The sequence below is a fragment of the Cinclus cinclus genome, chromosome 5 (assembly GCF_963662255.1).
Source record: "Cinclus cinclus chromosome 5, bCinCin1.1, whole genome shotgun sequence".
Classification (NCBI taxonomy): Eukaryota; Metazoa; Chordata; class Aves; order Passeriformes; family Cinclidae; genus Cinclus; species Cinclus cinclus.
Genome location: NC_085050.1, coordinates 52373721 through 52445809, shown reverse-complemented (window position 1 = coordinate 52445809; position 72089 = coordinate 52373721). Strand labels below are relative to the sequence as shown.

Sequence of the window (72089 nt, the reverse complement as noted above, 5' to 3'; positions counted from 1 at the left end):
GGTGTCCTCATTTAATGAGGGAAATAAAAAAAGCCTGGAATATTTTAAACAAAACATTTCTGGATCTAGAAGTCACTTCCATTCTGCAATCCATGGCAAGGCTCAGAAAATGGCAGGTTTTTCAAATAACTTTTTTTTCAAGTGTAAGAAAACAAGGCTCATTCTCACCTCTTCAGACCCACACCTCTGTCTTGCAGTCCCTCACAGAGCGCTGCAATATTATCACATCACCTGGTGCAGTTCAGGAAAATATTGAGGGTCATACGCTTTAATTTTATTCGCCTAGAGGATGCACAGGTACATACATTCACACCTGCTTGCCCCAGGGATGCAAGAACCCCACTGACATTTTCAGCGTCAGGATTCCTCCTCCTTATACTTTGGATTGAATTTAAGACCTGTGTGGAGATAGAAAACTGAGTGTGTTCACAAAGCACCACAGCACCTGAGCCAGCCCTGCTGTGTTGAAAAGAGAAGTTTTCTAAAAAAGCCATGTGGAGAAAGGCAGGGATTTGTTTTACAGACTATAGATACTACAGGAATGATTTCTGTGATAGTTCTTCCAAGGAGTACATGGTTGTGTTGGTTTTACCTTGAAAGCACCGTGGGGAGGGCGCACTATGAAGTTTTTCTCCATGAGAACTTCCTCTGTGAATTGATGGGACCAATTGGAGGCTGGTTTAGTTGTTGACAGCCTGAGAAACCGATTGGAAAAGTCGGTTCGCTCCGTGGATCACATTTGAAGCAAGTAAACCCCGGAAAAGCTCTCTTGCCTTTCCATGCTCTCCCAAGGTAACACCGACCCGGCCCGGGTCCCTCTCATGGGCTGGGCTCGGGAGGCTGCCGGGCCCCGTTTCCAACCGGGAGCCCCGATAACCAAAAGAAGCCGAGCCCATCGCTGAGATCCTGGCCCTTTTCCCGGTGTGTCCGTGGCTCGGGGGGCCCTGCCCTGCCCTGCCCTGCCCCGGCTCGGAGCAGCCCTGGGGTGGCCGAGCCCGCCCGGCCGCCCTCACGGGCTGGGGGGAGGCAGCCGGGCCCGGTTCGGGAGAGCCCCCAGGGCTTTGTGTGCTGGGCAGGGCAGAGGGAGAACCCCCGGGCTGCGGCTGGAGCTGGGGGCGGGCAGCGCCGGGGGAAAGCCATGGACACGCGGCCTTGGCACCCATTTCAGAGAGAAGTGAGCTGAAGAGAACTTCTGCCTTTGAGCAGCTCATCCTTAAAAGTAACACCCCATGACTTTAACATGAGCCACAACCCAGCTCTGGGAAGGCTGTGAAGTGGGAGGAGATTCATGATGGCAGATCCCGGGCAGCTGCTATTCATGAAAGAAGTGAAGTCAGAAGAGAACTGGGCTTTTTTTTCCTCTCTTAAAAAGATCCCTATAGCTGAACAAGAAGCCCTCTCCCTAAAGGCAACTAAAAAAGATTATTTAAGTAAGGAATTGACTGAAGTGTCCCTGTATGTTGTTAGAGTGTGAAAAGGGGAAGGAGAGAGTAGTCTGAAGATCTATTCTGAATTTATTATTATTATTTTTCTTTGTGTTGTTAATAAAGGTTTTCTTTATCCCCTGTTAAGTTTTAAGCCTGCTCTGCTTTTTTCTCCTAATTCTATTTCACAACAAAAGGCAAATATATTAAAATTGGCAAACCCAAACTATAACAGTGGTAGACACCCCACCAAGGGGACAATCCCCAAACAGCTCATTCCATCCCTGATCAGTAGGCACAGGGGAAAAAAGCTTTGAAAGCCCAGAAAACAGAGATACAGCATATTTGCACTCTTCATTTATCAAAAACCACCCCTTACCTTTGCTCCCAAGACACTGCACGATGCAGCAGACTGATCCCTCCCTACCTGCCCAGCTCCTGTTTATGCTTCTCATTCCACATTTCTCCATTCGGGGACAAGAATTCCATCACCTTTGCTGTGTTGTGGTCCTATGCATGCTACTGCTTCAGGCTAGCAAAGTTCCAAAGAACTGCTAAAATTGTGTTTAAAAGAAGTCTAAAAATTATGAGCTGTGAGGAACTATGGTGCTGGTTTGAAGGGGCAAGCATCACTCCAGATTGCGCCTTGTACAGGTTTTGAGGCTGAGCACTGGGAACAGGAAATTGGGCACCAACCTTAAATACTGAGCTTAAAATGGAATTTTTCGTGTTTAGGGACAGAGCTCGATGCTGGCTGTGTGGAGGGGGACAGGTGCTGCCCATCACAAAGGGCTCTTCTCATTGTGCAGACACCTTCAGGACTGTGTGAGGGCAGCAGACACAGCCTGGAGAGAGCTGGATGTTTCCCCCCTTGTAATGCCATGGCTTTTTAGAAGAGGAAAAAGCAGACTGCCTGAGGGAGCAGATGAAAGCAGCACCTCTCAAAAGGGAAGGAACATGGCTACAGGACAATAACAATTTCCCCCCCTTGGTGAGACCCGTCATCATCCCATGCCAAGGACCAGGAGCTGAAATGTACTGAACTACTGCACAGACCCCCAGCAAACCTCTCCTTCCAGTGCTCAGCCTTTCTGCTCCTAAGCTGGAAGCCAAGTGTGGCCAATTGAGGATACCCCAAAGCCTCCATCCTTTGCCAAGAGAAGCATTTAGGAGGGTGCAAAGCAGCCCCAGCAATAAGGAATCTATTTGGGAGAGAGGGAGGGCAGCACATGAGGCAAACTCTCCCTGGTGATTACACAGTAGTGGCACTTGAAAGAAATTATTGGGGCGATGGGGAACATAAGTGCCTCAGGGACAGCTTCCCTGTGGGGGGGACGCCCGGAGTGTCTTCCAACCCCTTGGCCATGCACATTCTGGCACAGGTGCATAACAGCTTGCCACGGCTCCTAAAACACCTGGCTTAAGCAGCATGAAAGTACAGTCTGGTTCACATCCTGGCCCGATTTTTCTCCATCTCCCAGAGGTGCAGGCCAGGCCCTTCATGCAGTGCACTTAGCAGAGCTAAACTGTAGCACAGCAGGATTAAGTATTTTCTGTCTCTGTCGGCAAAGTACGCCCACAGATTTGGAAATGTGAGGGAGGGACATAGGGAGAGTGCAGTAAGCAAGCCCAACAAGCCTTGGGCAGATGAGGGGTTTGTACCCAGTAGGTGCTTTCTCTCCCATCCTACCTCTTGCTCCCCCTTCCATCAGCAGGGATTCTGACTGTGAGGGGGGAACATTTAGACATTTCCATAGCCCACCTTTGAAATCTGACCTGTAAGTCCAATGCAAAGACCTGATGGTCAGCCGAGCAGCTGCAGGTACCTGGAATCACCTCCTCTCTGCCCTTTCCATTGGGTGTGTGCTCCAATGCGGTCAGCTGCTAAATCCCAGGGAAAAATAGTCTCTCTCTCCAATTACTTTTTTTTTTTTCTAGTAGCAGCTCTTTGTTGAGCTTCCTAGTACTGAGTCTTCTTTGGAGATATGCACATGGGATTTGTGAAGATAGGACTGAAAGTGAGTGTGATCAGACTGGCTGGCATGGGACACCTGTGGCCGCAGCCTGACCTGCAGCACACAGCACTTACCATACTTTGAGGGCTGAAGGTCTGATATGGTTTTCTCCCTCAAATGGTTTTTTCCTGGGTTGATGTGAGCAGCAGAGTTCAGCTGTGGCTCTGAACTCCCCAAGCTATGTGGATTTTGTTTGGTATACTCTTCTTCACCCTTCCTTCTTTCCTCACTTTGCCAGCTAAATTCAGACAAAGTGCCTGTATGCGTAAGAGCTGTCAAAAGAATAACTCACAAGTACAGGAGCTGGAAAAGTCTTGAAGTGCAGAGCTGGCAGCCCCTGAAGACCTGCAGGGACTATCCAATCCATCTGGTGCTCCAGGGTGCAGAGCAAACAGCCTTTTGACTAGTTCATAACCACAGCACATGCAAAAGGCTCAATTATTGCTTCTTTAAAAGCCCAAATTATCTCCTGGAGTTGGAGACTGACAGCCACACAGTCTCCACAGCGTTATGCACGACTGAATTTTTGCTGGCTTATTCTCTGCTGTTCTGTACTGCCTGTAATTGCATTTCATTTTAACTGTTTAGCATTGTCAGAACTTCAGCCCCAGGGGCAGCGGAGGTGGTGAGAGCTCAATACATCAAATTACTACCCAAAGAGCAAGCAGACAAAAAGCAGAGCAGGGAGGGAGGGAAACAGACAAATGAGCCACATTCATTAGAAAAACAGCAGCCCTGACCAGGAAAGCATCCAACTGATGTAATGAGAAAGGTGAAAGTTGTTAATAATAATGAAGAACACAGTAACACAGTTTCTTTTCTACCAGAAAGCACCAAATCTGGAGAAAATAAATGCTCTGTGGAAAGCAGAGATGAAAACCGATGAAATGCTCCTTGCCCACATAACCCTTTCTTTCTTCCCAGTTTTATTTAGTGGGGTTTTTTTGTGGTATTGAATTCTGTAGCTGCACTTTTTAGTGCTGCTCCCTCGAGTGCAGTGATGTGGCCCCAAAAGCTGGCGCTGCTGCTGCAGAAGCCCCACCTCCCATGTGAGGCAGTGAGGCACTTTCCCACAGGTGGATTTATGCTTCAGCCTTGACCAGGCAGAGGTCCTGATTGCTGCTCCTCTCTTTGGAATTTTGCCACCTAGGAGGGTCCTGAAATGTAACAGAGCTCTTGATGGGTCTGCCCTGCTGAGGCACCTCTGTAGCTTTGACCTCAACTGACTAAACTCTGTGTAAAGCTTAACACCCTGAAATTATGGACACTGTTCCAGAGAACGGGCTCAGCACAACGCAGAGGCCATAATAATACAGCCATGGAATGAAGAGTTACCTGTGATTGCCTGAAGAACAGCCTCAGAGCTGCCCACCATGGCACAGCGTCCCCAGGACCCCGCAGGACCTGCTGGGTGTCCCTTGTAGGCCACCAGCAGGCTTCTTGTGGATCTTCATCCTGCCTATCTGCAAAGCCATGGGAGAAGATCACAGAATAATTTGGGGTGGAAGTGACCTTTAAGGATCTAGCCCAACCCTCAAGATTAAGCAAAGACAGAGGGACAACAACAGGCACAGCCAGTATTGCCAGCACTAAAGATGGCTGTGGTGGCAGAGAAGTTTCTGTCCCTGTCTCAGTGTAGCCTGATAGGGAAGTGCCTCTGCTGTGGCTCTCCACACAGGGAACGTGCAAAGTGGATGCGAAGGAGCTGAGAAGATCCTTCAGCTTTCTATGCCGAAAATTTTGAGGGTACTGACATTTCATGTCAGCTGCATTCACCAGGGTTAATTAAAGTCAGTGTTTTATAGATTGCTCCTGGCCATAAGCAGAAAAGCTGCCTCAATTGGAAATCAGTAGAGTAATCTTTAAACTCTTTTATTTTATTAGATATAGGGTTCTAATTTGAAGAAATTGAGGAGCCATAATTAATGGTACCAGAGAGGTCCCAAGACATATGTTTAAAGCTTCCTGAGGAGAGTGCTTTGTGTAGGCAGTGTGCTGGAGGTGCCTGGCATGCTGGGGCACACCACTGGGGCTGGGGAATGCTCTGGTGGGTGAGGTCCCAGGAGCACTGCAGAAATCCAGCAGCAAATCAATAGCCAGCACTCAGCCACCAAAACCTGAAGGCTGTGAAGGCAGTGCTGTCACCACAGGGCACAGCAGAAAAGGCAAATCCTGGGCTGCTGACAACCAAGGAGTCTCACAGATGCTGTCAATGGCTTCCCCATCCTGAGCCAGAGAGACTGACGTGCTCTATGCCTTTCTCTAAGTCTACTGTGCACTGGTATGCAGTGAAATGGTTCACCCCTCTTCAATGGGGTGGAATCATTCCAAAACCACAGACGCCTTTGGGGGTTTTGGAAGCTGAAGTATCCTGACAGTGCTACTGCTTTCCCTTTCAACAGCCTTGCTGGCAGCCCATACAACTTTCCTGCAACAAACAGACCAAGGAATATTTTTCATTTAAACTGCTTTCTGAGCAGTGCCTGTAAATTAATTCTGTCCACAGACAATGGAGTGTCAAGGGCCAGAATTATTCCTGTGATCCAATAAGCAGAATAAACCCCAAAAGACTGATCCATTCATGAACAGCCATCACGAGGACCTCAGCCAAATGTGCAAGAATAAATATGTATTAGCCTTAGCAGGCTAATAAGCTGCTTGTGCTTAGAAAGCACTTATGCCCAATTTCTCAGCATCTACCTTTTAGAAATAATTATTTTCAATTTTTCCATGTTGTTTTTCCCATTTCTAGACCTTTCCCCTGTAAATAATGATAAAAGTATTTCTCTTTCTGTGAGTCAAATAGCTTAGTTGATACAGCATCTTAGACTATAAAGCCAGTTGTCAATAGACTGTGCCACACCTTTTTTTTGTGCTTGGTTAACTCTTTTTCTTCAGTGCCTTGTCTTGTTTGGGACTGCATCCAAAATCCCAGCATACTGCAACTGGTCACTCTGAAAATATTGCAAATCTTTTTACTGAGCAGGGTTAGACTCTGGGAAAAGCTCAGAGAAATTTTCTATGCTTGAAGACAGTGACTCGCCTTCCCAAGTTCATCCCTGAGATGAGCAGTGCTGAAAACACTTTCTCCTGGCAAACCTGAGCCCAGCACACTTTGCTGGCAGCAATCAATGATACCCCAAAGTCTTTGCCAGCCAAACATGTTCTGTAGTCTTGAATTGTAACATGTAGATCAGAATCATACACTCGACCTACAAACTTGTTTAACAAGTACCTCATGAGCTGAACTAATTTGTAAGCAGATCCAGTTTACATTTCTGTGGACATGCTCATTCCACACTGAAGTGGACATCATTTACTTTAGCAAATTAGGACACAGAAGCTGAAGAACAGATGGGACTGTCCACAGAAGATTTAGTCATAATTCGGTGAGAAGACTTTTACAAATGTAGATTAATTTTCCTAGTATTCTCATATAGACAAACATCATAGTGGAGGACCAACTTTAACTTCTGTGGGTTTTTTTTTGTTTGGTTTTTTTTTTGTTTTTTTGGGTTTTTTTTTGTTTGTCTGTTTGTTTTCCATACTAGTGACTAGAAAAATTCTAGTGGCTCTTTTAGACATATATTACAGCGGAGCTGTTGAGCCAGACAACCTGAATTGATTTTTCATTTGTTTTTCATCTACCTGAGCCACTGCTGGTAACTTCTTTAAGTACTGAATTCTCTCTGCAGACAGTTCACCTCCCATTAAAGGCAATTCCAGCACCTCCAACTCTGCAGAAGTGCCCAAAGAATATTTGAAAATACTCTTCCAAATCCCTTCTGTGCTTTACAGATACCCTTTAAGAAAATCTGTCTTCTTCATACAGATATCAATTCCCTTGTGATTCTTAACAAGAATGGAAGTTCGTATGTCTCCCTTGACCACAAATTTTGTCATTTCAGGGGTTAAGAGGATCCAAGGCTCTGATTTCTGCTGCCCACTAAACTCACCTCTTTTACTTCAGCCACACACTGCATAAGCCAGGCTCTTTCGGAGATGTTTCCCAGCCTTCCAATGAGTGCTTGGTTGTCTGCCATGCCCCTTATCATGAAGAGCCCAAACATCTTCCCTGTTTTGTTTTTCACTTTTCCAGTATCAGGATTTGCAGAGAGGTCTGTCCTCTTCCTATCACTGATTGTAATGAGGAGGAGTTTCCACTTGCCACCTCCAGCATGCTTTCTGCAAGACTTCATGGAGCCCCTGCCACCACCATGCCCAGAATATCTAATGTCTGCTCTCCAGGCCTGTCATAAAGGGTCCACCTCATTCTGGGAAACAGGAATGTGGAGTAATGGACAATACTTGTGATAGACATGGGCAATGGATTGCATTTCTGCAAACAGAAAATGATAGCTACTTAATAAAGGTAATAAATTTTAATAGGCAGTAATTTTTTTTCCTGACACAACATGGTAATTTCTGAACAGATTTTGCACATAAACACAAACAGATATTTCACAATATCTCTCTGCTTTTCTCTACTGTCCTTTCACTATGATGCAACACACTACAAAATACCTTGGGTTTTTAATCAACATGCAAATCCACAATGACTGCTTTTTTTTTTTGAAGGAAACCTCATCAGTCAGGAACCAGAACAGCTGCAGATGCCAACTAGTACATTTTAGATGGCCCGACCTTTCCAAAGTAGTCATCCAAGACTTCTCTGCTCCTGAGGAACACAAGTGATCCAGGAATACCTGAATGAACCACAAGTTCAGCTGCACTATGGACACTTGTTTGTTTCCCATCTTTTATCGAGCTTCACCAAAAGTCTCTCATGGTGCCACTAAGAAAGAAGATTATCAGACCCACCAAAGTGAAAGTAAGAGCAATGGCAAGCACAGGGAAATAAGCACTTTTCAGATTTGTCTATAGACATGAACTAATAAATCTGCTCAATCTCTCACCATAATGCTAGGTAAGTTTTAATATTTCAGAGAAGGAAATTGGAGACAAAAGTTCCTCAAAAGCATTGTATCAATAGGTATCAAAACTGAGATCTTGGATCTTGGTCCTACACTTAGACCGCCAGTTGTCTTCTTTCCATTTCCCAATTTAAAAAATGGTAATTCTTGGAATGCTACAGTCAGTAGATTGAGACTGAGCAGATGCTCACAGTAATATAACTTTTAAACATTTGTAGTTCTAGAAATGTAGGGTACATGCAGGTAGAAGCACTACTTGATATTTTGGAACTGCCAGCTCTGTACAAATTAAAGTGTGTCTGTAATTAGCACTTGAAACACTCTTTGAACTTCCAGAGTTATTCAATAATCTGCAGGAATCTCATCCCTTACTCAGAACACAGGGAAGAAGGTTCATCTGTGAAATTGCTTACCTTGCTGATTCCCACTGTGTGCCCCTGGCTATATGGGAGTCATATTCGTAGCACACATAATGCAATTAGCCAAAGAACAGGAGAAAATAAACTATTGCCTGCTACATTGCAAGGATTATATTCAGTAATTTACAGAATTTCAAAGAGCCTCAGTGCAAGGTATATTCCTCCCTTCACAGAACAGAAGCCCACACTTCAGCATCTCAGCCAGGCATCCCACCCTGTAAACATTTATGACAAGCAAAGCATGTGCTACAGTGAAGAGTCTTATGCAAATCACTGAATTAATTTTCATAGTGGCTGTTTGCCCAGTCCTGTTTCAAGGGTCAGGCCCTGTTTGTATTCTGCTACATACAATTAAAGATCCATAGCTACCATAAGTTCAACAAAATGTGCTGACATACTCCTTTCTGTGTGTGCAGAAAACATTTTCAGTAGCTACTATGCAAACATCAAATGCAAATTTTTACATTATCTTCACTGTTCTTGTTTTTACATTCTCTTCAACCTTATTTCCCTGTTTTTTCTATATGTGAAAATAATAAATATACATGATATACCAGTTATTTAGCCGTCAAAAAATTTACATGTCATTCCAGAAGGGAAAAGAGATGCTTGAGATTTAGAAGTCAAAACCTGGTCATTAACACAAGTGTCCTGACGGTAAAAAGCTTCAGCTTCTCCACATTTACCATTGAAATTCAACTTTGGTGAGATGTTCCTGCATATTGTGATAAAACGGGCTGCTTCACATCTGAAACGACAAGAGTATCTCAACATAATTATTCTAGGTAAGGATGTCCAGGAACATAAGGGTAAGCTAAAATGGAAGACACAGAATAAATCCAATATGGGATAGACAATAAGGATTAAATTAATTGTCCAGGCCCTTGTCCTGGATCCACACAAATTGAACCATCTCTGGATTTTTCGTAATGTAGGCAAAACTGTATTCTGCTGCTCTAATTCAAGGAACAAAGGAAGTAATTTTGTCCTTACTATTGGCATCAGGAAAGCTCGGTTTCTACCCAGGGGAAATGAGAATAGCTCAAAACCATCAAAGATCTTCTTCACATTTCTGGTCAACTGGATTTTTCTCAGCGGTGGGTGATGGGGCCCATTCTAGAGAGGCTTCATTCTACAGTTCTGGTGGGAGGCTGGGCTTTGCCAGAGCCTCTGCCGGGTCCATCCCACGGCATGCTGCGACACCCAGTTCCTCAGGACATCCTTGTCCCCTGTCTCCTGCTCTACCCTGGTCACACAGGGCCCTTCCACAGCTGCTTCCTTCTGCCACCTTCAGCAAAGGACCACAGCTCTCCACAAATGAGAGAAAGAGCTCCGCGGGAAGTGGATATTTTGCCTGAGAAAGCTTCAAACATGAAGGAAAATACAGCACCTAAAAAACTAGTTTTCAGAGGTGCTTGGATGGTTTCTGCCCTCTCACACATAAAAATACCATCTAAGATTTACTATGTATGTTAAACACTGAGGATTTCAAGCTATAATAAACCACTTCAATTAAAGTGCTGGCTTTTGCATGAAGTGAAAAAGATTCAGATTGTTCATGCAAAAAAAAAAAAAACAAAACAAAAAAGGAGTAAAGAACTTCTGGGTACCATTTTTTTTTTTTAAATAGGTATCAGCCCTTAAAAATCTATCATTTCTCACACAAACAGAAGGAAAATTCACTCAGGTATTTACATCCAGGAAATGCTGAACAGTTAAAGTCACACGCTCTTTTCTATAAAGGTCTGTCTCTGTGAGCTGGCAGCTTCTTCAGTCCTCCAGTTTGCCTGTGAATATGGTCACAATGGGGTGCTCCAGCTGAGCTTTATTTAAACCATTTTTCCTTGAGGCTGCTGCCAACTAAAGTAATTTCTCATTTTGGCTTGCATTTTTAACCCTTTTTTTAGTTACATGGCACAATACTGAGACTAAAAAGTATTAAAGGGACTAACAAACACTCATGTTACAGGATGGAAAACAAAGGCTATAAACTTACATATTTATTGCTGGGATGTGAAGAGTTGCCGAGTTTTATTCTTCCCGTGAGATGAGTGCTCTCCTAAGAAACAGAAAATACATTTGCATCAGATAAACATGGAAATGAGTCTAGCAGGAACACATCGCTGACCAGGGTGCAAACTAGCCAGTCTCCTTGTCAGATTTACTTAACAGCAAAAACTGTCCACATAATCGATTTTTACCACTCTTCCTATTTTATAGATTATTTCCCCTGTGATTTGCTCATAAATGGTAGGTTACTACCACACAGTATTTTCCAAGGCAGTTTTCACAGGGGTTGAAGAGGAATAAGACTGTAATTAATTTATAGCTATGATTAGAACATTGAATTATAAAAAAAAGAAGATGGAACTATAAAATTAATTTTTGCCAGTAACACTGACATCAGCTCAGTTCCTCCAAAGCAGAAGGACGAACATTTAAGAACTTCTCACAGTTCTCAATACTCCTTCCGTGGAGAATCCAGAGCCACATGGAAACAGGCATGAGGGCAGGAAAACCCAAATATTTCTTTCTGCCTCGCTGCTCACCTGAAGGAGACAATTTAATTCCTCATGCCCACATGAGAGGCAAGGAAGTGATGTATTACATTCCAGGAGAAGTGAAGGTGTAATAAAAAGCTACAAATGATCAATGGCCTAGGGCTGCAAACTGTAATACAAATTAGGATTATAAAAAAACCCCACTGATTAGGCATTTAAATAATTAGTAGCCAAACTAAATAGTTGCACTCCTGAAGAGAATGGAAAAGACTTATCAATAGTTTTCAGACAGCTTTTCTTCACAGCAGAAAAAAGGCTCTTTAATTTAATGCAGCTTTTTGGAGATGAGTAGAAGACTTGGTATCTGCTGAAAACTGCTCAACAATAGTGTGCTGGAATGGTGTTCACTTCCCAAGTGTTCAATTATGGAAAAAAAAAGCATTTAAAAATAATTTTGAAGTGTTGTTAAGACAGAGTTTCAGAATATCTTATCATGTCAAATTTCAGGTAGAGCAAAGGAAAGCACAAGTGTTGGGGGTTGGTTCTTTCCCTTTTCCCTCTGTGGAATTTTCCCCATTGTCATACTAAGGTACCTGTTGACTGGGCCCTGGTGGAAAGGGGGAGGAGAGAGAAGAGGGAAACCCCTCGATATCCAAACACCCAGAAGAGCAGACGGAAGGCTCTGGCTCTCCCCATTTCCCCGCGGAGTTCGGACGAGAAGGACGATCGCTGCCTCAGCTCCATCCCTGCCATCCCATCACCGGGAGCCATCCTCACTGCTGTGGGACCCTGCCCTGCTCCCATCTCACTGTAACCTGCCACCATCCAGCACTCTGCTGAGTACCAGGACCCACACCGTGAGCAGAGGGCTCTCTCTCCATCTCTCTCTCCCCCTGGGACAGCTCTGCCATCACCCCCAGCCCTCCTGCGGCTCTGCGGGACCCGCCCGCCCCCAGCACCGGGAACTGCAGCTCAGGGAAAAGGTGCCTGCAGCCAAAAAACACTGGGACTGAGTTACTGTTCTGTTTGTGGGTAATTTCATAGCTGGTGTTGTTCTTGTTTGTCTTGTTAGATATACTAGTAAAGAACTGTTAATCCTATCCCCATATCTTTGCCTGAGAGCTCCCTTAATTTCAAAATCATAATAATCTGTAGGAAGGAAGGATCACATTTTTCAGTTCAAAGGGAGGCTTCTGCTTTCCTTAGCAAACACCTGTCTTTCAAACTAAGACAACAAGTTTCTGCTATGACAAAACTGAACATCTTAAGACATATTTTTGGTAGGTGAAATGTTTTAGTTAGATAAAAATCTTGTACTTAAAAGCTAAAATAAAGTGAACCAGTTCAAATATTGAACAGTTTCATACCAGCAAAGGAATGACATTTTCAAGAACTCTCATTTCGTTTTTAGTTTATTTTATTTTTTCCTTCTGCATGTTTCTACTTTCCTTGTTTAATATACAGAAATTGAAGATTAAATAGGGGACAGAAGAGAGAAACTGGCAAAACTGTTTAAAAAATAAGGTGTAGGAGAAATTAATTGTGAAATATTTTACCATGCCAAAGTATATATCCAATAGTAGTAATAAATATCAGTACTTTGTTATCAGTTCCACTCTCAGCTGGTTGTTCTGCAGATAGATTTACATGGAAACACCCCAGGAAAATAACATGTCTAAGGGCAGGCTCCAGAGTAACGTAGCTCCCTGCATAACATCCCATTTATGCAAATAGACCATGGATCAGAGCATGGAATGAGGGAGCAGCACTGGCTGCAGAAGGCAGAGTGCTCCAGACGTACCTGCTCATAGTGGTGGCCAGCCCAGAGGGGTGACTCTGCCTTTCTGCAGACCCTGAGACCACAGCACACAGGCCCTATCCAGATTTCCTGGTGCTATACCCTTTTTCCGTGGAACAGTGAACTACCCCCAGCTATTGCCTGGGCAATATCAGTGTCTGGTGAGGGATGGATGCAGTTAGGGATGTTCTACGTTGCTTCACTGCTGCACTTCCAAGAGGGCAGGAGTCTGCAAGCCTTGTGAAACAAAAGCAAGTCATGGCTACTCCATGACTGCAAATGTGCCTAAAGATATTTGCATTGCAAGGTCTGTAATCATTAGTGCCAGCCAACAATCCAGTGATGAAGAGATAATGATTATACACTGTAGAAGAAGTGGCAACAGATGCTCTCTGTTCAAGAGATAAAAGGGTTGTGGATAGATTTAGATACAGGGCTGCAGTACACCTGGAGACTTCACAGAGAGGTCTCCAGATCAATTTTGGAGTTCAATGGTTCAGAAGTTTGATATTCTGTTAAATATGCAGTTGCAACTCACAGGGCAAACCAAGAAGAACATTCAGATTAGCTGCAAGTAAAAAAGACATTTATATTGATCTCAAAACAGCCTTAACTGACACAAATAGATTTCAAGACTGAAAGAACCCCAAACTTGTCCCCAAACCATCAGCCACCAAAACAAATGGACTAAACCTTGCTTCTCATAAGGGAAATGAAAAACAAATACTTGTGTTCAGTAGTTTGTCAGAACAGATGGCATTTTAATAGACTGAAGAAATTACTTCAGACTGAATTTTTGCTGACTGAGAAAATAAAGCGTGCAATGGAGGTGCTCAACCAGTCCAGATACATTATCTGGATTCTTTGAAGGCTGTCACAGGATCATAGAACTATTGAGTATGGAAAATACCCATAGTTTAACATCATCAAGTCCAACTATCAGCCCAGCAACATCTCTATGTTCACCACTAAACCATGTCCTCAAGTGCCCTATCCACACATTTTTTTTAACACTTCCACTAACGATGACTCTACCACTGCCCTAGAAAGGCTGTTCCAATGCTTAACAACCCTTTTTGTGAAGGAATTTTCCCTGATATCTGACCTAAACTCCCTTGATGCAACCCGAGGCCATTGGTGAAAGAGAAAAGGTATAGTTCCACAAAATATACCAACAAGAGCAAAATTGCTGCACAACATCATCAGTGAAAAACTGGGATTTTATTTACTGTGGATTATGCATTTAGAGAAGGATGACACACAAACTCTAGTGTTATGCACCAGGAGATGGAAGGTATCGGGAGAAACCTGAACCATCAGCTTCTCACTATATAGAGGTATTGAGTATCTTGCATAAGGTATTGATCCAATTTGATGGCTACTATAGCAATATCTTTCTGATAATGGGTTGAAAATTCATTGTACATTTGTCTACCTTGAAAAGAAAGTGAGTGGTGTCAGAAAAATGGGAGATGAAGGGAACTGGAAGAAAGTATTTGGTGCAGTTAAAGTGCTACCAACTGCACAGATGCAAGTGTAACATGACCCCCTTTACCTGTGGTCCTGCCAGGTGACACCTCTCCTGATGGAGGAGGAGTTGTAGGCTCAGATAGACTGCCAGAGGACAGTAAGAAGCCAACCTCATATATATCATGCACTTCTACAAAAACTGAAAGAAATTATGCACAGTTTGAGAAAGAGGCCTTAGGCAGAGTATTTGCGAAATTAAATCAGATACTAACATGTCAGTTTTAGTTGACATGCAAAGCTTGCCTTTACTCTCCCTCTCTTCCTCCAGTGTTGCGCCTGTTTGTTGATTTTTGTCTGAAATTGGATTGCAGAAACAAAGACAGAGGCATCATGAAGTCTCCAACTATTACGCTCATATAACAGACATCTGTAGTTAAACTGTTAGGTTTATTGCTGCAGATACCACAGCAAACAAGACAAATTTGTGGAATTAAAAGCCACTGAAAAGTATGAAACACCAAGGATAAAAAGCCTGATTAAGGATGTCTCCAAGCCGCAGGCTGCTGGAAGACCATGGTGTAGGACACGTTATTGGACTCCTTTTCTGTTTGTCACACTTCCTTTCACCCCATGTGATCCACCTTCTAACAAATCCTCTGTGACTGGATTTGAGGATACAGAGATCCAGGATCCCAGCAGGTACAGCTGGCTCAGCTGATGGTTCCTTAGGCTCAATACTAAAGGAGATGGTGCTCTAACAACTTACACAATACAGCACTGGTCTTTCATACACACAGCCTCCATGTGGAACCCTTTGAAGATTTCTGCCAGAGCCTTGGTCACTGATTCACCCAGAGAAATTGGCAGTGTAGGCACTGGGCCTGATCCAATATGCCCTGCACTCTTCCTCCTCTAAAACATGGTCATGGTTGAAAAGGATGAAGACAAGGAAGATGTATGAGAAAAGAAAAAAAAAAACCTCATAAATTCTCATCCTTCAACATATTTTTTTAAGTGCATGGGAAGAAGTGCATACTACGAAGACTTAGTACACAGCTACTGAGGGCTCTTCTAAGCTGAAAGATAACCAGAAAAGAAATAGTTCTGAAGTGAAAATGCTCCTAATTATGCTAGGAGATGCTCCTAAATGTTCTGAATTAAAATTTCACTTGTGCAGTATTTATTTCGATTTTTCGCTTACAAATATACTGATTTCCAACCATTAATGTTGCATGTTGATGCCAATGTATGTGAAAAAGTAATGGGTACAATCAGCTGAAATTACAGATTGCAGTAAGATCAGTTTTGAAGCTCTGAAACAAACATTTGTTTGTCTCAATGTAGTGGAAGGATATTGTATTAATCTCAGTGCAATTTTTCCTCTCCTTCTGCCCCTCCACATTTGATTGATAATCTGAATATATTATTCAGAATACACATACACTGCAGAACATCATGACATAAAAGTGAGTACAGACTGAGTACTATGAGTACAGAAAGTCTTTGACCTGGCTAAAGCCCTCTGACATTACTGGGAAAGCTGGAAGAAAAAGGACATAAAAACAGTCTTTCACATAAAAATAGGTTGTACTGAATCTCAGATTACATTGTAAGAAAAAAATTAGTTGCACTGTTATTTCACTGTAATATCTGCTGCAGAAAAATTGCTTGTAAGTGGCAATCAGATTTTGAGCAAAGAATTAAAGAAAGCTTTTCATAAAATCTGATTGCAGAAGCCTATGTTATATAAAAGTATAAAACTACCTCCACAGACACAGGACTCAAAATGTCTATTTTTACCATGCTGAACTTAAAGAAAGATGATGGAGAACAGCATTAAGTGGGAATCAATGACTGGGTTTGGTGTGGGCCAGTGGGTCCAGCACCTGCAACTTGCTGCAGCTCCCCTGCCATACACTTCAACATTTTCCTACAAACTGCTCCCCACGATCTGAACAATCCACCGTGGCAGAGAGAGGGTGTGTGGAAACGTTCAGGTTGAAAGACGGGAAGGCAATTGCTGCTGAACGGGCAGCAAAAGGCAGGAGGTGGCTCCCTCAGGAGGAGCATCTCAGAAAACTGCAGGCTGGAAAGTCAGCAAATGCTTCACAGGGATAAAAAATTCACCTGACCCTTAGCAGGCTGAATATAAGAGACTGCTTTAAAAACCCTTGGAAATATGCACAGCTCACAAACCAAATTAGAAATACAGAAAGAAATATATGCTATTTTGACTACAGTTTGACTATGGTTTTGACAACAGTTTTGTCCAAAGCTTTCAGCTGGAAGTGTGTGCAGTCAGAACTTTGTAGTGTGAGTAAACACAGAGCCCATCCACAAGCTAAGAAAGTTTATTCTACAGTTTCTGTGAAGAAAAAAACCACAACTTCAAGTTATTATACAACAGAAGGTGAAAAAAATAGAGTATCAGCAAATGAGAAAGAAAAGGTGAGGGAAGGAGGTACTTGATATCTTCCTCTGTTGCAAGGGGACCCTTTCCTTTAAAGCAGCTTCTAGGTGCTCTTTGTGCAGGGGAAAAAAACATAAGACCCTAAAACTATATCTCAGACTAGGAAATAATCAATATCATATCCTGCATTAGAAGGAGCACCCGCTCTTATCACTCCTAAGCACACAGCATGCCAGCAGACTGCTCTTCACTGACCTACACTGCTTATCTTGCAAGGAAGTGGGAGAGGGAAGGGAATTTCCCTTGACAGAGTGGCTCAGATTCTTCAACTGCTCCTGGAGACATCCATATAGATCCTAGACATAGTGAGAAAGAGGTCAAAGTCTCAATGCATGTTTAGAAACCTCATGGCCCACTAAGGAGTCATGGCCCCTTGCAGGGGTAAATTTCCCTGAGTTGGGTCCCTAATGAGGTAAACCCCAAAGATTTCTTACCTTCTTACATGCCATGGCCCATGCTCAGATGTACTCAACATAACAAGAAACAAGGTCTGCACCAGCTCCTAATTTGTACCAAAACCACATCTATGGTTTGCTGAGTGAGGCAGAACAATTAGTCTCAGCATTTGGAGGGTTATGGAAAGCAGTGATGAAGACATTGTCACCTGATCGCACCATTTCAGAACACCACAGGATTTTCCATGTCCAAGCCCTAGCACTGCAGTGGATTGTCTCCAGGTACAATCAGATAAAGCAGCAGTTAACAGCTCTGAGGCCATCATTACTGCCAAACAGCAGCAGCTTTTGGAAGAGATGTGGAGCATATGGAGAATGAAAGTTTTCCTGCTTCCTCAGTTCATACTATGTTTTTGCACTGCACTGCCATCAGAGAGCACCTCTAGGTATTAACTGAACTCTTTCTCTAGTGTGATTGCAATAAGTAATGGGGTCACCAATGGAACAGGTTAGGTGTCTCCCAAATATCCCAAATATCTTTGCCTGATACATTTTCCCATCTCTGTTTGGTAACATCACTTGAATTTTCTTTTTTTTATGTCTGCAGTGGTTATCTCAGGAAGTCCTAATGCAGACATGTGCCACAAATCCTTCTCCAGCCACCTTCCATTTCAGGTGCCTCACCAAAATCTGAGCTACTACAGCTCTGACACATTTAACACCCTTTCAGCAAATTTAGTGCAGAACAGACAATATCTCTACAAGCCAAGTAAGTCATATCCTACCCTTTCACCTCAAAACAGCTCAGTCTGGTTATAAATCATGTGTTATTAGATCATCTTATGCTTAGGTGTCAGGATTATACCTAACATGTCTGAAATATTATGTCACCTATGAGACTTTACATTGAATATTGAACTGGTGTGCTTCTACTAAAAAGGCCTTTCATACATTTTACCTGCTCTAGAATAGTTATTCCAGGCAAGGGCCATGAAAGAAAATTCTGAAGTCATTACTCAGGTATCAATGCTTCTATCACACATCATACACCTGTATGGAGTAGCCTTACCCAAATCTATATTCACCAACCTTTCTGTAATTGAGAAATTTTCATCCTTCAACATTTTTCATTAGTCCTAAAAAGGTGATCAATACCTTTACTGTTTTTTAGTGTAATACACAAACACCCTTACATACAGAAAAACGTAGGTCTGTTTTCAAGACAGGCAATACTTTAAACCTCATGGCTGATGGTATTGATCTCTTAGCCATCAATTAAAACTCCTCATCTTATATTCTCAGGAAATATAACTAACATTGACAAGCTAAGTGTGCTGTTCTGTGGGCTATGTTGAATCTCAAATAAATACTTTTGCTGGTAGATTTTCTAGAACACTGTATTGTAAAATACCTTTCATTCTCCCTAGGGAGAGCCACCCTAAATTTGCCTGTACTGTCAACATGAAATGGCTGCCATAAGTCCTGCATTCATACATTACAGTAAAACTTTTGAGACAATTTTTATCCAAGCTGAGTTTTCAAGTAAGATGCAAGAACAGGCATTTATCTTGCATCAGGTATCGCAGTTCACTGACAAACATGCATAAAAAGTTCACTGATTCTAGTTTAGTCTTCCTGGATTTTTTACTTTATATCCATTCTACACCAGTTGTGCCTTAGAGCTCAAAGCCATTAGCAATTCCATCTTTCTAAGAAGAATCATGAAAAATGACAATATTAAAGCTCCATTTTACCTAGTGTTCCTGATGATACTACTCCATTAAAAAACATTACTTTAGTCCAGGCTTAATTGAAAACTGTTCTTTTGCTTTATTCTTTCACATTAATTGTACGTATGTGAAATAATATTCTTGATTAAATTTAATTCAGCTGTGCCTCTGAAAAAGGAGTCTTTCCTTTTTTTTTTTTTTCATTTCATATTCACAACCTAATTTTAGGAGTCCTAAGACAGGATCCTTCAGGAATCAATGGACTGCCACAGGTCTGCCCATTCCAGCCGAAGATAGATGTCCAGGGCAGATGGGATAAAGAGCCCTCTGGACACATGCACATCTTTCAACTATGTGCAGCTGGCATGGTTTTTAGACAGATAAAAGAAGGCAAGATTAAACTCACCATAACCTTTAATCAAGATCTATGCACAACACTGACACAGGGTCTTTCTAGGTTGCTTGCTTGAACAGATTGCTGGTCCCTGTTTGTCCTGCATATATTTTACAAAATTATACAATCTCAAAGTCTTCTGTTTGGAATAAAAAGCAAAAAGATGAAAAAAAAATAGAATGTATACCTCTAATAAAGCTTAATTCGAATACATATCAAAGCAGAACTTCATTGTAGATATGCTTGACCTTAGGGAAGAGCTGCCTATTGATGTGAGAGGATGATGTAGCCCTGCCTGTGAAGTTAGGCTGCTCTTTAGATCATCCTAATTTCAGTCTTTCTACTCACAATATTTTGTAGTTTTCTTGGTACATACAGAGACAGCTACAAGATACACTTTCTAAACAGCTTGACCAAGGAAGAAGAAGAACGCCTGTAAAGGAGTTTTATGCAGGGCAATTGTCTGTAATTGTGAGAAGGCCCATGAGTCAGGCAGTTCTTGTGCCTAAACCATGAGAAACATTTGCCTTTATGCCTGAGCTTTTAATAAAGCAAGTAAATCTGATTCAAACAGGGAGACATCTTAACATATTTAAAATACCTGTATGAGTGACAAATATTTCTGGAAGAAACAGACCCCTCTGCTGGAGTGCTTTTAATTTAAGAAGTGACTCTAAAAACCTAGGCAAAAGTAGGACTTCAATTTCTGTGAAAGCATGTTTAATTTTGAAACATATAACGATGCAAGAATTCAAGAGAAAATGGCAGCTGGTTTAAATATGAATTGCATTAATGAGAAGAGGGGAAGAATCTTGTCTTCTAAGTGGTTATGACTCAAACCTTCGAATTATAGCATGCACACATCATAGTTCAGTAAAAAAGAATATCTAGATGGAAGATGCTCAGATATTGGGTGAACCAGTAGCTGATTAACAGGCAACAGAACTCATCTTGTGGGGGGGAAAAAAGTGAGCTGTGTCTTTTCCCATTTACGCTGCTGTAAACCACAAACCGTTCTGCTACTGTGGAAGAAGTCACTTGGGTTTTGAAATGGCATGAGGGCAGAATCAATCAAAAAATGTCCTTTATTTAGTTTCTAACTTCATTCAGCTTTCAAAAGAGAGTACAATTTTAAGAAAACATACACACAACTCCATATTCAAAATAAAGCCAGAAGTTCATTTCCAAAGACGTATTCTTAAAAAAAAAAACCCAAATCATAAAGTTCTGAAGTGCAGCCAAAGTGTAGTTTGCCTTTACCCAGCAGCACTGGGACAGAATGATATGTCCTATGATGAAGCAGACCCTTCCTGACCCCCTCTAGCTCCTAGCTCTGTGTGAAGAGGCCATGGGGACCTTGCAGGACTCTGTTTTGCAGCAAGGGCTGCCAGAGATGCCCTGTGCGTCTTTTGGATTGCACAAAAGCTTCAGGAAGTTGTAGAGAAGGCTAGAGAGTCCAAACTGTGTCTCTGCAGCAAGCAGAGGATAGTTCAGATCAAGTGATGTATCTCAGAGGACTACCCAAGGATTTGGACAAAAGAAGAGAGCAGCTATTGGTCAGCCTCAGAAATGTCAGTAGGAGAAAGAGGGCCAAAAAGCTTAAAAACAACAAAAAGAGTATTATAGCTAAAAAGTAGAAAGTAAGAGACTGTTTTTCGGAAGGACTTTTGCAGATGGGGTGGGACCTACGTGACTGAGAAAGCATTGGGTGTAGGTGCGAACTTTCACCATGACTAGCTCTACCATGAGAGATTTAGGGGTTTCGACTGGTTAGGCAGAATTCTGTTCTTCCTCAGTCCTATTTTGTGCTCCTCCAATTTTTTTTTTCTTTTCAGAACCTGTAACTGCAGCCATCTCTTTGCTCTGAGATTTTTTCTTTCTTTTGTGCATGTTATCAGTAACCTTTGCTCCTTTAGGCTTCATTACTGCAGATTTTGTAAGATCCTGAAGCACAGGACAGAGGGATTTACAATGAGAGTAGGATTTTGAATGCAAAGGGTGAGTATGTATGGGGCTAACTGAACACTGCTGACACCAACTCACACAGAAGCTTGATTACATACAGCACTGACTCCCAAACCCTTTGATCCCTGGAATATTAGCTCAGTTGGTTGGAGCACAGTAATAATAACACTAAGGCTCTGGGTTGGATCTTCACATGGGCCATTCACTTAAATTCACCTGAGGGTCCCTTCCAATTCAGAACATTCTGTAATTCTGATATTATCAGTATTCAAACTTCTTTGTACAACCAGATCCATCTGATAAACACCATGATCACTGTTATTCCGAACATCCCTAGCTAGATAGCTTACCATCAATGATTTAAATAAAATATTTTCCTAAATCAGTCGTACTTCTCACTCCCAAATACTGACAGCACACACAGTACAGCTGAACTGCAGCTCTTCAGGATCCTAGTCTGGGGATTTGCTCTGTAGAAGAATTGTTTGCAGTAACTTTGACCTGACAGGAACTGAAGATGCGTTTGCTATTGGAAGTGACATCCCAAAAATTGCTCTTCTCTGAGCTCAGACAAGGAAACAGATGTACACACAAAGGAAGCACTCACCAGTCTCAGGAGAAGTCGTCTTCACAGAAAGTAGTTTGACTCCTTCTTTATCTGACTGGGCTCTGTTGAAATCAGAAAACATTTAAACAGTCAGCACACATGTTGCTCATCCAACCAAAACTCCAAGATTTTGGTCCTGAGGAGGCAGCATGTACTCTAGTCTAAACTGGCAGGCTTAAAATAGGCTTTGCATGGGGTCAGATGGCAGAAAATACCATATACCAACATCTCTGAAAATACCTTTCTCTTAAAATATGTAATAAATCAAGTTTCATAACTCCAGGTTTAACCTAGGACTTGACAGAAGAGGTAGATCTGGGGGAAAGGAGTAATATTTTTTCTGCCAATGCAAGCCTTTTATCCATGTTGAATTGCAAAGAAGGACCACTACAGATGGCCAGGGAGTCAGGGATACCAAGTAAATCAGCAGCCTAAATGTTGCTTTGGTCATACAAGTGGCCACTGCCAGGCTCAGTGATCTTTAGTTTGTATCTTCCAATGGATCTTTCTCAGTTTCCCACTCCTCACACTCCTTATGACACTACTATTTCAACTGAGCCTATGCAAATGGTCTAGTGGAAACAAGAGGGAACAGAGGAACACGATATAATGGGGAACAAGAGACATACATATATAAATAATTCAGAATAAAAAGGAAACACATTAAAAAGAGAGAAAACATGAACAAAAGAAGAGAGGTGGGCAAAGATGCAGGGGTAGAAGACAGGGGTCAATGGGGCAAAAAGTGGAAAAAAAACAGAAAAAAGACTGGGCAATGAGTCATGTGGCACAGCATAAGCTGTTTATCTCTTTCAAAATGATCAATTGCAAAACAGTTGAGAGTCACCACATATCTATCCATGCTGGAACAGCTGCTTATGATGCATACAGGTCTACAATAACTGCAAGTGCAGCACTTTCAACAGAATATTTCTCTTTGGGGTGGCAACTGATTACTGTATTTCAACAGAGAAAGATCAATGAAAATCCTATGCAAAATCTGCTACATTTACAAGTGCCCTGTGATAGATCTCAAAGCAATGAAAAGGATTCAACCTACTGTTCAGCACCATTCTCTTGTCTCTCTGGAAGAAAAAAAAAAGTTAGTATCATTTTGATTGCTGGAATTCAAACCCCAAACATTTAGACATGGCTATTGCAATTGCTGACAGAAGGCTCAGTTGCAGTTTTTCAGTACTGCATTATGTTCATAAAAACAGTCAACCAGCTTGAATAGTAGCTGATGTTGCCTGTATTAACACTTCTGGAAACCGGGGAGAATGACTTCGACTTGTCCAAGACCACAACAGAAGCAGGTTTTTCGCTGCAGCTCCCAAATCCCTGGGTAGCTGGCACGGGAGAAGCGAACATGCAATGGCTCTCAAGTACACAATAACTGAGCTAGAAGATGCAGGGTAAGGGTGTTCCTGACCCTGTTCCCCCTGGGGCTACAGCCTGGCATGACACCTGATAACAGAGTTTATCATTCCTATCAATGAGGAACAGGTTTGTCTCCAAAATGAATCATATGCTGAATGTATGTTATGCTTATGTGCAGTGTGGGCAGATGGAAGGGGCCAGGGGGTTACATCAGAGACATGGAGCCAAGTCCATGGCACCAAGCACAGCAGAAGTGCACTGGATAGATCTGGGCAAATCCTGTATCTGTAGGAAGCACTACAGATACCTACTCTGTCTTCCAAATGAATTTGCAAATACAATGCCTGGTGACATTTGTGCATAGGGGAGGTTGGTAAGGAAACATTCTTCATCTCACGTCTTTATCTCTTGACTCTGAATATTCAATAATTTCCTAAGTAAGGAGCACACCTTCCTCTGTTTATCTGGGTCTGTTTTTCCATGTCATTGGCTAAATTGGTTGTGACACACTGTTTATCTTGGTTTACAGCTTCAACACCCCGTTGTGATTTTGTATTTCCAAGGCCTGGTGATTTCACAGTTCTGCACAGGTTTCCTAATTCATGCCAGCTCACAGGGACAGAAAAACCACAGTCTGGATTCAGATCTGGGTTTTCACTTAATGGAAATTTACACTTACCTGTGGCCTACTACAGGGCAGCCCTGAAACATTTGGCAAATGGACTTTGATGGAACTATAATCCATTGTCTTAAGTATTTAACGGACAGCAGAGAAACAGATACTGACTTTAGCTGCTCTGTCAAAATGACTATTTCTGAAAATACTGTTGGCTCAGGGATTATGCTCCACGTGCATTATACTGTAACTGGAAAATTTTACTTGTGCATCATGTGCATGTGTGTGTGTATGTATCAGGTATACCCCAAAAGAAAACACTGATATTTCTTTGCCTGTATCTAGAAGAAGGATAAAATAGATAAAGTGATTTTGTTGAATATCTTCAAATTTAGTTTTCACTGTCTATCTGATTGATTGTGTTAGCACAGGTGTTTGCTAGCTCTTTGTAGCTGCAAAAGCATGAACAAAAAGCTTTACAGTGTTATATATTCTCCAAAAATAATTTTTGCTCACTCTGGTCTTCCTACTGATTTTGAAAATGAAGTGTTAGTTTCCCAATTTATGTAAAACACAAAATACAAAAAGCTTTCCCATCAGACCACTGCAACAGTGATGGTTAAGGTAATCCAAAAGAGATATTTTAATAATAAAAAGCACATTTATTTCACCTCTCCCCCCCCCCATGCCCACCCCGCCCCACAGAGAAAACAAAGCAAATACCTGGAGTTTTCTTCTGGCACATTTTGTACAAAGCCACCAGTGAGAAGACAGAGAGGGTAATGACTATCAGGGTGATGACAATTGGCAAGATAATATCTGCAGAAGAGGGAGAACATAATTTTGGCTGCTGCCTCTGGCTTACATTGCCTCTGTTTATAGGTATTTGCACATTCAAAGGTGAGAGGCACCTCCAGCTCCACCTCACCAAACATTACCCTTTTCTCTGGAGAGGGTAATCTACTGCCCCTGTTGTTCTTCTTGCAACCACTGAGCCTAAAGCTTGGATTCTTTGTGGAAGAAAGACTTAGACTTCTTCCTTCTCCCACCCTTACTCCTTCCCTGACACTTATGCTGCCTTATGGAACTATTTTCACCCATTTATCAGTAAAAGAACAAGGTTTTCAGCACCTGCTCCACTGGACCCACCATAATTTTGATGAAAACACTCATCATTCAACCCCAGTCTTGATGGCCTTCAAAGGTTTTGTGAGAAAGTTGTGTTCTAGAAATAAATTTTTTAAACATGCAATTGATTTTTTCCTCTTTTTTGAGGAAACAAAAAAAGACCTGTCTGAAGTTCAGCAACTGAAGTGATTATTTTGCTTTTAACATTGTGCACCCAGAAAGACATCAAGGAATTACATAATTCAGTAACATTCCCCACAGCACTTACAACCAGGGATAGAAAATGCAAGATCTCCTCTTAAAATGAGGACATTTCTTTCCTTTTATTATTTCCCACCATCTGCCATTTCCTGACAGGTGTTTCCCAGCCAAGAAGCAAAAAAAGGAAAGAATTATGTAATGAATAGAAGCTTTCCCTGGGAAATATATAAGCCCAACTTCTCCCTTTCTGTCATTTCTCTGGCAGCAACCGGCTGCATTCAAATTCAACAGGCACTCTCCCTCCTGCCTGCTGGCCTAAGCCCTGTGTCAGGGGGAGGCTGCATTCAAGGGCTCTTGATGCAATTAATATTTAATATTCATATAGATGCGTCTGTGCATCTATTGAACTAGACGGAGACAGTTTACAGTGGGAAAATATCAAACATATTTTGCTTAGTCAGTACTCTGGGTTGGAAATAGCAAAGCTGCAGCAACACTCTTGCCCCAGAGATGCATAACATTAAAATGAAAGATTAAGTAGCATGCATCACGCAAATATCAAGTGCTTAAAGAGTCTGCAGAAGACTGCCTCCTAGACCTTCTGTCCCATGACAATATGAATAATATATTCACATGACACATTCACAAAAATACATTAGTATAATATGTATGTATATGAGCAACTTTTTTGTATATTCCCTTGTGTCTTCTCTGACAGGGGATGGCTATTTTTTTTTGTTTTGTTTTTTTTTTCAATTTTATCACTTAGAATCAGTCCTTGGGAATAATTATGCTGCTCTTTAATTAGAAGGGTGTCAACTTACTGAGCTCTGTTTCTCTTTGAGAGGAGTTTTATAACCAGCATTTAAATTTGGTTTGTAATAGTGCCTAAGTCTGGTAAGGCTAGAAATAAAACTGCCAGTTTCATTTGTCTGCTATTCCAATCACTCATCAAAAGCAAAACTGATCAACTGAAAACTCAAAAGCTGGACAATTAAGTAGGAATACTCACTAGAATAGCTGATATCACTCCCTGTCTGGTTTCCAGAACTGCTTTTAGGACTTTCAGAAGTTGGCTCTGCAAAAGAAATAGTGTCTTTCAGGTAAACACGCATTGCCAGAATTTCCCAAACAACTCCCTCTGAAAAATTACCCTCCCAGAACAACTGTGTCCCCAGTTCTGGAGCTTCATTTGGTGCTTCATGTCTATATTTCCTCTCAATAATACTTGGATAACTTGGCAAGAGGGGTGAAAGAGTTTATCTAGAATGACCTAAAAGAACACATGCTTTGTATGGGTGCAGATTTCCCTAGGATCATCTGTTTGTCCACTTACAGGTCATGAGCTACAAATTTTTTCACTTTTAGGAGGCAATGGTACTGTTCAGCATTATAAGAGATTTTTAAAATAAGTAAATATACAAGAAAGGGTGAAAATTAGACCTGCCTCCCAGAGAAGAAAGACCAAAATATTTAACTGCTATTTAAAAAACAAAAGTGCTAATAGTAGATGAAGAAGTCCGAAGAGGTGCAATAATAGTAGATAGCAAGTTTCTTGAGTGATTTTATAGAGGAATGTGCCTGCTCTCTGCCCCATTTGGAGAGAGCAATACTGTGAGCCTCTGGGACATATTTTAAGGCTGGGTTTAAAGGAATGCATTTCTACCTTCAGGTGCTAATCTGAATTTGAGTCAGGTATCAACAACACAAAATATTTATTACCTTGCTGCATATAGCCCATGAAAAATCAATTACTGAACTTCCAGAGAGAAAACAGAAAATGGGATTGCATTCCATATTGGATGGAGGCTTGAGTAGACAAGTGCTCACTGCCATAAAGGAGCTGAGCAGATGGACAGATGTGATGCAAGGTCAAGCATTTCCATTGCCTGGCTAAATATCAGAAGTGGCCCTCAAAGGCATCTGGGGAAGGTGATCTGTTAAAAAAGGGTCCTAGCAGAGGTTATAGCTGCATATATAAGTAGTAAGAACCTGGTGGCAGCTACTGAGGTTTTGTTGGTCAGGTACCTACTCACAATCCATATCTGTAAGACTGTATGGCTCCTCTTGCCAAGAACAGAAGAGGGCTTAAATTGTAGCGTGGAATCTATGAAATTAATTAAGTCATTACAACCAATATCCTATGGCTATTTTGAGGTCTAGAATTCAAGTCTCTGAAAGACATGTCCCTGTTTTTACAGAAACTTTCACGTAGGCAGTACTTGTCGCTCTAATCCATGGAGTTACAGTAACAAACAAGGTTTGTTTGTCCCAGCCATGTAGGAATTCCTCTTCCTTGCAAAACTGATTTTAAACTCATGCCCACTATTAAAAAATGTTTTGGTGGTGGTTTTCTCTCCCCCTTCCCCACCCTTCTATCTTCATTTGTCTGGACACAGACAGAAGCCTCTTCGGGAAAAATGATCACTTGCTAAGTGCTTGTGTGGTACCTAAACAATACACTCATAGCTGAGACATTCTGATGCTACAGTGTAGGAAACACTGAAAAATCACTGCTTCTTTAAAGCAGAAGTTCTCTTTCCCTTGGTGCCTGTCTGCTGAGGGGTGATAACATAAGGTTGGAAACTGAGCCATCATCAAGTGACTAAATAATTCCTATGCATTCTTAATTCCATGTGATTGCTTCAGATTTCCCAAGGAAATACTACTGCCTTTTTGCTACCTTATCTGGTATACTACATGATATACATGGCAAGCAGGCAATTATCACAGCAATGAGTTACCCTGGATACTGACTGGAAATGTCAACAGAAACAAACTGCACCAAAAAAGAGGAATGTGTATCCCTGCATTTGTACAGGAGATGTGTGCCTCTTTTTTTCTGGTGTTTTTTTTTCTCCTCGTTATCTGTTAATTGACCAAGATGTGAGTAATGAAGGAAGGAAAAATCCATTTGTTAGTATTTTAACTACTTGTGACCAGCTAAAAGAAATATGACAGTTGAAATATTGCTGAGTAATACAGAGTAAGGAACTAAAACATTAAGCTCATTTCCCCACTTCTTTCATTAAAGTTTCTCACAAGTCAGCCCCTCCTGTCTAGTTTGTCTGGATCTGGAAGCTATTTTCCAGTTATGGGATAACCTGGGATCAGAATAAAAATTAATTGGAGAAATACAACCATCATGGTAACAGGAGGGCCAAGATTTTGCAGGCAGCAGCAGCAGCAAGAACTGCAAGGACCAGTACAGAAGAGACTGTTTCCTGATAAGCCCAGAGAAAGGAAGATAGGACAATGCAGGTTCATTAGCACAGGAAACTTGCCTTACTCTGGGACTTGCTGCTTCTCACTACTGGATGAGGAACAAGAGTCACTGACAAGAACAAGCTCCTTGGTAAACATTCTATTTATAATAGCTTCCCATTGCATCACATAATATGCTGGGCCTGATTTTTTCTGTGCTCCCACCCTGTTTACTTTCCTGTATCTGCTAGTCCAACATGGTATTCAGCTGAAATCACAGCAAAATTACTCAATGATACAAGCTGAACATAATTGTTTTGCTACTCTGTACTGTGTTTCAGGTATATTATTCCCCTAGATCCTTCTTGCTCCCTGAACATCTCCTTTCCTCAGGCTGCCCTTCTCCCACCCCACACCAGCCTTTCTCATCAGTGTGCATAGAGCAACCTCTTCTATTGCTCTTACTTGCTGAATTTGTAGGAGAGCTCGTGAGAAGGCCTGCAATAAAACAGAAAGAATAGGTTTGTTAGTATCTGTTTTAGATGTCTAGAGTCTTCACATCATGCGAACTGGCAGACTCTAGGAATGTGCTCAGTAACCCCCACAACAAATGCTGCCCCAGAAGTGACATACTAACACTGTTCCCAAACCCAGATAGTCTGAGCTGTAAAAGTCACCAGCCATCCCTCATAGATGGGAGCAGAATCCAAACCCCAGCCTATGCTAGGTTGTTATTCTGCTCAAGAGAAGAAAGTCCTGAATTAATTGATATATTCCTTAAAAACGCCTCCTTCCAAAACCAAAAAAAAGTGACTGGGAGCAAATAGCTGACATTTAACTGACAAAAAAGTGTTTTAATAAAATAAACTAATTGAGATACATCTTCAAGAGTCACAAAACCCTCTAAAAAGAAATCTTTATTTATTATCTTGGTGCTTTTGGCTAGCAGACTGCCAAGCAGCAGAAACAAAAGGTGCTAGTAATGAGGAAGAAATTGATCTCACGGAGCTCTGGGCACAATGCTTACTGGCTCTACTTTCAGCTTCCCCCAGCTACTTCACAAGCTTTTGGTGCACAACATATTTTTTTAATTTTTTTTTTTTTTTTTTTTTTTTTTTTTTTTTTTTTTTGTTAGCATGCTGCTGTTCCTGTGTGCCTAGACTGTAGCAGGCTTAGAAATTAAGAGTGGCTGTATCCTCTGTGCCCCAGCTGTGCCAGGGTGGGGGATCACAGAGGCAAGATCATGAAGGCAGCTGTAACTCCAGGCAGGCATTAAGCTGGTCCCCTGACTGCCCAGGTTACAGTGCTCCTCTAAACCAGTTCCCCCAGGGAGCAGAAATCCATTCTTATACCCTCACTACACTTTCTGTGCTGTGGACTGGTGCTTTGTACAAAGGCAGATCTGTAACACACATTGTTCCATTGCTGTGAACATGCTCTTTGAAAACCAGAATGCTGTTCTTGTTTTCCCTTCTCTCTGCACACAATTAAAACCATGGATCACTTCAGCCACTGGGGTGCAAATAACTGCTTTTGCTAATGGTACATGTGACGAAACTTAAACTGCATTTTAATCACAAACGTTCATGAAAAGTATGTTTAGGTTGGAAAGCTAAGTACTTAAAAGTCAACAGTAAGAGCTCTTCTTGAACATATTAAATATTTGTAATGCTAAGTATCCTGAATGTATACAGTTACCTCACCCTGGCTTCCTAGAATGCAGAGGAGACTGTTCTCCTAAGCTTTTTGTCATCTCATCAATCCATTTGCAAACAGTGGTATCATTGTGCTCTAAGAGGATCTCTGTGATGAATCATTAGGCATCATTTATAGTATGTTTCGGCAATATTACCAACAAAACCATGCAAAAGCCTTCAGGAAGTTAATAAATCACTTTTCAAAGGAACAACACACAGTACAGAATGCAGGAGGATACATACCTGGCATTAAGGAATTATCCAAATACTATATGATTGCTTATTACCAGAATATTGCCTTTTCTTCAGCCTATAAGGTGTGGGATGCCGTGATAAAAATACAATGTGATCATACATCATGTGGGCAAACTAGCAAACTTTAAGGCCCTGTGTGTTCATATTCTCGAAGAAAGGCAGAAGACTTTGTCAAGCCTTACAAATAGGTCACTTCTCTGTGAAGTCTCTTTGAACCTTGTCTCTCAAGTCTGTGGAACTTTCCTTTGAAAGAGCTCCAACATTATAACATAATTGAACATTTCGCATTATATTCACTCTTAAAACCAAGGTGAAGTATCTTGGCTCAAATTAAAACAAATAAATAAATAGAAAAACTTATGAAGCCCAAGACTGACATCCAAGTTCACCTCAAAGACTCAATGGCTTTTCAAACCTGAATGCAGGTGACATAAGTGCAGGTGACAAAAGTCTGCAAACAGGAAGGGTGGAGGGGGACGTGCATCAGTACCCACTAGCACAACCAAAAGCCATGCAACTGTCCTGGCCAGACCTTGCCTCTTCAGTAAACCCAGAGAGCAGAAATTATCCCAGGGAGGAAACATGGCAGCAGCCACCTGCTCTCTCTTTCTGGGCCTCTGTTATTTTTTAACAACTGCACACACCTACACACAATAAAACTATCAGCATCTTTCTGGAAGGTATCTCACACATGTTTTGCTAGAGCATGAAAAATTAAATTGGAAAAACATCTCATGCCTTCCTCTCTCCCTGTCTCTAGTATGCAAGCAAGGTGCCAGTTCACCCTCTGTTCAGAGATTGCTCAGTCCTGCCACGCAAACAAAGCTGTGCTTATCGGAGTGATTCAGCAGGTGCTTTCAGTTTGCATTTGCTAAATAACCATCCAATACCCTTTTTGGCTCACATGCTGCTGTTCTCCAGAAAGAGAAGGACAGAAGGAAAAGCAGCATTTCACTTGGTAACAGTTACTGCAGTTGCTCTAGCTTGCTTGAGCTTGTACAGAGCTTGCTATCTCCTTTGGGGCTGCAAGCAAGATGCTCTGCATAAATAATCTGGGAAGATTTCCAGATTCATCATGAAAAGTGAAATGTGCAACACTGGCTGTGCTGGGTTCCTCCTTGTGCAGTAAGGAGGACAAGGATAAAAAATTTGGCACATGACCATGGTTTGATTTGAAATTACCTGCCTGAGTCAGTTCAGTACTGGTGAGAAGCTTGACAGATGGAGAAAGAGACCAATAACTAAACTCTCCCTACTTTATTCTCCAACAGCTGCTACCTAAGCCGCCTGTATACCCTGTGTTTGCTACTTGTGTTTTGGAGTGCAGCCACATCCAACTGTTGTTCACTGGCAAAACAAACAAATACATTTAGCTGATTACTCAGAGGGGATATACCACAATATAAATCAAAGCAAAATTAAAAACTTGAAAAAGCCTTTCTTGTCTTGACCACACCATAGATCTGTAACAGTGTTAACTGAGGCTTTGATATGTTTTCTGCATAAAAAACTTCTGGTTTTGTGTCTCCCTCTTCGTGAAGGAGCTGAAGATACAGTGGGTAATTTTTACCTAATATCACTATCCAGAGCTCCTGCAGTTTTTGTACAGAAAGAGTCAAACCCTACTAGTCTTACTCATAAAAATTTTTCTTAGGGAGATGCCTCCTGTGAATCAAGTGAGTAGGATTTATAATTGGAGGAGTGCAATAAAGATATCAATAGATGAAGCAGGTTGATTCATCTGACAGTTTATTATAATAGATCATTTAATCTTACCACCCTGCTGGGTGAACTTAAGCTCATACTGCTTTATGGATTTTTTTGTTGTTTAGATCACAGAATAAAAAGCCACAATACTTGCAATTTCTCAGATGCATTTAGACTCTAATCTCCAATTTTTCATTAATTAAACAAAAGGAGAAAATGAAATATTAGCAAGCAATCCTCTGTGGAGGTGGAGAAGGAGTGGGAGGTATATTCTACATGACAGCCAAAGTTAAAGAAGTGCATGTGTCAATGGCACGCATGCAGGTTGCTCTCTTTGCTAAAAACAATCCTTATTGCCTCCTCTAGCCTGGATGAGCACTACGCAGCACCTCCTCTGTGGCTGGTGCTTTCAATCTCCTTTAATACAGCAATACTGTTCTCTGATGTTCCTACACATTCCTTCCCAGGCTCCCCCACTCATCTCAGTCGCTCTCCAGCTCTCTGTAGCACTCCTCCCACACCCTGATCTTTTGATAAGGCTGATTGGAAATTTCTCTGCAAAATGTGTTCTTCTTTTTCGGCATCAAGAAAGGAAACTTTCGCTAAAATGGCATTTTCTTTAAAAATGGAAAATGGTCTCAAAATGAAATATACTTAGCCAGCTGGATTATTTTGGTTGGGCATACCAAAGAGAAATATTCCGGTTTGGATCCATTTCACATTAATTTGTCTTCCTCTGAGTTCCCACGCAGGAGACATGGCTCAAATACCTCCAGCTTGCAAGCTATTCTATCCCCCATGGGCTGCAACCTTGGCACATACCAGCCCCTGCTCTAATGAACAAAAGGCATCCAGCCCCTGAATGTGAAATTCTGGAGACTTAGAAATAAATAATCTAATGGCAGTGAGAGAGGTGGCATTTCCTCTAGTCTCAGCACATGATGAAACAACTGGCTTCACACTTGCATTGCCTTAAAATTATTAGGATGCAACATATGCTTCTCCTGGGCCTGAGCAATTGCACAGAGGAGAGGAAATCTGTTCAGGAGAAACCAAGACACTTTTTATTTAAGTCCTCAACACATACAGAGAATAAGGGAGCAAGAGTGGTCTGAGGTTTAACTATTTGGGATAAATTACGTAACACATCACAGTGAGAAAGGGGATTTCTTGCATATACAAGCTTCAAGAAAGAAGCAAGGAGCTGGTGCTGTGAGGAGACAAGAAAGGTGATAGTGTGGAAATCCTGGTGCGGGCAGAAGTGATTTTGAAATGGCAGTTTTATGGGAACTTGGAGCACTGGCTGTGCCAATGATACCTAGACTGACTGCCCCTAGATAGATGGGTTCTTCCTCTCTCAGCCAGGCAATTATAGTTCTGGCATCTTGGGGAGCCTCTGAGCTCAAGAAGATTTATTGGTTTTACAGCAGAGTAAGCTGAGTAAGATGATGACTTTTGCAAACAGATCCCAGTAACGTTGTAAAACTTTCTTGACAAATTTTAAGTGTAAAATGTAATTGTATACGCAGCATAGTAGGTAATTCAATACACATGAGGCATGGTCAGATATGCATTACAATTTAATATTAACCTGGAGAATTTACCTAAGTGAGAGACCTTTTAATTTAAAATGTTGTAATTTACTGATTTATTGCAGTATAGCAATGGTTAGGTTTCCGTACTATGCCTATATTTGCCAAAAGACATGAAACCTAACAGGAAAGTCAAGTAACCGCAGATGACAGTACATGCATGATGGGGAATGGGCTCATCAAAGTAATAGCAAATACTTCTCTCTGAATCAGTGGCTTTGAATTGACTTTAACTTCCTTAAAATGCTTATAATCTTTTTGCATGCTTCTAAGTATTTCAGTGCATAGTGAGCATATGATATTGCTCCACTTTTATATCCAATCCTATCCTTTATGAGGAAAAATCACAGTACAGACACGTGCTTATCTCCCACAAACATAATCCAGGGGTTGCAAAAAGAATCTTGTATCCCTTAGAGGATGTTAAACATAACTATTAATAATAGGGAAATGCAAACAAAGACTGTGTCCTTGTTGGATTTACACACATGTGGCTAAGAGTAAGTACTAAATGAAGGCCCAAGAGACCTTAAGGAAACCTGAATAAGTGGTTCTTCAAAACCTAGGAAAGTTAAGCCAGTTAGAAGTATAATAAATAATTGTTCATATAACCTGACATCTGCATTCACCATAGTGTTTCTTAGTGAATACATACAACAAAACACACCCAGAAAAACAGTAAGACCAGACTGGAGCTGGGAAGAACTGACATATTTTTGACCTTGCACGTGACCATGTTGTACTTCAAACAACATCATTTAATTAGTAATACGCATTAAATTTATCTCCAGATTTTTTGACAACTGTGAAAATTGTAGCTGTTTTCTCCTTTGTCTTCTCTGTCTTGCAGCCAGGGAATTTATCTTGATGACCTCTTCTGACAGTCAATGCTACATAATGACCTCACACAAATATGAAGGTTACTTTTATCACTTGTAATTTATATCCTCCTGTAATGACACCACGTATGTCAACTGAATGTTTGGAAGTTCACCCATCACTCAACACAACTTCAGGGATAGGTGACATGGACACAGTGTATCCTGCATGAATAAGGAGATGTGGTCCTCATTCCAGAACAATGCATAGCAAATGAAGAGAAGACTCCAAATTATTTGCATCCTTTAAACCCCTTGTATAGAGAAAGTAAGTTTATGTTTTCAAGACTTACCTGAGGTTCCAGAAGAAGTAGTGCTTGTTTCTGGAGAGACCATAGAAGAAAATGACCGTCCCGTAGTAGAGGCAGCATTCAAACTCTCATTTTGTTCCAACTGTGTACCATTTGCTTGTGTAGCTGGAAATGAGAGAGATGTTCAGGTAAGAGGCACCTGCACAAGCACTTTCTTAGATCCTGGACTATCCCTCAGACAAATGCTCTGACCATCATGGAAAAGACTTAATGTAAGAAAGTACTACATATTCTGGTAACTGCTTCTCAAGGAACAAACCATCCCTAGGGAATAGTTACTTCTGGCATAGCTGAGGCACCTACAAAGCACATTGGAGCAAGAGAAACAGATTCGTATCTGTGCCAGAAGACAACTCAGAGCTCTGAATTGCGACCCTAGAATAGCAAGAGCAGCATGAGCAGCAGAGAGAGGCTCAACTTGCTGCCCTCTCTATTTTCCTTCCTTTTAAATCAATCAATCAAACTTCAGTTTCAACTGTCACATAATGTGATACTGTATAAAGTTTAAGGATTGCAATTAAGCAAAGAGGTAATTATTTCATTCTGTGCTGTTAAGGCCTAGGAAATACTTTATCCCTGAATAATAATGTATGAAAAATAAGTTGTCTTATTTCTCCTCTCAGTCAACTGGAAATGAAGGCTATTGTGTCACAAGATTTGCAGCCTAAGGTGAAGCCAGGACAACAGTGCAGGACATGACCTGAGCTCGTGGAACTGAAGGTCACTGAATGACCAGAAATAACTTAAGATATTCCAGCACTGCCCATAATTCCTACGTCTGAACTCATAACTCAGAACAACAACAGGCAAGACAGTGCCTACTGAATAAAATGTAGAGTGCCCAAGAGTAACCTTATACTTCCTATCTGATATAAATCAGAGAGGTGACCGAGCTGTAAACCATTTTCAGAGCCTCCTCATATGAATTTTAAACACAAGAACTGAGACAACTTCAAGACATGTTTCAGTCAGCAAGCAAGATCACACACATGCAAATGTAAATCTTGAGGAATGCTTCATCACACACTTTATCTAGAAACTGTTTACCAGTTTGGTCCCTCAAAGAACCCAAAGCTCCCTATTCTACAACTACTCACCTTTAACTTGGCCTTTCCCTTCCCCTCTTGTTCATTAAGTGGAATACTTTAGAAAGGCAAGCTTCAAAAATCAATAAGCTAAGAAAGAGTTAGCTGGAGTCAGGGGATTCATACAATTTTGGAAACTGAGAGAAGCTGGGCAGCCAGGAATGGAAACCTTTCAAGGTTGAGGCACAAAAATTATGCAAAACAACTTAAGTGCTGAAAACTTCCACTGGGATTCTAGTGATGAAAAGCAGAATTTCATGTCAGCATGCTTCAGAAACTTCAGCATTGTACTCCTTCAATATACAAGTCTAACCTTCAGTAGAGAAGAGTGTAAAAAGCCCCGATACCTCACTTTTTACTATGGTATAGTGCAAAGAACTGAGAATTATAACAATTCCTACACTGTCTTCATGGAAGCTTTGAATCAATCTTTAGAAGCAAACTTTTTTCACATTTGATTCTTACTGTTGTGGCTTCAGACTCAAATTTTATATGTTGAATTTTAAACTGAGATCAATTTTTAAAAATGGAAAAAAAACCCCAAATCTGAGGTACCTCCCTCTCCCTATAAGATGCACAGGCTTGTACCAGTAACAGCAAACATCTTGTGGCTCCCTTGTCATAGGTTAGTAAAGCATTGCACGGGAAAATGAAAAGTAAGTCAGAATAACTGTGAAGCAACACTCAAACACAAATATGCTTTGTGAACACTGCAAAACAATCAGATGTGTGGGAGAGAGGAGGAGGGAGGCAGCCAGTTACCCTGTAACCCCACAGCGGGCTGTTTTCCCATGGGGATCGCTCGTTCCACGCATCCTATCAGTCCTGGCAGCAACCCAGCCTTGGGTGCTCCTCTAGTGTTTGGGAGCTGTGAGAACAGATTGTTCTCAGGAACACGGCTGTGTGCTGGATATGCCTTGGCAGGGGAGGGGAAGGATGATGGCATTTCCATTTTTTTTTTCTTTCTTTTAAATTTAGCCTGGGTGAGATTCTCCCAGTGACCCAGGTATGACTTACACCTTTACCTAGGGCTTGGCATAAAGCTTGCTGCATTTATTTTGCCAGACTGCGGAGCAGGCTCAGTGCTCCCTGTGTCAGGGGGTAAAGTAGATGTGCCACACGGCAAAAATCAGTGTGCCAGATTTCACCACTTCCAAGATGGAAAATTTGACCTGGTGGGCAAGCCTCCCGTAATTGCTCTGCAAGCTTAAATCCTAGCAACCCAATTCTCTGCTGACTTGTAGCTTTGAAATAGCTTTTAAGCAGCATCCAAGCCTCACGCCTAATGCACAGCACAGGCTCTACCACCAACACATTTAGCGGATGAGACAGCTTCTGCACCAAAAGCCCGTGGGAACAGAAGCATCCGTACCCAGCCACTGCTCATGCTCTCAACAGCACAGAACGCCTGCTAGAGATGCGCCTTTTCGGTAAATCCCGTAACTCGTGCGTTTTATTTCGGTCCCGGCGACAGGAGACAGCGCAAGCCCTCGCTGCGGTGCCCGAGCTCCGCGGGGGGACAGGCGGGGGACCCCGGGCGGGCGCGGTGACTCAGCCCCGCCATCCCCGCGACACATCGCTGCAGTAATTCATCACGCCTCGCCTCAGCCGGCTGCAGCACGGAGCCCTGCCTGCTGCCAGGGGGAGGCCTGGCCTTGCACAAGAGCAGCGCAGCGCAGAAGGGCGGCGGCTGCTGCTGCTGCTGCTGCTGCTGCTGCTGCTGCTGCTGCTGCTGCTGCTGCTGCTGCTGCAGCGCTCGCATCATCGGTCCATGGGTCTGTTGTCAACAGCTGATTATGAATAAAAATGGTAAAGCAGTACAGAGTGCAAAATAGCTGTCCAAATGGGGATGATGGCTGCGGCAGCAGAACTCTCTGGTGGTGATGCCTCTCCCTGCTGATATTTTGATAAGATAAATGGCAGTGTGTTAACATGTATTTGGCAAAGGGATAATCAACAACAGGGAACCTGAAGATGCCCTGCAAAGCTGCTCTCTGAGCTTCAGGAATTTCCTTACTCTCTATGCTTTGAAAAACCTTCCTTTTCCTTAACCAGCTGAAATTCAACACCTATCCTCACTTGATCAGACACCATTCTGATCACATAAAATAATTCATTTTTTATTACATACATACAGAAAAAAAATAGACAAAGAAGCAAAAGGTGTCATGGTTTTCTACTTAACCTATGTATAATCTACATATATTTTGGCATTTCCCAACAGTACTTAAAATTTTCTTTACAGTAAGCTGCTACCTAATTAATTATTTAATTAATAGTAAGATGCTTCAAGTAACCCACAAACAGCCCGCATATACTCTGTGCTCTGCAAAGAATATAGACATCTCTATGCGTGTTGACCAACAAATCAATCAAGAAAATACTTTTAATGGGCAAAACAAATTCCATGCAAACCACATTAAAATAACCAGCACAAAAGCTTTTTTTTTTTTAAATGGAAGACTAAAGCTTATCCCTTGAGCTCATATTTTTAGCATTAACACACATACAGGCCTTGCCCCCATAATAAAAAATAAAAAAGTCTGAAAAGCCATTTGCATTAATGAGTGCACAAAAGCTTTGAAAAATCCCATTGTCCAAATGACATTTTTGCCCATTCAGAAGAATGAAAATTGCCTAGGGAGGTAACCGAACAGATCTCAGTTTTAATGTTTACATCCATAGTTGACTGCATGTGCTATCTGCAGCTTTATGTTTTCTGGTAAGCAAAATCCCGAAGTATTTTAAAATACGGATTTTAAAACTTCTCTCTGCATAAAATGTCTCAGCAACCAACTATACCCAGTGTTTACCTACAGAATGTGCTAACAAACTGAGGAAAATTGAGCAATACCTCATACAAGAATGCTTTTCTGGTAGCGTTCCTGAAGTAAAACTTACTTTTTAATTACCAGTAGCTTGATTAAAAAAAAATCCTCCACTGTTTTCCTTTGTCACTTTTTAATATTTAATATACCACTGCACCATAATGTATTGTCATCCAGGAGAGTGGTATGAGTTATCTCACAAACACAACAGTCAAAAAACCATTCTTATTTGTCACATAACACCTTGAATACTGATCTTATATAAGATGCTTGATCCATATCCAAGGGAAGAAGAACAGACATTTTGGTTGCATTTAATTTCTTATTCTCTTTGATAACTTCAAGTGTCCTAGGATATGAAATCCTGACTGCAGATTTCCTGTGGTGTGATGCCATACAAATCCTTGCTTTAAGTGCCTGAACCGCACAAGTGAGGTCACTGACTAAATGTGAACTCTTGGATTTGACACCTTATATAGACAAACAAGAAAGCTAAGGAGACCAGTCTAATGTTGGCTTCTAATACAATAAACAGGGCAGGAAGGCAAGCAGGAGAGATTGTACTTAGAGCCTGCAGAGGAAAAGAACACTGAAGTCTTGAAAAAAAAACGAAGGACAAAGATGTTTGCATGTTTTCAGTGTATGGAGCACTGGGGGCTTTTCCTGAATCTGTAATAAAAGGTGACAGCAGCCACAGAAATTGCAGCAGAGGCAGGAAGCCCTGTCAAATCTCAGTTGTGTGAGTGCAATCATTTGAAATCATTAGCAGGGTTTGAAGCAGAGAAAGGGATGACTTCCATTACAAAATGACAGAGGTGCCTGCTTTTTATTAAAAATCAGATATAGCAAAAGTAAATTTTGAAGTGTCATAAAGGCACCACCAATTTCTGCCTCAGTTTCACACAGCCAGTGCAAAAACAGGGAGAAAAAGAAAAAGAGGCCAGCTTTCCTCTGCTGGCCCTTTTGAGAGCAGGAGTGTTGCTGTGCCTGCACTGGCTGACCCTGTGCTGCTGCCAGGGGTGCTGGAAAGATGCAGGGGATGAAGCCAGGGTCACCCTGCTGTGCCTGTGCTGGGCTGGAAACACGGGCATGGCTCTAGCCAGCAGCTGGCTGGTGGCCACGGGGTCTGAGCGTTTTCTGCAAGACTGGTCACATACACAGAGCCCCTGTTCCACGCCATGTTCCAACACCAACACTTTGTGACCCATCCCACTCTTTTCTGCTGAAGCCAAGGCTATGATTTTCCTGGAATACAGAGCAGAATTCTGTCTTTGAAAGCCCACTAAAATTGTTTTTCATATACAGATATTTCCAAGTACTACTTTTACATTGAAAGATGATACAAATTTTACAAACACACTGTCCCAGTTTTCCGTCTTAGAAAGGGATTGAGAGGCCGGAAAGCCCTGTTTTTAGGTTAATCTACCAAGCATTTTTTAACCACAAGTTTGGGGAGGGGGGGGAAGAGGAGGGCTTAGCTTTAATGAGGAGTTTTAAAACCAAATCACAACACAAGCAGCTGGGGGCTGAACTCTAGCTGGTGGGAAGAGAAGGCAAGGGGAACGGAAAAGGAAGCGTGTTGCTGAAAGCCTCTTGCCCAGGCCCATCACACACCTCCAGCACCAGTTTTTCAGAGCAGAGCAGTGGCTGGAGCTAAGCTGCACTGGCAGGCACGCCTTTCCTCATTAGCTTTCCTTCCCTTGCCAGGAGCTCTACCTGTCACCAAGGTTTAGTTCCAGGTGGTTGTGCTGCTCCAGTAGCCACCAGCCAGGAACCTCTGCCAAACTCAAAGGAGCAGGAATCACATCCGTAATGCAACGTGCCCTGCTGTGGGCTTCTGACAGGCCTGCAGGGCAGCAACTGCAAGTTTTAAGAGATTCTTTGGGGACTCTGGTATCACTTTGAGCAGCTCGTGCAGTGGCCAGGCTGTGTGTTTTCTGTGACTCATTGACATTGGCATTTAAAAGCCAAGCCAAAAATTTTGGGCTGGCAACCAGACCACTCCTTACACAACACACAGTGGAAAAGCAGCATCGGTAGAAAATGAAACCATGAAATGAAAAGGGAATAGTTCTCCAGGAAGCTTAGCAGGCTTGGGTCTATGAGGGGTGGCTTTAAAAGAAAATTTGCGCAAAAATAGCATGCAGACTGCTTCACAGGAGTGCCTTTTCAGACAAATAAGCCAAGGGAAGAGAAGTCATAGTCTAATAATTTTATAACAGTTCAGTATGCTGTAAACATCAATTCTGAGTGCATTGGTATACCACTGACTGCTGAGGCAAATATTTGGAGTATTTAATTTTTTATTGAATTAAAAATAAAATATGGAGTGTTCCAAAGCTCTGGTTCATCAGAAGACTGGAGTAAACATTTAGAGACACATATAGACAAGGGAGACTGAATTTCATCTTAAGTTTACTGACTTCCTTTGGGATGTTATTATACTTTGTAAAATTAACCTAACTACTTGCTGGATATGTGGGTTTGATTTTTGTTTGGTTGGGCTTCTGTTTTGTTTTTTTTTTCGTTTGTTTTTTTTGTGGGTTTTTTCTTATTTTTTTTTTCCTAAAACCCAATCTGATATTCCAGGCCAACACACATGTTATTCTAAAGATTTATGGAAAATAAAAGTATCTTAGATTGATGCAGAGTAATTAGTACCACCTCTCTTTCAGTACTGTGTCTTGCAATAATATGAAGCATAATAAGGATAGTGTTGTAACACAGAAAAATAAGAAACAAAGGGTGGTGCTCTGACACCATTCTGATCACATAAAATAATTTATTTTTTTATTTCATCCTTACTGGAAAAAACAAATGAAGAAGAAAGTAAAAAATTAAAACTCTTCCAAATACATCTCTCCCAGTTACAGGGAGATGAACATCCTGTGTAATGGCTTCAGATCACCTCCATTACAAATTAAAGGTACAATATTCTTTGTGGAGGATTACAGGGCATGCTTCATTAAAAATATATAATATTGTAGGATGAATAGCTCTGCTTCCCCAAACCACCAAAATACTCTTTTTGACCTCCTTTTACTCTTTCGCAGAGTTTTACAGAAATGTAGCATAGAATGACTTGGAAATGGCTCAATGAGATGATCACTTACTATTTGTTGTGCTGAGACTTGTACTTGCTGCTGTAGTCACTGCTGGTGGTTGCTTTGTTGTACCTTGTGTTGTTTGTGATGTAGCATTAGGTGAAGAAGATGTAGAGCCTAACACAGAAAAGACATTCAGTTTATTTCCTCAATTTTGTACACACACATAACATACACCTACTTCCCTGCTTGCAGACTAATTTTAAATTATCAAAAAGATATTTAATTGAAATTCAAGATCAACAGGGTCAGGGCCCCACTGACAGCAGGGAAGGCCACTCCCTGTCCCATAGTGGGTCATTCCCCTGCAGACAAGCCTGTGATAATGCAGTTGGAAGGTGTAGCTTGGAGCTTCTTTTAAGCCTGACCAGAAGGAAGCTCCTGCACACACCTGAAAGGTTTCACCAATGAGTACTCCCCCTGTAAAACAAATTCCCAAACCAGGAGGCACTGCTGCCTAATTTCTTCAATGACCACTAGAACAGCTTCAGTTAACTCGGAGATTTTCACTTACTGCTTGTGGTGGTTTCATTTGTAGTTCTGACTGCAACTGCTGTCAGCACTGGTGTTGCCAATGTTGCTTGTGAAGCTGTTGTAGTCACAGGTTCCACTATGGCAAGAAAGGCATTCACATCATTATGAATTTATTTTATCATGCCTAAATAAACATCATATTCCTCTAGCCGTGTTCTCTTATCAAGGCAGAGAATTTCTGTTTAAAGCCTAGCCCTCACAAAGCTTTATTACACACACATTTTGAAAGAGGATTCGAAGTACATATGGTTGGTTTCAGAGGGGAGGTTTGGCCTGTGAACAATCTGCAATTGCCTGTAGAAAGGTAGCAATTGTACCTCCCAGCCAGCCCCTAAAGGAGAAGCACATGGTCTTTGAGGGTTATGCAGAGGTGCATGGCTTGACTTCCAAGGGAAGAAGAGAGGGGAACAGAGCCTGATGTGGATGGATGGGTTCACTGTGCTGCTGGTCTACCCCTCTGAGCAAGCACTTTGCTGCATAGCTGCTTAGCAGAAGGAGGGATGTAAAATCTCCATAAAGAAGTGTGAGTGACACACAGGAGCACAGCTTATCGATTACAGGTAAAGAGCTGAAAGGATGCTGGAGTATGAAACAGAGGCCTCTCTGAGTTCCTCAGAGAGAGAAGAACCAGTTCTAGTGAATATTGAAAAACATAGTCCTAGATCCTAGTGTTGAAAACAAGTTTCCTTGTGGACTCCAAGAACATAGTTTTAGACATAGTAAAACTATAGTAAGAATATTGCTTGCATTTTTTAGATAGAACAAGATACACATATTCATAGTTTATACATAACCTGGCGTGCTAAGAAACTAGAATTCTAATAAGTTAAGAAGAAATGGTTTGGGTTCGTGTTTTTAGCTTACTAATTTGTGTATAAGAATTCAGGTTTTGGAATGAGGGCTTGCTTGCACTCTTGCTTTTCTTCTCTCCTCACTGCTGTCATCATTGCCCAAAGAAGGCAGGAGCTGAAGCAGCAACATCAGCCCTTCCAGGGCCTTGACAGGAACAGCTTCTTCTTCTAATTGAGACTTTACTTCTGTTTGGGACTCTATGCTGAAAACTTTTAGCATGGACTTTAACACTTGGGGACCTTTGCCTTTCGAGACGGATGTGGCTTTACAATAAACAACTTTATAGCAATTAACAATTGCTTGGGTCCTTAAAAAAGACCAACCACAACCCAACAAAAGGGAACAGACTTCACTAGTCTTTGGCAACTTTTCCCTGTGCTTGCCCACTTTGAGACACATTTGTGTTTTCTTCATTGACCAGCCTTCCCAGACCTTCTTCCTCTGTATCCAAATTTCTGGGTAAAAGGGAGTACCCAGAGTACTTCTCTTTGGAGTACAGTAAAGCTTAGGACATTGTGGATGATATGAATAGTATTCTCTAGTAAATTATATTCCTTGGGGTGAACTCTGTGCCATTTGTAAGGTGATTCTTACTTCTGTCCTGAAGAGGAGTGAGACTTTGAGGCTAGGGAGAGGGGAAAGGGCTCCTGAAGGCAGCAGGGATCCCTTCCAGCCACTGCTGGTACAGAGAGGTGGGAGCAGAGTTGCCCAAACATCACTAAAGCAATAGCAAGGCTTAAATCACCTTGTCTTGCTGTGCATGGATGGTGTACTGCAGGTCCAACGTACCTCCCATCACTTGCTCAAAGGAATGGACTTACCAAATTACAGACAGGGAATCTGGACTAAAAAAAACCCATAACTAATCAATTTAAGAGTCCAGATTTCAATTCTGTGATTTAATGCAAACAGGAGGGCTACTGTCAGCTACAGAGGCTCAACTAAATACATGACAACTACTACCTCTACCTACATATCACCTCTTCTAGCATTATTAATGGATGGCATACGTGAAAGAATAGGAATAAATCATTACACCTCATGTAATTTTCTCTCATACAACTCAAGTACTTCTAAATGCAATGTTCACACTGGAACTTTTGAATTATAACTTAAACTTTCTTTCTATTATTTCAGTTTTCTGGCTGTTCACCTAGAACAGCAATGCCTCAAGGAATGGGCCTCCTTGCTCCACACTCACAAATTGCTTTAATCTCATACTGGGTTTCTAATGCTTTTCTCATAGTGGCATAAATATCAACACTGTTTTCCCTTCCATGACAAAAAGCTGCAAGAAAAATTTCAGTGAAACATTTAAAGAGTTAATTCACTGTGAGGTGTTGGGCGTTTATGAAGTATCTTTTATACACACATAAACATCAGGGGTTTTGAGAACTGCATAAAAGAACTGCAACACAATTTGAATAGGTCTAAATCTGCTATAACAAGCAATATATGCATATTTCATCTGGCTGCATCTTATCTACCTCCATTACTAGCACATCAAGTGTATACTTCATAATCTCAGTGCTTTCAGCTCCACAGCAGACTCACTAATTATCAAAAAATAGAATACTGTGTGCATGGTTTCTTCTCTCACATGAATAACTTACTAGATGCAGTAGTCTTCAAATTCAGAATAATAAAGGAATTCACATGATTGAAATGTAGTCTATATTGATTTTTCATACATTTTCATAACAAAGCTGCACAATAAAGAGAACTGAATGTGACAGTCAGAGATCTCAGAATTGCAGACTGGAATCACAGACTTTTAACATCTGAAGCAGGCATTTTGTCTGTTAAATCCTCTTGAACTGGAAGTCTTTGGTAATTTATTAATCTCTGATCTCACTTGAACCACTTCTTGAGATCATATGAAACCTTTTTCACCTGAGATAAGAAGTGTAGCCTGCTCAAACTATCTCCACGCTAAGATACTTCAAGCCTTTCTTTGCAACAGAGTTTCATAAGAGATTTGGGGAAATACATTGCTCTCTGATCACCCTGTATGAAATAATTCACCTGATTTCCCCCAGAAGTTGGAAAAGCTGAAAGCCAGAAAGACAACAGGATCTTCAGAACACCAGACAATAGCAAATTGGAAGTCTTACCAGCTTTTGGTGTTACTGCAGAAGTGGTTGGCTTGACAGTACTGTTTTGAATGCCATCTTCTGAAAGAAACATAGAAAGAATCATGTCACTTCTCCACCTTCCAGATCTATTTAGCACTACATAGTCATAAAAGCAGAGAGCAGCGTGGACCTTCCTGGAAAATCAAGTTCAGAAGCTTATTAGCAGAAGCAACCAAATCACGTAAGTTTGCTACCAACATTTTCAAGCTATAGACTGAATCTCTTCATTTTGCCCTGACTGCTGTAATGGGGAGCATCTGCTGCTGCCTCCCATCTTGGACTGCATGTTCTTTTCCCCAGACTAGTTGGGAGGGGAGAAATGGAGACAATTAAAGTGGTTTTTGCTATCTCCTCCTCTCCTTGAATACAACCACAGCTGCTTGGAGTCTTCAGGGTGAAGGATTAACTAAAATAACTGGCCACAGGAGTAAGCAGCCCTTCTCCTGCCTTGAAGTAACAAAATTGTACTAGCTCCCTGTCTAGTACAAGCACTTCAGGAGGGCTTTTCAACATCACCCTGACCCCGAAATGTGAGAGGAAGAGGAGAATTCTCAGAACATGGCTTGAGAAGCACCACATTGAAAGACTGTCTTTCCCCATTGCCCTCAATGCATTGCTCCTGCTATTGTGGTTTTATAGCTGTAAATGATACCAGTCTTAAAAGGTCATTAGTAGGTAGCTCTTCAATATTACAAAACAAATAAATCATCCAAAAAAGAAACTTCAACAAACAAAAAGCAAAATTACTTCTGTCTCTTCTTACTGTGCTGCAAGGTTGTAACATCATAACTCAAAAACTGTTTTGGCTTCAAACAAGATTTTCAGTCTTACTGCTGCAGATCGTATTTTTCTACTGAAGGAAGTTAGGGGGTGTTGAAGGGGGAGAAAAAGCTGCACTGACTCAGAAACAGGCATTTCTCAACCATTTTAGACTGCTGTGGGACAAGTATGGGTACATTTGTAGAGGAATAGATCAACTCTAACTGAATGAGAGAGGAAAATGGCACAGGCTAATCCCCATGTGCTGTCAGGTTTGAAGCGTGACATCCTGTCAGGCTGCATTAGCATGCTGTAATACAGACATGCTAAACTGAGTCAGGACAGCGTGCCAGAATTCTTGTGTTACTCCATTCATGGTAATATCTGCTGGCATTCTCTCTTATTTTGGCTACAGGGCAGAACAGACAGTTTTGTTCCCTTTGCTCAGTATACTGTGCTCCGATTAACATTTCACGAGCACTACCTGAAGCCTGCAAGAGCCACAGACATAATCTGGGGGGGGGAAAAAAAAAAAAAAAGGCAACATAATGCAATAGCAGGGGCTCTGCAGAAATGTATTAAGGTCTAATCAGATGAGTCCTTACAATTCCTCTCCAAGCAGTGTGTTATCAGCCCTCTTGGCACCTGCATGTTTCTAATAGGTCTCAGAGTCTTCCCAATGAGCCCCACTTCCTTGAGCATCTTTTCTAGACATGCTGTTTCCTCCATAATGCCTTGTCACAGCATATGCTGGCCCAGTTTGACATGGGCATAGCCTATATAAAATTAAATGAGTCGCCAATGGGCCTGCTGCTGCCCCAGCTCTACTTCCCAGAACGTGTGGACAGTCACACCATGCACAGACTTGTGCACACTGCATTTAAAATACAGGTTTTCTTGCCATTTGGTTACCCAGTCAGAGTAATGCTTCACAGCCCACACTTAAATACTTGGAAAACAAATTTTATCCAGAGAGATCTAAAGGCAATCTTGTTTCCCTAAAGGGCGAGCATTTTTCCATCTTTTCATTCTCATTATGTGCTGCTGACAAAGCTCCTGTAATCCCCCACACCACAAGGCCACATCACTGGAACAGAATGTTTTTTCAACAGTGCCTACATTTCATATGGTTTTGTTTTAACATATCTCAGTAGCTACCATGTCATGTAATGCCAGCTAAATGTACTAGCTTGGCCAATCAGCTCATTCCCAAACTCACTCTTCCCAAAACTCGTCCTCTAACTCAGCATGACTTTGTAGGAAGCTCATTGCAGTACTTAGATTATTCATCCTTTAAAGGTGTTCCATTTAATAACCATGTTGATAGGCCAAATTTTCCACAAAACTAAAAAAAAAAAAAAAAAAAAAAGTGAATATAAGTCACAGTTTTGTTATGACTCATTATTTGTTGATTCTATCACAGGTTAGAGATAAACTAAGGTGAATTCAATTAACAAAGTACAGTAGCTTTACAAAGTACAATAGTTTTATGAATTGTTTTCTTAAAATGGTGAATAATTAAGTATACTTTAAAAATAAGTTGAATACATCATGCAAAAATGTTTAAAACTTGACAGAATTGTAGGGGGAAACTGTTAGATTAAAAGATATGATAGAACTGGTGGCTTATTATGCTCTTATTTGCAGTGTTAAATTGTAACTAAGGAGAATCCCATGGGGGATAATAGCAAGAGATCAAAAAATTATAGAGGAAAGAATTTTCACCATTGGAGACTGCTGATAGATTTCTGTCCCTCTCTTTGTCTATTTTTCTTCTCGTCAGGTTGGCTTCAGCCTGAGATGATGGACAACTAAGTAAAGTTACAGTTACCTGTTTTTTTTTTTAGCAAAATTGAATGCAGTGATCCCTTTAAATGAGAGAACATGAGTGTACTCTGATGTAGGAGTAGCCAAAATCTACTCAGCAATTGTTCCCACACAGAAACCCTTGCCATTTGCCATGTTTGCTGGCAATAAACCCAGCTAAAAGAGCATGGGAAGCCTGTGATGCAGCATCCTTGTGTTGGGAGAACACATACGGAGTTAAAAGGCTCTCAGACATAACACTGCACTGGGTAAAAGGGGAATGCTGGTGGTAGTAAGACCTAAAAAGGAAAAAAAAACAACATGTCTTAAAGCAGATAAAAAGGCAAGAGGAAATACAGACTGGGAGAAATATAACAGGAGAAGAAGAAGAAGAAAAGGGCAGAAAAGTCTAGAGACAGTAAGGCAGAGTCACAGGGAAAGAATAAGGAAGAGATCCAAGAACATGTGCATATGGCCACAAGACCAAACTGAAAAAAAAGAGTAACTGTTGTGGCTTGTTTGTTTTTTTTTTTTTTCTCCCAGGTTCACAGAATTTCCATTTATTGTCTTTTCTAGGTTGGATTTAAATGGTATATTTGTTCTAAAATGAAAGCATATGTCTTCTGATTTCGAAATGGATGAACTGAAACACTGAACTTACTTTCTTCTTTTAAATTCAGGAGTCCTTGAATTTAGACAGGGCTGACCAATGGCCACAGTTGTCCTTAGACTGCAGCTTTTGATATAGGCTTCAGTCTCTAAGATCTGAGCTTGGAGTTCTCATAACCTTTTCTCTTTCTCTCTTATTATTTTTACCTTTACACAGGAAAGATACACAGGTTCTGACCTCATGTTAATCAGGTCCCTGCTATTGCTAGAATCAGGACAGAAAAAAAAAAAGGAATGATTGCATGTTATTAGATATATATATATATATATATATATATATAATTTCTTCTGTTTATACCCTATGGGATACCACAGGTCATAAACCACAAAGTTTAAAACACCACATGAAACAGATAATACAAAACTGAATGCCAAAGCAAAAACACTTTGAAAGATTAATAGATTGTTCAAAGTATATATTAATTATATTCATTACATGAATTACTGAATTTAAGTGCTGTATGGTTTGGCATCAATATCTATCTTTGAAAAGAAATTATTTTTATGGAAAAGTCACTATTCTTACAGATAACAAGTGGAATGGCCTGTCTGACATTTCTTTCACTTGACATTGCACTAGATAGGATTTTAGCCATATGGTTTTGTCTTTCATTCAGATGAAGTACTTGGTCCAGCTTCAGAAGCATGTTAAGGATGTGGATTCTTGGAGGTGGGGAGTTAGCAGAGAATCATAGAAATCATCAGGAGTCTAGAGAAAAATGACCTCTCAGGAAAGATTGCAAAAATTGCATTAGCCTAGAGAGGGAAGGATTAATGGAAGGCACAACAACAGCAATCAGTAGTTGAGGAGATGCAGCCAAGACAAAGGAATAAACTTATGTCCACTGAAGTTTGAATGAGAGGTAATGGACAAGGGAAATTTGGACTATAAACTCTGCAGGTATTTCAGTGCCTGTGTCAAACTCTAGGCATAACACCCAGAAGCTGATGGTTTAACCATTTTATTCCCACTCAAAACCTGACCAATGCTCCATAGGCTGTACCTGGGAACAATTACCATGGAGGTGTCCTGAGGAAACCTGCACATGATAATTCCTTGCTTCAAGGTTATAAAGCAGAATCTACAGGTGTTTATATTATGTTTGTCTATTATGTATTATCACAGAATCACAGAATTATTTGGGTTGGAAGGGATCTTAAAGATAATCTAGGTCCAACCTCCCTGCTGTTGGCAGGGACATCTTCCACTAGAACAGTTTACTCAGAGCTCATCCAATCTGGTCTTGAACACTTCCAGGGAAAAAGCACCCACAGCTTCCCAGGGCGACCTCTTCCAGTACCTCACCACCTTAACTAATTCTAGTAAAAAAATATTCCTAATATCTAATCTAAACCTGCTCTCTTTCAGGATGTTATATTAGGGGTTTTATGTGACTCTGGACCTTTTCAACTACACTTAAGTCATGGAGAAGTCACAGTTGCTTTTTTGATTTCTGTTTTTTCCCACACCATCAGGAATAAACAGGGATCTCCTTCTAGCCTATGATAATTCTGACAGCCCTCATGACCATAAAAGAGCCCCCTGTAACCACTGTTCCAGCAGTACCCACGTAAAGACTGTACAGTTCATTAAAAAAAAAAAAAAAAGAAAAAAATGTCCTTTTTGAGTAAATGATAGCTGTCCTTGTAAGAAAATCTAGAACTGATCTGGGAACTCAGAGTTCCCAAGAAAAAGCTGTTGCCTGACCATGTACACAACTTGTTTACTCTTACCTTGGAGCTCTCTTGTCTGTTACATTTTCTCTTTCCTTTAATGCTGCTTCATCTCTACATTCTCTTACCTGATCTTTCCCCAGGCCCAGTATGGCCCTTGCATTTGTTTTGTTTCTGTTTTCACTACTCATTTGTCTTTCTTTCCAGTGCATGACCTTTTACCCTAAACCCTGAGATAAATTTTTTCTTTTGTAGTGCATTTTACATAAAGGTTCATACATTATCCAATGAACAAAACCACAGATGTACTGTTAGAAGAGGTTTAAGTGCAATTTTAACAGCATTGTCTGAAACCATCTCGCTATTCGAAGATTAAAAATTAAAAAAAAATCTATTAATGAAACACTCCAGAAATATATTTTTAGAAAAAAGGGAATAAACCCCCCCAGATATTTTTTTCTGAAAGAATTAATCTTATAGAAGTAGTGCTGTTTCTAGTATTTAATAGCTTCTAGCATTTAATCCTTAAGGACTCATACTTAAGATTTTCTTTCTATAGTCACAAACTAGATTTTAAATGGGAACCAAGGTTCTGATGTAATCCTGTGAATGGCCGAACCTGATAACAGCTGACACAACAGATAAGTGTGTAGTGAAGGATATTAAATTAAACAAACACATTTGCAAACTTCATGAATTTCAAGCAAACTAAAAAACCCCCACAACCATCGTGTTTTCATATTTCTTTAGTATGCAAAGCAATACTCAAAGTGTGGCATGCCTCACACACGCATTCAGAGGTGCCTGTTACAAGACCTGCACACAACATCTCAAGCTGTGACAGCCCCTCGTGAAAGGAAAGCTGTGTCCCCAGTAACAGTCCCACAATGAGTCACAGCCTCTTCTATCATCAAAACTCAGAATTGCAAAGTGTTTTTCCAGCCTGGTCTCACAATGGTTTTGCACTGCTGCAAAAGCCCTCAGTGCAGTCTCCTGCTACGTAAGATGTTTTCCACCTCAGGATTTTCTCTGCTGTGAAATTCTTACCTTGGCAGCCAGAAGGACAACACAGGCTCTGAACAAAATTACACTGGCCATGTTTAAGGTGAAACCCCTGTAAGGTGTATTTAGATACTACAGAGGCAATGTTAAAACCATAAGGCAGGGAGAAAGGCCACATCCTTTGCTGCCTGATGCCAGCCAGCTGGAAGCCTGTGACTCCTGCTGCCTAGGGAGGTGGGAAACCACCTTTGGTTTGCCAAGCTGTTACCTTCCTTTCAGTCACGTCTCTCTTCAGCAGCAAACCAAAAACATACTACACAAATCCTGTGTGTGGAGATCTTGCATTTAAGACTTCTTCTCTAGCTGCTGGTCCTGGTTTGCAGGTTTGCAGACACCTGCCGCAGAAGAGTGGGAAAACTTACAGGCATGAGCATAGTGGAAGACACAAAGGCAGGGAGAAGAACTCCTGGGCCAGAGACACACAACACTCTCCCCACAAAAGGCAAAAGCACCTGAAAGCAGCTGAAAGAGATGGATATTAGGGAAAGGAGAGCATAAATGTAAAGCCCCACAGCTGGAAAAAGAGACAGGGACAGGGCTCCTCCTGCATGGCATGGGAACAGGCAGCAGCAACTGGGGCAATGTGGGATTTGGTTTCTGCAGAGGAAACATAAACTGGGTGGGCTGGAGGCAGCCGGCAGCAAGAGCTGAAGGGAGGAAGGAAAGGGAGGTAGCTGCCACAATTTTTCCAGCAGGGAACAGAGAGAAGGCAGGAAGTGCAGCTTTGGTGCCAGCACTGCCCCAGAGCTCCTCCTGCTCACCCAGGTGTGGGGCTAGCATGACCCAACACTGACAGAGCACTAACAGAGAGCTCCTGGGAATTACCAATCCTCAGGCAAAAGGCTCCCACAAAGCCTGCTCACAGCACCCAGGAAACAACTCCCGCTCAGGGATCTGCTGCACAGAGAAACTTTGCCAAGACAGATGCCAAGGACCAGCCTCAGCCAATGTGGCTGTAGGTTGGTGAGGGCTCCCCTCCTTGAAACATTAATGAGAAGTGTTGAATAATTTTCCCCTGAGTATTTGAAATAACCCAAGCACAACATGATTTGCTTCTCTGCATGTGTGGACATAGAAATATGGGAACTTAAATAGCCACTTTTAAGGTTTTTGTTTGTTTGTTGTTTTGTTTTTTGGGTTTTTTTTTTTTAAATTGCCTTAGAAGAAATGCAAACTCCCTACCAAAGGCCTTTAATCACAAGTTTTCTCAGTGAGCCTTCCGCTCACATGAAGGTTGGTGGATATCTCTATTACTGTGTACTACAGAGGGATGAGTACATTGTTTGCACTCCATAGAACAATAAATGTGCTCAGCACGCTCATCAGCACTCCAGCCTGGCTTGAATGAAGGCCCCAAGCTCTGCACTTCTCTTTATTTAAACCTGTTAGAACTATTTAATAGGTTTTAATTAAACACTTTAAAGCTATTTAAAACACCAGATTGCCACCCTTTGATTGTGATATATTTGTTTGTCCATGTGTAAGATAAAAGGTAAGAGTTTCTAAGAACTATATTATAGTACAAAAAATGAAGTGCCACACCCCTCACCTTTGTGTTAGTCAAGCTAAATAAATCTGAAAAAATGTCCTTAGTGGGTGAAATTTTACATAGAAGGCTTTATACATATCATGCATTGCTGAGCAGGAGACAAAAAAGAAATACAGGAGTGCCCCTTCCCTTGCAACAGGAAGGAATGAGAGCGTTGGTATAAGTCACCCCCACCCAGAATACAGAGAGAAAGCTGTAAAGCTTACAATGCTTTTTCCTTAACATGTTATTTGCAAGCCTGTTTTCGTTTCTCATGGAAGAGCACACTTGGGTAGGGCAGATACAAAACAGCCAGAGCAGAAGCTGAGCCTGGGTCAGTCAGTAGCTCTCCTTTTCAATGTGCTGCAGAAGTTAGGAAAGTCATATGGTCCTGTGCTGTGTTTGTGACCCAAGTGCATCTCCAGCAGCATGACTAATTGTATAATTCAGGAAAGAGTCACTGCAGTGTCTGCTGTGTTGTATTTATTTTTAGAACATCCCAGATCAGCCTAGACACCCATTTTAGCCACACCCGCCCATGCCACTCGGTTCCTGACAAAGCTCTGAAAGCCTCTGGAACATCAAAAAGCAGTTCCTGACCGAAAACTCTGTGGAAACACTGTAAATTGCTTCTATAATTAATGTAATTCCATGCTCAATGGTCCATTGAGATTCTATTCATCTTTTCCACACTGCCTAGAACAAAGGTTAAATGGTACAGAATATCCCAAAGGGAAGGCCCCAAATGGGCTTCGCAATCCCTGAGTTCCATACAGTCTCACTGGAGTCACTTTATATGCAAAGATGAAGGGTATACTTCAAAAATACCTCATTTCTCTAACTGGCACACACAGCTGATGAAGACCTCCTCGACTCTACCTTGCCAAGCCGATAGAATACTCACCTTATTCTGAATTTCTACCAATCTGGTACAATTGCTAAGATCAGATGCAAAACTGAAACTCTTTTCTTACAAGCTTCATGTAACAATGTATTCCTATTTAAAAAACAAAGCTGCTCTACAAAGAGCACTTGAAACAGTGTCAGCACTGAGGACTTAGCCTATCAAAGAGCAGAGGGATGCTGCTGCATTAGCCAGGCTGGCTCCCACTCTGAAAACAGCTTCCTAGTACAACAGGGAGGCACACATTTGGGATGCTCAGGCCTGTCAAAATCCCAGCTCCCACTCAGTGCACTGGGAATCCATGGTGAGCTGGGAGCTGATCCCATCATGCTGGTGAACAGCTGTAGGTATCCCTTGTACCTTTATTGGAAATTAGAGCAACTGTATTCCCCATGACAATTATAACTGTTACAATTACAATTGTGAATAAGCTGTTCCATTCCTACACAAGCCTTTCCTCCCATGAATGATCAATCCCCACTTTCCATTTTGCATCTGGAAACAGCAGTTTCTGCCAGCTCTTGGAAATGAAAGGTGAAAGCAATTAGGGAAGAAGCAGACAGTGCACTACAAGAAAGCATCTCTAAGCCAGTGAGATAAATTGTGCACTAGTTCACTTAAATTCAAGAGCATTAAGATGTTCCAGCCACATGACTCCATTAGCACTAGGAATGGCTTGCAAAAGTAGTGGAATCCTCTGGAGCCATTTGAACTAGACAGGATAAAATATGCAGAGAACCAAAAAACTGCCGTGCACCGGGAGGATTCTGTTTGCCTCTAGTATGTGTGCTGTGTCCTCCCTTTGCACATCTCAGGGACTGGGTTATTTGGCATAGAACTCGAGTAAGTCCGTTTTGTTGTTGTCGCATGTTGGAAACAAGTGAGGTGTTGCAAGCCCAACAATTTCCTAAATACATTTGCTATCTTCTGAATAACAGCAAATACATTTATAAACTACTCCAATAAGAAAAACCCTTCCTAAAGGGAACCTAAAATTGCTCTTCTGGAAGAGCCTTTCTGGGCAGCCAACCTTTGGTGTAGCTACAACTTCCAAGGGTTATGTGATCTGAGTCAAAAAAGAGGATGTCCAGACCCCATCTGGACTCCATAGGATGTCCAGAATGCTCTATAATTCAAAGAATTCAGTAATGCCAGAAAGATATTTTAACAGTCTTCTGCAAGAATGAGTAACAACAATGGAATTGCACACTGGTCCCAAACACTTCCTTCAGTACACCACAGATTTCTGACTTTATGAACATCTGTAGGATATAGGAGCAAATGAGGTTTGACAACATGGCAGGAGTTTCAGACTGCCTAGAATTCCTGGGTAAAGAAAATCCCCACATTTTTGCTTTCATGGACTTTGAATGGCCATGGAAGCATTAGCCATGTATCATGTCAAAAGCTACCCCCCTCCACTGGACATGAGACCAAGAACTTGGGTAGAAAGGACTTAAATTTCACATTTCTTTGCAGAGTAATCATCACCTATTTTTGCCATTTTGTCTAGAAATATTTTGCGATATTTTTGCTTCTATAACCTTTGAATGGGTTTGCAAACACCTATATTTACATCATCTATATTGCTGTGATATATAACCCATGCTGAGATGAGGAGGAGTAATTCATCTGTCTAGGAAAGATGATTTCAGGCTATCCTCACAATGGGATAGATAGCACCCATATCATTATCATCAACATTGCATTTCAAATAAAACCTTAGACTCAATGTTGAGATGTGAAAAAGTAGGAAAAGTAGTAAAAAATTAAGGAATATACTGGGTTCTGATAATTTCAAGTAATTAATATGCAATGGAAAGACGTCTCAACAGTTAAGTAATTTACAGAGAAAAATAATGCAAATTGGCCAGGCAGGTTAATAAATCTCCTGTCACTGTTTTCCTCAAACCAACTGAAACCCAAAACTTTTGCCATTCTTTTCAGTTGTTACTTCAATAGCTGAATTTCTCAAGCCCAAAACCAACATTAATCTCCTGCTAAATACTATGAAAGAAGAAATCTGCAGCAAGTATAAACATCTCATTTTTATCATCATGTTAATTGATTTAACCCTTAAGTTACACTAACACTCCTCAAACCAAGTACTGCACTGAGAAATCACCCCATTAAGACAAGGTGAATGCGCTTTTTAGAATGATTACTTATCTTGTAGAAATCTTCAGACAGGAACGACTGGTGTAGTGCTCCCATCCCAGCAAAACACACAATTTTGTCAGAGTAATAAGACAAGGCAGAATGGTAACAGCAGATAATTTGATGCAAAATTATGTGGCACTTGCACTGTGGTTGCAGAAATCCGAGATGCATTACTCTCTACAACATACAGCTAACACCCAGAAGTACATTATTGCCACTGGAAAACAAAAGGGATACAAAACTGTTGCAAAACTACTCTACTGATCTACTGATAAAGAGGATAGAATTTGCACTTGTACCAAAGGCAAGTATGCACTTCCCACACAAAAGCAGTCAGAAAATCCTTGCCCTGTTCCTAGTTAGAAACATAACCTTTAGACCATCAGCTAGTTAGTCTGGCCTGAAAGGCTGTTGGCTACTCTGACTGCTGAGAAATAAAGTATTTTGTAATTAATTTGGACCCTTCCAGACCAGCCTCTAGTACACATGTTGGTGGCAGCAGAGAGCTTCCCACCCCTTCCTACAGCATCCCAGCAGATCACATTTGTTGAATTTTTTTCCAGGTCATCCCATTAGCAAGTGATCGTCAGCTCAGCCTTCTCACATGGGGAGGTAGGGCCAGAAGGCAGAGTGTGGAGATAACACCATATTAAATTGTGTCAAACCCCTCTCCCTATCGCAGGTAGGTCTGGCTGATACCACATGCCACTGTTAGGCCATCCAAGGGTCCATTTGCACAAGAGGGGTGCCAAGGTATTGCTACCTGATACATCAGCTGCTGGAACAATAACAGTGATTTGCAAGGCAGGACATGGTGCAAATCAAGGTTTGGATCCCTCTGTCTGAAAGGGAAACCTATTTTAATAGAGAAACACATTTTTAGAGTGCTAGCTGAAAACAAAAGCAGATGTTTGTCTTCTAAAGGAGCCACATCTTTAATTCTTGACTTGTGTTTGGAAATAACACCTGCTATACACAAATCCAACTTTGTCTCTCTGTTTACAGAATTGCAAAATACACCCATTAAGGAGTCTTCCCTGAGCTGCTGCAGCAAAAATTACAAACAACACCACCCTCTCCCCCCTCCTTCATAAGGGCCATAAATAAAAATTATAGTTTTCCATGAGATTTTACTGATTTTACATGTTGAACTTAGTCTGGCTAACAAATAGTACTAGTTAAAAGTACTCCCATCCCAAGGTTAAGAGTTTCTTAAAGACTATTTTCAATTTGTACTTTTGCAGCACAAATTACAGTACAAAAATTAAATGTTCAAGTACTTTAGCAGGCTTTTCCACATAGGACTCAGATTTATAAACAATATGAGTCCAAATTCAAGGTACTTTCCTATTTAGGAAAAAAAAAAAAAAAACACCAAACCAAACCAAACCTCAGCAGATCTTTTTTCCTAATTTACAAACTAGTAAAGACTAATACAAACTCTAGGTTTGAATACAGATAAAAACAGTCAGCTAAAGAAAAGAGAAAATATTCTGGTAAATTTTCAAAAGAGGCAAACAATTTTTGGGCATATTATACAGCATTATGTATTCCCTGTTTTGGAGCGGAATGCTGTAGGCAACTTGCCCTTCATATTCAGTTTCCATTTATTTTGGCTGTAAATCATAACCAAGCAGGTATCAAGCCATCTGCTTCTATCCTCAGTAAACACAGTAAACTTGCTTTCAGGTTTGGGGATACAACATGCAGCTTTCCTCTGCCCAGTAATAAATACAGCTTTAAAATCCTTTGAAGAAAAACCGCTCCAATATGAAAAAGATCTAATGAAAGAAAGGAATGTGGCAGCAGGGAGAAAAAAAAACAACAGAACAAACAAACAAAAAAATCTGCACAGGAATAAAAATTCAATATTCCATTAGAGGCTATCATAAGCTCCAGCAATACAATTTGACTTTTGAAAAACTAGCCTTGGCAAACTGCTAGAAACAGTGAAAGCACCAAATACAATTTTTCTTTTCACAACAGGCAAATTCTCAAGGCATCCCAAGTTTTGGCTCAAGAAAGTTAAAGGTATAAGAAAGTAATAGCTAAGCCTATTCACATTTCTCAAATTTTCAGATATGAGTAAATGATTCAACTCTAATGGTCTGTGCCTTGGTGGCTGTCCAGGGAACAAACATGAATAATAACCCAGAGTGAGGTGAGACCATTCTCAAAAAATTCCCACCATTCAAAACAGTTTAGTTAGTATCTAATTTTAAAAAATAATTTTTAAAATACTTGAAGGCTTGTGAGAGGAGAGCACCGAAGATGGAAAAGGCTATCCATCTCCTCTAATTTACATCAATAAGAGCAGCATTCAGACAGCTGCAAATGTGTGTTATCACTACAGGAGCCCTGGCTTAGCGGAACTTTGCTCAAGCTATCAGCCTGGGAGTTGAAATGGATCAGCGGTGGGATGCTACACAGCATCCCCTTAATGAGGAAGGGGGCTGGGAAACTCATATTTTAGGACTGATCCACAGTGAAATGGATCAGCTCCAAATTACTTCAGGGGCATTTGGACTTAACTCTCAATGCCAAGATTCACTCCTACCTTTCAAAAAAGAAAAACACCCTTGTTTTTTTTTTGTAGTGCCATCAGCTTTGGCAGAGCACTTGGATAAAGCTACTTCTGGATGCTGGGGTGAACAATTGGGGATTAATACCCCACCCCTGGACGTGTCCAATGCAAGGTGACACATTCCAACTCCTCTGCTCAGGTGCACAACCTGGACACGTCCAGCCCGAGGCTGGGAGGAGCACAGCCCACTGTCCTCTGCCATCATTTCTGCAAGATACCAGTCTGGGTGCCTGAGTAAGAAGGATACAGTGCTGTGCTACCAGCACTCTGTGGAGGATGCTTGCTGTGTTGTGCACAGCCACGCTGTATTCCAAGACTATCTAAGCACTTATAATATAAGCACATGCCAAGGATTCTCCTCCCAACTTTTAGAAGAAAAAAGTTCACTTCTACACATTTTAAAGTAATTACATCCTAAGGCAGACTCAAGAGCATTCATATTTGATTACTATAATTTGACATTGTATTTTTGGCACATTCCAAAGCTGCCTGTTTAAAACTGGAAATGCTATGAACCAACCTAGAAAGCATTTTTATTTGAGCTATATTTTGTAACAGGTAAGAATAAAGGGCAATATGCCAGGAGAACTGAACACCTTGAGATGAGCATGAAGGAACTCCTGTTTTAAGCATGTCATTTAACTGCCAGAGGGTTAAGAAAAGTCTAGGTAGGAGGAACAAGTTGTCAGGGGGCTACCAGCCTCCCCATCTGTACTTAACAGAGCCTCTAGTAATGTGCTGACAGAGGGCACACTCCACCAAAACAGCAGGGGCTTTTGAGGATGAAAGATCCCAAGACAAGTTAGACAGCTGCATATAAAAACACTATGAGCATACAGCTGAAGACAAAGCATGGAATTTGGAAGCTCCACAGGAGACCAGGTATGTTCTTTACTAACCACAGTGGAAATGTCCTAGTCCACTCCTGTATTATACACAAAAGATACACAGACAAAGACCTTGTGCGTAGCACATGAAAAAACTGGAAGTCCATTTGTCTTTGTGAGCTTTGAAGACAAACTACTTCAAAACTTGGGGGAGGGAGTATTAAAACACCAGGGTACAATTTGACCTTCTCTAGAGATTACTGATAATAATTTTAAAATACCAAAAACAGCTGGAGAAAAAGTCTTGCTGCTATCTCCAGTGCTCAAAAAAGGGAGACTGAACACAAGCGAGACTGGTGTGAGTCTCCTCACCACCACATCCCAGCTTCAGATTAAAAAATTCTGCTGTTACAGTCCAGATGATCAGAGCACTTTAGGGATCACAAACAGTGGAAATCCAAATACTTAGGTCCAGCTTTGCACAACAGGCAATAAAACCACTTCTGTCTTAACAGGTTGATGCATGGGGCTTCCTGAAGCAAGCTTGACTAGAGTATGCAACTTTACTCTCCACAAGGTAGATGAGCACATACACCAAATTTCCCCATACATTTTCTTAATTTTCCAATGTGAATTTACCAACAGAATTTCACTACCACAGCTACCTTGCAATTAAGTGTTAATTTTTTTTTGTCTGTTTTTACAGAACCAAAATTGTTCAGAACAAATGTATCATATATAAGATCTGCTTATTCACTGTCATCAGTTCTGCCATGTTCATATCATGCAGAGGAGGGAAAATCCTTTTTTAAGAAAGGACTGTACAAAATTAGCAGGATTCCTCCCACCTTTGCATGTTGCTTTCTGGTAAGCTTTACGGACTGTTGTGTTAAATATGCTCTTTTTGATGCAACTCCACTTTGCTTTTCAGAAATTGTGAAATTAAAGCTTTGACAATGACAGGAAAACTATTTTTACTGGGAGTAGCAGACAGAGAATAAATAGTACTTCAACATAGAGTTTTGGGGCTTGTACTTACTTAACATAATTTTAAAAGCAGATCTGTCTGTGCACAGGCTTATTTTTATTTTCCTTTATTGATCTCTTTTCCTAACAGCAATGGGCCCAAGCAATAGCATAAGATACACCATAAAAGATTAGATTTCAACACACAACCTGAGCAAAAGTTGATTAATTTCATTTAATCAAGTATTATCAATTTTTAAAGTTCTGGTTAATAGATCCTTTTCAGGCAATCTATAGGCATTTGCAGAAGTTTTGGCCCAGAGAGGCAGGAAATGAAAGCACAGATAAAAGGCAGATTTTAATTCAAATGTATCTTTTGACAAAGGTGATGATAGACTCTAGCCATTGTTGCAGCTTCTTTCACCATTTCAGGCTTTACTAGTTAATTCCATTTTAAAAGCATGATCTTTCAAGCTGAAGAATAATGAAAACATCAGTGACCACCTGAACACAAAAAGTTGTATTAAAACTGTAGATTTAAGAACCACATCTAAAAGATATTGTACCCAGTAACCAATACGACCCCTAGGCTTACACCCCTTATTATCTAGCACTTGATAAATGCTGTAAGCCCTTATATCTTTGGAGCCAAAACTAAGACAATTTCTGAGAGACATTCTTGGCCAAACTTATTGCTGGCACAGTGCCAGGGAAATCTATCAGGATGGATCTAATTTGCAAGAGCAAAAATTGTAAAATCTTTCAGACATTCCAATTCACCTCTTAAAACCATCTTTGCAAAAAATGCTTTAACATGCAGAAGAAAAACAGAACTGAAAACTTCTGTAAATACACCTCTGCTTTTGACTCCTCTCAGATTTAGGAGCTTCATGACACCTAGAAAGAGAACTGTCACAAAAATACAATGGCAGGAAAAGTTCTTCACAGAATACATATAACTCTACTTCCAGTTAGTGCCTTCTCCTCCAACACACAGTCTTTTAATCACTGCAGTAGAAATGAAAAAAAAAGCATCCAGAGACTGACAGCTCAGCTTTTGTTCACAAACCACTCAAGAGATGTGACAAGTCTATCCAAAAAAGCCAAAGAACTTACCTCCTACAGTGCAAACACAGAGTACAGCAAGAATAAAGAAGGCAGTCCCCAGGAGCTTCATGCTTGGTGGTAGTGGTGGTAGTTCAGTCAGCTCTCCCTTATGCAGCTGGGCAGGGAGTACTCTCTCACTCTGAGGCAGGCCTTAATTACTCCGTGGAAAAAGGTGTGTGGTGACTGTGCCTGGTCACTGCCCATTCCTGCTTATTTTGGGGACTTTGATAAAGAACAGGAGGAAACACAACACACTCCCTCTGGGAGTTCAGTACAGAGGAGATTTATTGTTTCAGTCCTTACAGGAACTCCTTTTCTTTGGCAGTGAACCATGTTTTTGTTAATACATTATTTTGTTCTTCTTCAGTCATGAGGTCAGGAAGGTTTCTGAACAGAGGCAAATCTTTCCTTAGGATATGCTACACATCATCAGCTTGCATACTGGAGCTTGGGATACTTTTAAAGCATGTGTTCATGAGCACTGAGGGAGCCCAGGGAGTGCAGGATAAGACAGCCAGGAACGGAGGAGCAAAATAAGCAACAAGAGCCCTCATCTGCCTCTTTTCTGGGCTGTGTAAAGTGGCCCTGCTGAAAATCACAGCTGCCTCATGTTAAAGGTAGAGAGCATCCCTGAGAAAGGGGCCATGCTGCTACAAACAGGATGTCAGGGACACCAGAATAGGGAGAGGAAGTGGCTCCAGCAAGGAGACTCAGCAGCAAGAGGCTCTGGGACGCGCAGAGTCAGAGTTGGGGTAAGGGTTTTTACGTGAAAATGGGCCTTTTTTTTTTTTTTTTAATCTGAAAAGTTTCAGCTAGTTTTGACTGTATCTGCTCCATTAGTAAAGGAAAGTGTTTTTTCAATCTGCTGTTTAGGTGTGCTAAACACCTAAACATTTTTTTTCTGCTAGACAGTTTTCATTCTGCTGTGCTATGGGATGGGAGTACAAACCCCAAAGCTAGCCTCTTACCCGAGCTATCTAATCAGCCAGCACAGATTCTCACTCTTCTTCTCAGGTCACACTGCAAAATTTTGGTATCCCTCCTTCTCACAGCAATTTCTGCAACTTCTGTGGCAGAAACCTAAGCAGAGTTCTAAAGTTAAAGGCTATCAAAACATGATCTTGTAATAGTCTTGTGCTGTGCACCTTAACAATTCAAGGCAGCTGATGGCAATTAATCACAAACCTTCAACCACTAAGAATGAAGTGCAGTATGTTTGCTCTTCTCCTTCTTTGTCAGCTCTCAGGAAAAACTGTGGAAAAATTGACCTCATAAACAGTCTGACTAATTAAATAGTCAACTCTACTTAGTAATTAACTTTTTTTTTCTTCATGACAGGTTGTAACTATTAGGGGAAATTTTGGAAAGGCTTCACATGCAGGGACTCCTAAAAGCTAACCCACAGTGCTTCCAGCCACAGTGCTGTTTTATCCATGGGATGAGGAAAATGGTAGCAGCTTGGCATTATGTGTGGAATCATAGAATTGTTTAGGTTGGAAAAGACCTTTAAGATCATTGCACCCAACCACTAACCCAACACTGCCAGGTCCACCACTAAACCCTGTCCTAAAGTGCCACATCTACACAGCTTTTAAATACCTCCAGGGATGAGGAATCAAATGCTTCCCTGGGCAGCCTGTTCCAATGTTTGACAACCCTTTCTGTGAAGAAATCTTTCTTATATCCAGCCTGAGCCTCCCCTGATGCAACTTGAGGCCACTTCCTCTTGTCCTATTGCTTGTTAACTGGGAGAAGACTAACACAATTTCTTTTGTTTAAAGAAATTACATTGCTACATTTTAAGACTGTGACACATCCTCTGCAGTGACAGAAGCTGGTGCTCAACAGAAATCTGATGGTAGACAATGAAATTCTGGCAATCCATTTGGACAAACTTGGGTATTTTCACCCATGAGAGATGCAAACATATAAGTCCTCCATAGCTGGACTATGTTCTCAGCATTATTCTGAACGATCCTGTAGAGAGAAAAACTTGACTCAGATAGTGGTGGGCCACATGATGGCACTTTGGCCAAGTTCATAAGAGCATAGGGCAAGGAGTTGCACCGATGTTCTGTTTTTATGCTTGTTTTCTGCTGATGTGGGACCTAAAGTTAGAATAGGCTAGGAAAGCAGTAAGTGTTGCAGCAGAAAGCCTTCAATAAAGATGACAAATCTGAACACAGAGAGTGAATTCATCCTAGGTTAGTACTGTTCCTAATGTAATAAGAGGGACTCTAACCTTTTATTGCCACCACCTGAAATGTTAATACTGAAGAAAGCTACAGAAAGGGATATTATTTTATTGACTGAAATTAAATCTTTGCAAGATCTAAGAGGCATGAAAGTATGAGGACCGAATCCCTCCCTTGGGTTTTGAGACCCAGAGAAACTACCTGAATGCCCAAATGAATAATGATTTGTTGTTCATCTGAACAGCAGCACCCCAAGGAGTTGTTGCAGCTGAAGATGACAACTGTGACGGTTCCCTGCAACTCACTGAAGGCAGAAAGGGCACAAAGTGTTGCAGCCCTGTAGTACCCTCCCATATTGCAGGTACAAGTGTGGAAAAGCCTCCCCCACCTCACACAAGGGGTTGGGAGGGAAGGAAAGAGCCAAATGTCTTTGCCTTACACTATGTCATGCAACTCATATTCTATGTCAGAGAGCCCTAACACAACATTCTTCACCCTGAAACATCAAGAGAAGGATGTCCCTCTCAGATACTCATGTTCATTTCAAAGGTAGCTAACTTCTCCTAGATCAAACCTGGGCAGCAGCAGCAGCATGCATGTAAGAAACAATAGGAACGGGACAGCTCAAATAACTCCCTGAAAGAAAAATTCTGGCTAAAGCTGAGTTGTAACTTCTGGCTTGGGTTATCTGAGCTGCAGAAGAGATCCTCACAACTCCTATCAATGGAAACAGTTTTTTTTCTTTAACAAGAAATAATTTAAGGTTTCAAAAGTTTCTAGAGATCTTTGCAATAAAAGGCTATTCCTCTATGTGTTCACTGAAAATAATTATTTTTTTCCTTTTCCTACCAGCAAATAAGTTTTGCTTTACTGAACAACTATTTTTCTTTTTTTCCTCAAACCAAGAAACTTAGCTTCAGTGCCAACATGTGCTTTGTTTTACAGAGAAATTTGGTCATCAGTACTCCTGCCAACTGTGGCGTTACTGCCAGTGCTGGGATATCTGGAGTTTCACTTCAAGCCCCAGAACAAGGGCCTGCGTGACTCAGTTTCCACATCTTTTTACTTTTTTATGAAGTAAGATTTTAGCCCTCCTAGTTGCAGAAGAAAACTTGAAACATGACCAAAGAGCACTCTAGAGAATGAAAGGACTCTCTGTTTTAAAATCCCATTATTTTGTAGTTCAATAAGGGTTGGAGTAGCATGAGTTATATATTCATTTTTGCCAGTGTGGTATGTCACTATTAAAGGGAAACCATTTACAGCCACAATGGATTTGCAGTTACAGCTTTATTGGTCTCTGACTGTATTTATATATTCTTTCTTAGTTCACATTGCTTGCAGCATGACATTGCCTTTTTATGCACGGTTTTTCTATGAGGTTCAAATAATCCCCTTCAGATTTAGAGAATGTAAAAATTTTACATATTGTTCAATATCCTTGAAGCACCACTGCATAAAACAGGTAATAATGTGGACAGCAAAGTGCTACCTTGCTGTGGGCTGCCGACAACTTTCAGTCCAGGTGTGAGGTGTCAATTTGTCAAAGTTTTAACAAAAGCAAAAATAAAAAGGTACAAAAAATACACAGTCATTGGTATTCTATGAAGGTGAAGAAACAAACACACTGACTTAGTTTTTCAGCCTTTCCCACTGATGCTTGCTATCCTTTCCATTGATGGTTATTTTAACTCTTTTAGCAAAATGATAAAAAGAGAGCAAACTAACCTCAAACTCTATTGTTTTGCTTCTGTATTTTAGCAAACACACCTAAAACAATTATTGCACCAGAAATTACCTATGACTTACCTGTATATTTCATTATTCTTCCATAAACAGGGTAAATTTGCATTGAAAAATGCAGTTGTAACAATGTGGAAATACTTTGCTTAGTTTTGCTTTCTGTCCTTTTAAAAATTGTTTTTAAAAGTACTTGGATTTTAGCCTATTACATTTATTAAAATTTTTATATAAAGTTGAACTTCAAAGAACTTGAATTTAGCAGTAGAAAAACAAGATATTTTAATTTCTATGTGTAGAAATTTCACTAAAAAGTCATGCTGTGATACATATTAAAATGTAGATATTTTGCTCAGAATTCTTTTATGGAAACACTGGAATATTTAACGGACTAGAAATGTCAGTTTCCAAATTCTTCTGCACAAAATAATATTAAAAATATGAAAGACCAGGCTCATATTTAAGTGCTTAAAATCCCAAGACAGACACCTTGTCTTTGTATGATGGAACTGCTTCAATCTCATTGGCTTGATTTAGAGACTGTTGCAAATGTGAAAAATTCCACTAAATCTCTAAGTGCCTTTATGAAGGCAACTAAACACCAAAACACATTTAGCCTGTGGGTTTTTTTACAAAATATTTTTTTCAAGGCCAATAGAATTACTGCATCTCTGGCTATCAGAGGATTGTTTATTTGCTCTACCAACAGATTCTGTAATGATATCTGTTACCACAGAGCATGTTTCTCCTGCTCTTTCCTACTACATGACTTTCCCACTCTAACACACGTGAAACCCTACTGATACACCACAGGGATGCAAAACATGTTTGAAGGATCTGGCTCAATGTTTATTCACTTGCAATAGGCATAAATGGGGCCCATATCTGTAGAAATGGAGTTGCAATGTCCAGCTTAACAGCCAAGGTCCTTGCAAGGGCAGCATCCTAGGTCCACTCTTTCACTATTGGTGAGCTACTGATGAGTAGATATTTTGATTTTGTTAGTCAGAGAGAAGCTTAAGCAGAACTACAGTGGCCAAAAGAAGAAAGTTATGAAGGGAAACATACTGCAGCCCTAAGTCATATTTCATGCTTAGATATGAGCAGTCAGGAGAGCTGGAAGAGAGAGACCATAAACAGTTGTTCTAGGGATATAAAAAACAGTGGGTTTGCAAACTTAGAGCAAGGAACTTCATGTCATGTAAAGACTCACACGGAATGTGTTTATAGGATCTGCATTCTGTCCTGAGCTAATGAAATGGGAAACAGTGAGTCAGTCTCAGTTTCTCATGTTATTCGAAGCGCATGGAATGATTATTATGGCTGGCTGTCTCAGAAGAAACAAAACACAAATATATGTTTGAACTATGCCTTAATTTTCCAAAAGGATGGATAAACCAACTGCTATCTATCCAGAGATACAGGTCATCTATTGTGGTAAATTGCAACGAGCTCATTCTTCTTGGGCTGGGTTAAGAAACAGGCAGTGGTATGAGACTGCAGTGGATCCCAGAACTGAAAAGCAAGATGTGTTTTCTGTTCCAATTGTACTTGTAATTTCTACTGGGCAATATGTTGTTAGTCATCAAGCTGCTGAGGTGAGTTTCTGTGGTTTCTCTTTTCTATTTGGTTTTCTCTCCACAAACAGTGGAAGAATGTATCAGATTTCTCATCAGTCTTATGAGGAGATACTCTAGTCTGTCTAAGCTATAGCTTCCAACAGTGTCAGCTTTGTTTTTAGGCCATTAGCATCAGAAACATCTTAGAACATCATAAAGTATCTGGTTATAAAGAGCCTATTGTACTTGAATACAACCATTTGTCACTTTCCTAGCAGCCAACACTATTACTATGCTAGTATCCCAGCATGTATTATAAACCTAAATTTTCGTCCACTCATTAAAGGAGTCACTGATAAAAATGTTTCCAGATTCCTCAATGCTCAATTTTGTTTCTGTTGGGCAATTTGGAGGGCTTGGGCTACTTAGAAGACCCTGGGAGCTTCTGAGCTGCAGGTCATGGGGCTGGAAAAGGGAGAGTTACAGGAGATTTGGCAGCTGCACAGAATTTAATGTTGGGCAGATAGGGAGTACACAGGAACAGCCAGGCCACCACGCTCATTTTCTGCATCTCTTATTCCACCAAAAAAGTGAGGTAAAGAGACGTTTCATAATGAACAGCTTCTTCCAGAACTTAGAGCAAAAAGTCAGAGTTCACATATCATGAATCTGAGAGTGAGTTGTACTCCAAGACAATATCTATTAGATGTTTTTTTGAACACAGCCTGTCAAACTTAGGACAGTTCTTCTCTGCTTGGTATTTTTCCTTGTGCATTTTTTTTTTTGGTTTGTTAGCAGCTACCTAAAATCCCCTTCAATTCAACTTCCAGCATTAATAGGCTTGAACTCTTTGTGGCTTAACCTCCTTATCCAGAACAGCTATTACTGCTGCTCCTCTGTGTCAGGCTTCCCAAGCCTTCATTCCTTTGGTGTATTTCAGACTTCCTGTTGTCGCTATCAGAATGAGTCCTGCTGGCAAACACTTTTTGACACATGCACAATACAATGCATGTTTAGTCTGATAAGGAAACAACGTTGCCAAGAAAAGTAGGTAAAATCCCTGTGCCAAAATATACCCCCAGCATTCCAACTTCCTAGAAGACCGCATATCTGCCCCTTAACAGATATCAAACATTTTCCTGTTCTCTGCATTTCTAGTTTCCAATTTATTCAGCAATCCAGATGGGAATAAATGCTTTCCATGGCATGTAAGAGTTAGGCAGTAAGTAGCCAACTGAAAATAAAAGTATCCTGGGCAATACCTGCAAAAGCAGGTATTTTAGATCACCCACAAATAGCTGGAAAACACACCTAAAGTATTTCACACATCCATGCTTTTGGCAATCTCTCATATTGCTGGGCAGTTTTTCATCAGGTATGCACTGACATTCATCTGTGCTTACACTCATCTAAACTTTTGTTCCAGACACCTGGGATAAGACTACAACTTCTCAAAGGGAAAATCCCCACACCAAACAACAGAAAAAAATTAACTACCAGCATTCTGTGCTTCCACATACTGCACTTCAGGCTGTCCAGTAGCAATGAAAACTGCCTGTAGCAACAAAAGGCTGTTAATAAACCACTACATATTATGCCAATCACCTTTTAAAATGAACTTTATGGTATACAATGTCAGATATTTGGAGTTATAAAACTATGCTCAGGGACATTAACACCATGGGTCTTTGCAGCAACAACACCCTATCTCAATTTCACATTTAAAAGTATTGATTTATAATGAAGACCTATACAAATTAGTTTGGGGTACCATGAGAAGATGGCTAGGCAAAAAACAGTTTTTAAAAGTTGCTTCTCTCCTACATCTCTCCATGAAGAACAGGACCACATACAACCTACATGTTATGCTCCAGCAGGTTAAGATAATTTATTTTCCTTTACAGCTGGATTAGATTGGGAGATTGTTAATTCCCATGGCCCATCTAGAATGCAAAACCCCAGTGAATTCCAGTAAATCAACACAAGTTACACTCAGAAGTTCAGCACTTTAGACACTAAAGTTTATACTTAGCTTTCATTTTTATTCAGTGCTGAGAGTAGCAGGTGGACAATTACTTCTGCAGATCAGTTATTTTTGTTCCTTGAGGGATGGGCAAAGAAAGGAGGAATAGTGTCAAGGCTGTGATAGTGCTATTCATACAACCATTATTTCAGGATAAGTACCCTCATCATGTTAATGAAGGAAGTAAGCACTCAATAAAAGGACAGCATATTGTTTTCATCTGACTTTCTACTGTCTGAATAGCTTGGCTGAAGATGGAGAACTGCCATCACTGGGAGCATGTAAAAACAGGTTAAGTGTCTATCTGAGATAAAGCACCATGGTTTGAAGCAGAAATCTGACCTGTATTTCTGTGGAGCCCTTGCTATTCTGAAAGTCTTGAGGTGGAATTTCAGTCTGGAAAACGTATAATTTATCAATGTATTAACCCACTACTTATCTAACTTCTGTCATCACCCACAGATATGCAGAGCCATTTTCAGCCTGCATGTGCAGACCATAGCTGGGGATCTTGGGGATTAGTCCATCAGAGTAACAAGATGAAGTGCAAAGTCTACCTTTCCAAAGGCTGCCCTAGGTGTCAGTTCCTCAACAGGGCCTGTCAAATCCATGTGTTAGCAAAAGATGGATAGAAACAGCCCAGACCTGTGACATGACATATTACTGAAGTAGATATAATGACTGCACAAAACTTCTCCTCTGCAGGAGTATTACTGTACTGATAGAAAGTTCACTTTTGCAGAGTACCTTTATATGCATTAGAAGAACCGTAAAGTATTGGCACTTGTTCAGTACTCTTTGAGGAAACCTAAGATTTTGATTTCATTTAATTGGTACAACCACTTTCTGTCATCCTTACCTGCATGCCAGAAGTTTAGGAGAAGAGACTGTTTCAATCTAGCTTACAGCTCCCGGAAATCACTATATGACCTGATACTTGGATCAGCTTGCAGCTAGGACTAGATCACCTCAGTACTTGAAAGCAAAAAACACATTGGAAAGTACATGTGTCATAGAAGTAATATCTAGGCATTAGAGCTGTTCCAGCAGAACACCAGTGAGCAGAGGGCAAAAGGAGCAACACCTCACTGCAGCCACAGCCAGCCCCCGCTCTGTGGTTTCCCTACTTCAATTGAGTACATCTTTGTAGCAATCATACCTTCCTTTTGTTTGGAGGGTCTTTTTTTGGAGGGGGAAGGGGAAAGGAGAGCTCCTGCACTTCAGTCTTTTGGTAGCAACTGGTGTTAGAAGTACTTTCACTTCCTGGGGATCCTGTTTTTCATCTGGGAGGCCCTGGGGTGAGTCACTGAGCCACCAACCACAAAACAACAGGAAGAGTCACAAAATTCTTCAACAATGTCTGGAACGTGTCTTCATCCAGTCTAGATTGCTGGTTGCTGACAACTCTTGCAATTGTATTAGAAATATGCTTCTTTCAGGCCATATTTTTATTTTATTCCCTTGTCTAAAATGGATTTTTTTCACATATCTTTCAAACAGTAGAGCTGATGGAATACTATTTATCAAGCTAAAAATTTAGTGAGTTTTTCTATGTTTTGTTAAAAGATCTGTTTGATAAGGAATTGTTTAAATATTTGATCATCTTTGCAGCTGGTGATATACTTTCAATGCATGTTTCGGGGAGTAAATAGCAGTATTTGCTGAGGAAATTAACTGAAAATGTTTCCTTCTGTCCAGCCAGACCAGATCTGTGCTCAAGCCAGGCCAGATCTTATCTCTTGATAAAGTTACTGGGAAGATTCACCAGATCATTCCAGGCCCCTCTAACTGTGAAGTCAGTGAAAAAAAATCCAGAACCAACCTTTCAACAATTTTGGTGAGCTGCAATAGGTTTGATTACTTTGGAAAATTCTGCTCATACCTATTCAATATTTACTTCAGTGACAGGTTAACAAATCCATATTTTGAGAGCATGATCATTATTCCTAATAAATTCAGCTGGGCATCTTAATACTGAAAGTTATACATTCAAGTGTTCACGGAAACAGGCCCTGGAGAATGAACAGTGGCATGAAAATAGCAGTCCTGTATTTCTATTTTCTGCAAATCTCTGGAATCCTACTCCAGTCTCATATTCCTTTCCCATACATGTTACTATGTTGGCCTCACTCAGAGTGAGGACTCTATTGAATAGGGATAATATTTATTTCCATTGGTCATTAGCCCAGTTTATGTGACAGAACGGAACCTGCAAGTTAGAAACAATACCAACAACAACAGGAATTTTCTGTAACAGGAATTTTCTCACATCAGATCTAGGGCTGAGTTAGCTGTGAACTCGATGAACCTTTAGCCCATGACATTCACTGAGCATGAAAATAAACAAATATATGCAATTCCAAGTATCAGGGCATGGAATGAGAAGCATACATCACATTCAGTTTGGAAGGTGAGTCAGATATGATCTATACATCAGTAAAGCACCTGATACTGCCCTTCTGCCACTCAGCTGTGCCTTGTACGGAAATCAGCTCTCTCTCATAACCACACTGACCTTGCTAATGTGACCTGCAGATACCTGAGTGCCCAGCTGTTACTAAATAAACCCCCTTGCATACATACATGTCATGGTAGTAAAGAACACACTCTAAGGTGGCCAGTTCTGGTTTCTATACTTCCCATAACAACATGGAGCTAAAAGCTAGGCTGCACACCTCTTTTTTCTTGCTTTGCCTTTTGCAAGACTTCTAACATTTTGTTTCAGAGTTTTCAACAGTTTTGACATGCTTTCCATTTCCCTTTAACAAATGTTACTTCTGTTGGCTTTCCCCTTCTGTTGCACCTCTACACATTCTTCTTCCCTTTGTACCTGCATTGAAAATAAGCAATATTTTTCCATGCTTATACAACAGGTAATACAGTTCATACTCAGCTGG

At 40.9% G+C, this 72089-nt stretch overlaps 1 protein-coding gene across 1 annotated transcript; it reads right to left on the bottom strand.

Moving 5' to 3' along the window:
* Positions 1 to 21462: 21462 nt before the first annotated feature.
* EMCN (endomucin) lies at positions 21463 to 61745 on the bottom strand. The gene is made up of 11 exons (XM_062493655.1): positions 61685 to 61745; positions 45609 to 45668; positions 42623 to 42718; positions 42118 to 42225; positions 35074 to 35196; positions 29117 to 29149; positions 26460 to 26525; positions 24842 to 24937; positions 23183 to 23207; positions 22123 to 22184; positions 21463 to 21494 (listed from the first exon to the last, which is right to left on the bottom strand). The coding sequence occupies exons 1-11, from the start codon at positions 61743 to 61745 to the stop codon at positions 21463 to 21465; spliced, it is 762 nt and encodes a 253-aa protein (XP_062349639.1).
* Positions 61746 to 72089: the final 10344 nt, after the last annotated feature.

Coding starts and splice junctions, on each gene's coding strand:
- EMCN (XM_062493655.1), bottom strand. CDS start 61,745: ATGAAGCTCCTGGGGACTGCCTTCTTTATTCTTGCTGTACTCTGTGTT. Junction 26,526..29,116: donor CTCTCCTACAAATTCAGCAA/GTAAGAGCAATA, acceptor TTTCTTTTGCAG/AGCCAACTTCTGAAAGTCCT. Junction 22,185..23,182: donor CAAGAGAATGGTGCTGAACA/GTAGGTTGAATC, acceptor TGATTTCAACAG/AGCCCAGTCAGATAAAGAAG.